Below are 72,089 nucleotides of genomic sequence, written 5' to 3'. Positions count from 1 at the left end.
ACAAAACCTACACACAGATGTTCATAGAAGCTTTACTAAGAATTGTCAAAAACTGGAAGCAACCAGAAAGTCCTTAAGTAGGTGAATGAATGTGCTACATCTATACAATGAGATATTATTCATCAACAACAAAAAAATGAGCTACCAAACCATGAAGAGACATAGAGGACTTTTAAATTCATAGTTAAGTGAAAGAAGCCAGTCTGAAAAGGCTGTGCACTGTGTGATTCCAACTATATAACATTTTGAAAAGACAAAACTATAGAAGACAGTAGAAAGATCCATGTTTGCTAGGAGTTTGGTGGGGATGGAGCCTGGGAGAGAGAGAGAAATAAATGGAGCTCAGGGAATTTTAAGGGCAGTTAATCTATTCTGTGGATAAATGACATTATACATTTGTCAAATCCCATAGAACAACACATAAAGTGAACCCTAATATGAACTATGGACTTTAATTAATAATACTATATCAATATTGGTTCATCAGTTGTAAGAAATGTACCACGCTAATGTAAAATGTTAATAATAGGAGAAACTGTGGATGAGGGTGGTGGGAGGGTGGCAGGAAGAGTAAAGGAGAACCTTGTGTACTTTCGGCTCTATCTTTTTGAAAACCTAAATCTAACTTTTTAACAATTTTACTATTTGAAAACTATTTTTACGTAATTAATGTACACTTGTTTATAAATGCCTGATTTAAAAAGAAAAAAGTATAAAAAAAGTGTGGCGAGAGAGTGCGTGCTAGAGTCATATATAGTAAAACATTAACTGGCGTTGAATCTAGGTGGAGGGTGTGCAGATTTTCATTTTACTATTCTTTCTACTTTTCTCTCTGCATTTCCTAATGGAAATGAGTGGACTGAGGCCAGATCTAGAGGACTGGAAACACTAAGTATGTGTCAGTGGGGAAATAGGTGGTGATACAAGGCCAGGTTTTCTGCCATGCAGAGGATGACAGAAACTCATTCTCATCTGGGCTTGGGTGGGGGTGGTCCCTGAGAGGATTTAATGAGGAGAGTGAGGGTGAACCACTGCTGTAGGTTCTTGAGAAGGACATCAATAGTCTTCTTACCTGGTTGAGTCGGTACCTGATTGGGTTGAAGGGAACACAAAACCTCAGATAACTGATGACCTCTGTAGACAGAGAAAATTTGTATCTTGATTTCTAAGAGTGTATTTGAAGGAGACTGCAGATGTCTTAGAGGAGCCCCAGATACAGGGGTACTGATCACAGCAAAATGGAAACAATGGCATGTTTAGGGAAGGAGCACATAAGATGGTACTCCAGATCTGATCTCCTGTGATGCTGCAAGGGACAGACAGCAGCCAGAATGACTGTGGGCTGCCTGAGTGGCTTTGTGGTGGGCATGAGAAAGGCATGGAACAACCTACATCCACCAGAGGCAGGATCTCCGAGGACAAGGGCACCTGAACAGTGGATTCCTTAGGTTAAGAGACGGGGAGCAAAGAACAGATGGATGAGTTACTTCAGTGGAGGATGCCTGCAGAGAAACAGCCATGGGTCAGGTGCCCGCCCTGCCCCCATCCACCACGTCACGGTGTTATGTAACCTCCTGTGTGCCCAGGTGCCACTTTTAGGATGAGAGAAAGGAGGAGAATAATCCAAATTAATCAGTATTTTCCCACTTAGACTGGGTTTAAATCAGAAATGTGTGAGTTACCTCAAATCAGTTAGCCAATACAGTGATTAAAGGAAAGCTACATTTAGCTACACATTAGCGAGCCTGAATCTGTGGGGAAAGATACTACATTTGTTTAAAATCCTGGGCCAGCTTTTGGATTCTCACTGGGTCCACCTTTCTGTGGCTCTCTAGTCAGCAAAATTCTTAAAATGTATAAAATTTTAAATAAGTAAAATAAAAAATTTTGACTGTTCCTGTTGGTCTGTATGACTGTCATGGAGTAATGTTTGTGTCCCCTCAGAATTCATATGTTGAAGCCCAAAGCCCCACTGTGGCCATATTTGAAGAAAAGAAGTGATTAAGGTTAAATGGGGTGGTAAGGGTGGGGCTCTGAGCTGATAGGATTAGTGTCCTTATACGAAGAGACTTTATTTATTTTTATTTTTTATTTTTATTGGAGTAATACAGTTGTTTTACAATGTTGCGTTAGTTTCTGCTGTACAGCAAAGTGAATCAGTTATACGTATACATATATCCACTCCGTTTTAGATCTCCTTCCCATTTAGGTCACCACAGAGTGTTGAGTAGAGTTCCCTGTGCTATACAGTAGGTTCTCATTAATTATCTATTTTATACATAGTAGTGTGTATGTGTGAATCCCAATCTCCCAGTTCATCCCACCCCCTCTACTCTCCCTTACCCCCTTGGTAACCATAAGTTTGTTCTCTACATCTGTGACTATTTCTGCTTTGCAAATAAGAACATCTGTACTATTTTTCTAGATTCCACATATAAGTGATATTATACAATATATTTGTTTTTCTCTTTCTGACTTACTTCACTCTGTATGACAATCTCTAGGTCCACCATGTCTCTGCAAATGGCACTATTTCATTCCTTTTTATGGCTGAGTAATATTCCATTGTATGTATGTACCACACCTTCCTTATCCATTCATCTATTGATACGCATCTAGGTTGCGTCCATGTCCTGGCTATTGTAAATAGTGCTGCAGTGAACATTGTGGTACATGTATGTTTTTGAATTATGGCTTTCTCAGGGTATATGCCCAGTAGTGGGTCATATGGTAGTTCTATTTTTAGTTTTTTAAGGAACCTCCATACCGTTCTCCATAGTGGCTGTATCAATTTACATTCCCACCAACAGTGCAAGAGGGTTGCCTTTTCTCCACACCCTCTCCAGCATTTATTGTTTGTAGATTTTCTGATGATGCCATTCTGACCAGTGAGGTGGTACCTCATTATAGTTTTGATTTGCATTTCTCTAGTGATGTTGAGCATCTTTTTATGTGTTTGCTGGCCGTCTGTATGTAACAAGAGAATTTAGAGAGATGTATTTTGTTATAGCAGTTAAAGCAGACAAATGCAATAACTAAAAGCAGTCACTGATGTGATTCAAAAGGCCTTAAAACATATATATGTATACACACACACACATATGTATATATACTTCTCTGTAGATTTTCTTGTGAGAACAGCAAAAGGAGGATAATACGGCACAGTAACAAAACTAAAATCTTCTCCTGTGATTGTTCCCTCTTTTCAAAATCCCACATCTCCTGGTAGGTCCCCAGATGTCTCTTCTCCCCTTTCTCAACTGCACTATTCAATATAGTATCGACTAGCCAGATGTGACTTTGAACACTTGAAATGTAGCATGGCTGATTGAGAAACTGATTTTTTTTTAATTTTAACTAATTTAAATTTAAAGACCAAAGCAGTGTAAAACATTTTGCCATTAAACACGAATGTGTTGTTTTAGTAGGACTAAATTTCACTTTAATTTTTGCATCACTTAATATATTATGGTTGCAGTGTGTAGACTGAGCACTGTGGGTTTTCTCGTGTTATACATGAGCGTATAGCGATCTAGTCAGCGACAGTGGATTGTGTCAGTTCAATTGATTTTTTTTCTGTGTACTGATATAGTATAATTTTTTGAACATTTTATACAGACCACATGAGTTATAGTAATTCCCATGTAAATTGGGATTGGTAATTGAGCTGAAATGCTTATTATTTTTGTTATAATTAAATCAGTTTTCTAATTAAAGTAATACATATAAAGAAATTTTTTGACTTTAAAAGAAAGTTGTACTATTGATGCAGGATTGAATGGAGACAGAGAAGCTAGGACTATGGTGTCTTAGTCTGTTTGGGCTGCTATATCAAAAATACCACAGACTGCGTGGCTTAAACAGAAAACTTTCTCACAGTTCTGGAGGCTGGGAAGTCCAAAATCAAGGTGCCGGCAGATTTGGTGTCTGGAGAGGACCAACTTCCTGGTTCATAACAGCTTGTCTTCTGCCAGTGTTCTCAAGTGGCAGAAGGGGCAAAGGAGCTCTCTGGGGCCGCTTTTATGAGTACTAATCTCATTCATGAGGACCCCACCCTCATGATCTAATCTCCTCCCAAAGGCCCCCCTCTCCAAATACCATCACATTGGGGATTAGGTTTCAACATGTGAATTTTGAGAGGACACAAACATTCTATAGCGTATATTAGAAGAGTTTTTTTTTAAAGACTGGAAGGAGGTATGTTGTAGATTTCACATAGAATGGAAGTTGCAATTTGCTACAGCAGAACAAAATGAAAAAGGTGTTTGTTGTGTAAAAAAAAATTTTAAGTCAATAATAGTGAAATTTCCTCTCAGAGTCAAAAACAATCTACAGGATTAGTCACCTGAAATCAAAATTAAATGTTCAAAAAATTTAAAAATAATTTTAAACAGGATTTGAGCTTGTAACTTTGAATTCTTGCATGTGCATGCACACACACATACAACTATTTTTAGATGGAGAGATGGTAAAAAAAAAAAGAACTATTTCAGTTATAGAAACTTTATTAAAAATATATGAGAAGGCTGAAAGTATTTTACAAAAGTTAAAAGATCTTGAATTAAGCAAACAAAGAATTGCCCATAGAATTTAAGACCTTTCTGATAATATCAAAGATCAACTAATTCAACATTTGAAAAATTGCAAGTACTTTACTTTTAGATGAATCGTGATATGAAAGATACTGCCCAATGGTACTTTGGGTACATTTTATATCAAAGGACTTCCAAATTTATGGAGAAACATCAATTTGTGACTTAAAAGTTTATAGTATACTAGAGACTGTCACACAGAGTGAAGTAAGTCAGAAAGAGAAAAACAAATACCGTATGCTAACACATATATATGGAATCTAAAAAAAAGAAAGAAAGAAAAAAGAAAAATGGTTCTGAAGAACCTGGGGGGACAGGACAGGAATAAAGACGCAAACATAGAGAATGGACTTGAGGACACAGGGAAGGGGAAGGGTAAGCTGGGATGAAGTGAGAGAGTGACGTGGACATATATACACTATCAAATGTAAAATAGATAGCTAGGGAAGCAGCTGCATAGCACAGGGAGATCAGCTTGGTGCTTTGTGACCACCTAGAGGGGTGGGATAGGGAGGGTGAGAGGGAGACGCCAGAGGGAGGGGATATGGGTCTATATGTATACGTATAGCTGATTCACTTTGTTATAAAGCAGAAACTAACACACCATTGTAAAGCAATTATACTCCAATAAAGATGTTAAAAAAAAAAAAGTTTATGGTGTAGATATTTTAAAATCTTTCCCATCTGTCAAAGAAGACCTTCCGTCAAATAAAGATTATTTTCTATCATGATGGATAGTGTTCCAGCTACGGTAGGTCAAAAGTTTGGATTCACTGTAGTGTTTTGTTTTGTTTGTTTTTGCGGTACGCGGGCCTCTCACTGTTGTGGCCTCTCCCGTTGCAGAGCACAGGCTCCGGACGCGCAGGGTCAGCGGCCATGGCGCACGGGCCCAGCCGCTCCGCGGCATGTGGGATATTCCCGGACCGGGGCACGAACCCGCGCCCCCTGCATCGGCAGGCGGACTCTCAAGCACTGCACCACCAGGGAAGCCCCACTGTAGTTTTAATATAAGAGATGGATGGTTCTCTTATTGCTGAATTCTACTGTATCGTGTTGACAGTGTTGAACTTTATCTAAGCCCTGTGTTCCTGGAAAAGGCTACTGTAAAGGACCCCTGTTGTCACACATTCTAAGACTTACCTCCACCCTCCTCAATGACTAGGACTCCCTTATTACCTGGCTGTATACCTCCTTTGCTTTCTCTGAGGGAAAATAAGTAAATGTGGTTTTTTTCCTCCAAAGAAAAAGAAAGGGGCCTTAATTTTTTCCCTTTATAATGAAATGTCACAAAAATTTACTGAAAGATATAAAACTCTTCAATATCCAAAGGGTAGTACTCCACTGCATCTTCATCCAATAAGATTTGGCATTTCTATTAACGAGAATCATTTGCGTTTTATTAGACCTCCAGAAGTTAACTTCTATCTCTACAGAATGTAAGATAGTCACAGTGGAAGGCACAGACCTCTTCAGAATCAGATAACCCTAGAAAGTTCCTCTAAATACTTAACATTCCTTTGAAAAGACACTCAATAGTCTTTTAGCCCATTACAAAAATGTTCACAATTTTTTCTAGCATGTTTAAATTGTGTGGATTTAAAATCTGCAAGGCAAAATTCTGTATACCAAGAACTTGGTAGAGAATGTAAACATCAACTGTCCACTATCCAGTAGTTAGCAAATAAGAGAAATTTTATATAATCTCTCTCTCTCTAAATATATGTATATATATATATTTATACACATACATACCTACATAGGGATTCTTAGACAAAAAAAAGCATTCCATTCATTTTTCTCAAAGACAGATAACCTAGACTTGAGGTTTGGAGCTAGACGGGCTTCCCCCAGAGTGTTCTGTGTCTGGAGCACAGTGTTTCAGTCCCTGTAGAAATATGTTTACTAACCTATATCCTCAGCTCACACCCAGGGACATCACTAGAAGCAAACATACAAAATTGACATTATGTGACTTGTAGGGATGTCTTGTGCTAAGATGCACACTTGGGTCCAGCTGCCAATGCCTTCAGCCCTATCTGTTCCATCCCTGAAAGACTTTAAATGCAAACAGAAGACTCCCATCCCTCTCCATTTAAGCTCCCACCACAGGGAAGGGCATGTTCCCCTTGTCTATCTTTTCCAAGAGTTCCTGTGAATCATAATTTCTGAGGATGGGGGCCCAGCAGTAGTATTTTTAAAGATCCCAGTTGATTGTAATTGGTATTAAAGGATGAACAATGTTGCATTTAGATTGTAAAACTTCTCTGAGAACAAAGGTTTCTTTGTTACCCTTAATCAGGACACATTCTATAAAGTTAAGAAAGTGTGATTTGATCAAGGGGAGGGTTATGAGATATTAGAGTCAAAGGGAATTTGTGGTCCAGAAGGGACAAGGGACTTGTCCAAAGTTAATCATCCACTCAGTGGTACAGCCAAGAATAGTTGGTGTGGTAGGCAGAATTTTAAGCTGGTGCCTGTGACCTTTGCTCCTTGGTGTCACTTCTGTGACATGACCCAAGAGACATTACCCAAGTGGGCTTAATGTCATCCCAGGAGCCCTTTAAAAGCAGAGCAGTTTCTCCAGCTAGTGGCAGGAGAAGACATCAGGAAAATTCAAGTACGAGGCAGTTTTTACATGAGGGCAGTTCTCTGTTGCTGAGATGGAGGGGGGCCTTGTAGAAGGATCTTTTAATATTGTGTGATACAATAAGAAGTACATATTTTGTTTTCATCCCTGATTCCTAGCAAAGAGCTCTGAAAACCATTAAGGGGTGAGAAGAATGTCTTTTGTTAATCATAATAAGCTCCTTTCAGCCACACCAGAGGTTATGCTAAGGAGGTGACTCTTGGTGGGCCCTTAGATAGCATCAGGATGCTGGTTGGTTCCTCTGTGATTAGAGGGTTGGTCACTAATGGTCGATGATTTAATCAACTACGCCTCTGTAATGAAACCTCCATAAAAACCCAGAAGGTTGGGGTTTGGAGAGCTTCTAGGTTGGCGGGCACATCCACATGCTGGGTGGCTGGCTCGCCCTCCAGAAGCTCGTGCGCTCAGGGCTCTTCTGGAGTTTACCCTATATACCTCTTCTGGCTGTATGTTTTTATCATTTTTATATCCTTCATAATAAACCAGTAAACGTAAGTAGTGTTTCCCTGAGTTCTGGGGGCTGTTCTAGCAGATTATCAAACCTGAGGTGGGAGTTATGGGAACCCCCTAACTTTATAGACAGTTGTTCAGAAGTACAGACTGCCTGGGCTTGTGACTGGAGTCTGAAGTGGAGGTATCTTGTGAGGCTGAGCCCTTAGCCTGCAGAGTCTGTGCTAACTCTGGGTAGGACAGGAATTGAATGAGATTGTAGGTCATCCAGACCTTTGGGGTACCCAGAGCAGTGGAGAATTGCTTGGTGTAGAAAGCCAGTTTCTACATTTCATATCATAGGTGCTGTCAATAAAAACAGATAACAGGGCTTCCCTAGTGACACAGTGGTTGAGAGTCTGCCTGCCGATGCAGGGGACACGGGTTCGTGCCCCGGTCCGGGAGGATCCCACATGCCGCGGAGCGGCTGGGCCCGTGAGCCATGGCCGCTGAGCCTGCACGTCCAGAGCCTGTGCTCCGCACCGGGAGAGGCCACAACGGTGAGGGGCCCACGTACCGCAAAAAAAAACAAAACAGATAACAGGCCTTGAGGAGCTGAGAGTGATCCCTAACTAACAGCCGGGACAAAGCCAGGAACCTTAGTCCTACAAAGGTAAGGAACTGAATTTGGCCAACAATCAGAATGAGCTCAGAAGCAATTGATCCACAGAACCTCCAAGTAAGAGCCCATCCTGGCCAGCATCTTAATTTTGGCTTTGTGAGACCCTAAGCAGAGAACCCAGCCAAGTCCTTCTGGGCTTCTGATCTACAAAACAGTGAGATAATATTGCTTCAAGCTCCTGAGTTGGTGACAATTTGTTATGTAGCCAAAGAAATCTACTACACTTGGGTCTGGGGGCCTTTGCCTTCACAGCGTTCAGCATCTTCACAGACTGGCAAGAAGCTGGTCCTTTTGCTTCCCTTGTGAGAGCACAGTGGTTTAGAAAGGTGAAGGAATTTGAGTTGAGTTGTCATCTCTGCTAATGAAAACCCCACTGCCATTGTGGAGTGGCTACCAGGAACCAGGCATTGTAATGCTTTTCATTTGTTACTTGCTTAATTCTCAGCCACTGTCCATAAAGTGTATGGAATTTCCCATTTTACAGTTAAAGAACCAAGGCCCAGTAAGGCAAGTAAGTAAGCCCAAGGTCATGCTGCTGGTAAGTGCAGAGGTTCATATGAGGTCTGTCTGACCCCGTGGTTTTGTGCTGATGACACCAAATGACTTTGTATTAGTTTCCAAGGGCTACTGTAGCAGAATACCACAAACTGCATGGCTTAATAGAAATGTATTGTCTCCCAGTTCTGGAGGCTGCAAGTCCGAGATCAAGGTCTCAGCAGGGTTGGTTTCTTCTGATGGATATGAGGGAAGGTTCTGTTCCATGCCTCTCCTTTAGCTTGCTTCTGGTGGTTTGTTGACAATTGTTGGCTTGTAGAAGCATCGCCCCGATCTTGCCATCTCATGGCATTTTCCTTGCGTGCATCGGCTCTGTGTTCAAATTTCCCCTTTTTATATGGACACAGTCATATTGGATTAGTGCCCGCCCTAATGACCTCAACTTGATCACCTCCAAAGACCCTGTTTTACATTCAGTGACCCTAGGGGTAAGGACTTCAGCATCTTTTGGGGGGACGCAATTCAACCTGTTACAGATCTCAACTGCAGTTGTTCAAGAGAAGCACACCTGTCTGCAGATGTTTGTTGCCTTGCCCCATTAATCCTAGAGTTGGAGATTGAAATCAGTACCCGAGCCCTAGGCAGAGGGATTAAAGGAAGCTCTGGATTTCTTTTCCTGCCCCTTTTCAGTAAGTCTTCCTGTTCCTTATCACTCCATCCCATGCCTTCCGGCAGTCTCAGCCTCCTCAGATCCTCGTGAGAGGAAGTTGTCAAACCCTCCCGACCTGTTGCCCCTGCTTTGTGGTCGAATCCTGCGTATTCTCAGCGGTGTTGCCTAGAGGCTGCCGGTTCCCACCCGGTGAGTCCTGCTGGTGGGGGAGGGATTCGGTGGGTGGGGATGTTTCAGGGCATTGATGGGGGTTCCTGGGAGGACAGTGACAACTGGGCACAGACCAGAAGTCAGAAAACACCTGATGCCATCACTTTTCTTGCTTGTTTCTTCTTTTACCGGAGGTGAGCTTATCAATAGGAAAAAATACCGTTTGTGAACCTTATACTGTAAGCCAGGCTCTGTTCTAGGGACTTTAGATACAAGATCTCACTTTCTTTTCCTTACGTTACTCAGTGTTTTAGAGTTTGCAAAGCATTTTCTCATCTGACCTTTACTGCATCCTTTTGAGAGAGTAAAATAGATTTTATTTCCATCCTGTGGATGGGAATTACTAGACTGATGTCACACCATACATGATACAGGTAGGACTGAAACCTAGTTCACAGAGGCAGCCAGACTTTCTCATGGGAGCAGCTAAGGGTCTTACTCCCGAGGAGGTATGGTATTCCCTCCTGTTGTCAAGGAACCTTTGAGAACTTGCCTCCTTCTAAGGCCCCTGTGGAAGATGGCCATCTCTACGAGCCCTGCCCCATCCCGACATTCATATGTACACCCCTCTCTCACATACATCCATGCAGGCACACACGTGAGCTTTGTGATCTTACTTTTGGGAAGAAACCATGACCTGGACTCGATAAGCTCTCTTGAGGGTTCTATTGGGTTGGCCAAAAAGTTCGTTCGGGTTTTGGTACCATGAAAAACCCGAATGAACTTTTTGGCCAGCCCAGTACCTCCTCCCCGTCAGTGTGTACCACCCTCTGCTCCCAAGGGACACATCCAAGGGACGCCTTAGCCCAGTGCAGGCACAATTCCTAGCTGGAGTTCCTGTCTCGCGTCTTTGCTACCTATTCTTCTTTTGGGGGGCACAGGGCTGGCATACAGTAAGTACTCTGTGAAGAATGATGATGGTCCGTGTTTATGTATTGGCAAGATGTTGCTATGTAACAAATTACCCCAAATTTAGAAGCTTGAAAAAACATATATGTATTATCTCCTAGTTTCTATGGGGCAGGAATGCAGGCGAGATTTAACTGGGTGCTTCTGGTGTAGGCTGTCTCATGAGGTGGCCATCAAGCTGCCCCCAGGCCTGCAATCGTCTGGGGCTGGTGGGTCTGCTTCCAAGCTCACTCCCGGGGAGGACTTGTTAGTAGGACTCACTTCCTATCTGGCTAGTGGCTGGATACCTCACCGCACAGGCCTCTCCACCAGCTTCCTGCTTGTCCTCAGAGCACGGCAGCGGCTTCTTCTAGAGCGAGTGATTTGAGAGACAGTCCAAGACAGAAGGAGCAGTCTTCTGTTACTTAATCTCAGGGGTGACATACCATCACTTCTGCCTGTTCTACAGATCAGCTCTGGGACAGTGTGGGAGGGGCCTAGGCAAGGCTGTGGATACCGAGATGTGAGGTCAGAGGGAGCCGTCTTACAGGTCTGTTTGCACAATTTGTCGACACAAATATTTTTCATTTTCCAGAGAACTTCTCATATGTTATCTCTCTTTTTTTTTTTTTTTTTTTTTGCGGTATGTGGGCCTCTCACTGTTGTGGCCTCTCCCGTTGCGGAGCACAGGCTCCGGACGCGCAGGCTCAGCGGCCATGGCTCACGGGCCCAGCCGCTCCGCGGCATGTGGGATCTTCCCGGACCGGGGTACGAACCCGTGTCCCCTGCATCGGCAGGCGGACTCTCAACCACTGCGCCACCAGGGAAGCCCTGTTATCGCATTTTTTAAAAACTTTTTTTCCCATAGTTTTTTCTCATTTTCCCAATAAATTAGAAGCCTCTCAAGGGAAGGGAGTGTAACCTTTCTAGATTGCTTGTTCCTTCCGATTGTCCTAATCCATACTAGTAAATAAAACAAAATAAAAATAAACCAAGCTTCTGTGGATTTGGAAAGAGTATTCATTTCATGAATTAGGTAGGCTGCTTTTCATGCCCGACCTCAATTTTTGCCTCTGTCAAATGGGGTACAGAGAAGAAAGGGTTAGACCGGATGTTTGCTAAGGACCCTTCTAGCCCCAAGAGTTTTTTTCTAAAGTGGATGGGACTATCCCCATTTGACAGATGCAGAGACAAAGGCAGAGAGTTGGGGAGGTGACCCAACTTGCCCAGCGCGGTCTGACAAAGCTGGGAGCTGAACAGCATTCTCAGGACTGCTGGGACTGGTTAAATGTGGGCCAGCCAGCCTTTACCTTTTGTCTTACTACTAGTATTTCTGGTACTACTAGTATCATTAGCTCTACGACCACCACCACCTCTGCCATTTATTCAGCGTCTGCTAATTGCCATGTCCATTTCAAGGGTTTATACTATTCATGAGTCACAATAATCCCAGGCCATAGCAATTGTTCCCATTTCACAGGGAGAAAACCTAACCCTCAGTGAGTTTTACCCGGATGATTGGCCTTAAGTCACCAAGGAATGAGTGGAAAGCAAGAGGTTGACATTTGGAGGCTGGGTGGAGGATAAAGGGAAGCAGGACACACCAGACGCAAAGTGACGTCATCAAGCCACCCACAATGTCTGGCAGGGCAGCTGCACCCAAGCAGCTGCCACCACCCCATGCTGAGAGGGTGATGTGACCCCCAGGGACACCTGTGTAGAGGATGCCCGGGACTCCAGAGCTATCCGATTGTGTCAGGTGGGTGGACTGCTCCACTCTGAGCCAAGTACAAGGTGGGGAAGAAGATGAAGCATACGTTCTTTACACAGAATGTGGTGACTCCCGAGCTGCAGAAGCAGCCGTCAGCGTGGCGGGGCTGGAGAGAGAAGTGCGGACCCTGAGTGCGCTCTCTCGGCAGCCGTGCCACAGCTCCCCGGTCTGCCTTAGGACACCAGCTAAGCCTCAGCGGTTTCCTTGCGGAACCTAGGCTTCCTCTCTCCCCATCTCAGGAAATTCACCTGCTCTTTCCCTGGGTTTAGGCTGCTTATAGGCCAGCGTCAACTCCAGACCCTAGTCTCCGTTGCCCTCCAGTTCGCCACAATCTCGCCTTACCCCTTAATGTGCGCAGGCCTGCCAAACAAGGGCGTGAGTAGCAGCCCTGAAAACTTCTCCAAGCAGTTCCTGATTCTCCCTGGGACCAGGAGCTCAGAACACAGAGGGCTGCTGGGAGGACAAAATACCTTGTTAGGCTTTGGAGTCTCTTCCAGCAAAGAGAAGGCAAAACAGAATACCTCGTTACATCATCCTTCATTGATTCCTTACGGGAGCCCTGTGTACCTGGTAGTATTCTGCCGATTTACTCACAAGAAACCGAGGCTCAGAGAGGTTAAATAACTAGCCCCAGGGTAGACAGTTAATGAGCAGCAGAGTCAGGATTTGAACTCAGGTATGTGCAGCCTGAGCCACAGGCTGTGGGCCCGATATCAGTGAGCGCCTATCACAGGCCGGACTAGATGCTTCCTGCCATTGCCTAATTTTAAGCCTTGCGATAAGCCTGTGAGATGGGTATTTGGGGGCCATATATGGATGATAAAACTGGCTCAGGGCTTCCCTGGTGGCGCAGTGGTTGAGAGTCCGCCTGCCGATGCAGGGGACACGGGTTCGTGCCCCGGTCCGGGAGGATCCCACATGCCGCGGAGCGGCTGGGCCCGTGAGCCATGGCCGCTGAGCCTGCGCGTCCGGAGCCTGTGCTCCGCAACGGGAGAGGCCCAACAGTGAGAGGCCCGCGTACCACAAAAAAAAAAAAAAAAAACTGGCTCAGCAAGGTAAAGTAACTTGCATGAGTACACAGAGCTTAGCCTCTCAGGAATTAAGAAGCATTCGGAATGCCCTTGTTGGGCCTTCCTTCCCCCAGTCTTCAGGGCCAAGAGGGAATCCCAAGCTCTAGGTGCTCCAGATTACATCACCCCTTATGGAGACTCCACGCTTGCATCAGTAGGAGTGCTGGTGGATCCAGGACGGCACGTCCCTCCCACCTTCCACACTGACAGATTCATCACCACTGCTGCCCTGAGACCAGCAGGACCACCTTCCTGTTCATCCGTGTCACCATAAGATGCCTAGGACTCCTGCGGCATTACTCAGCCCCCAGACTTTCATTCTGACACTCCCCTTTTTTTAACATCTTTATTGGAGTATAATTGCTTCACAATCGTGTTTCTGCTTTATAACAAAGTGAATCAGCTATACATATACATATATCCCCATATCTCCTCCCTCTTTCATCTCCCTTCCACCCTCCCTACCCCACCACTCTAGGTGGTCACAGAGCACCGAGCTGATCTCCCTGTACTATGCGGCTGCTTCCCACTGCCTATCTGTTTTACATTTGGTAGTGTATATATGTCCATTTAACTCTCTCACTTCGTCCCAGCTTACCCTTCCCCCCTCCCCGCATCCTCAAGTCCATTCTCTACGTCTGCGTATTTATACCTGTCCTGCCCCTAAGTTCTTCAGAACCATATTTTTTTTTAGATTCCATATATATGTGTTAGCATACAGTATTTGTTTTTCTCTCTCTGACTTACTTCCCTCTGTATGACAGACTCTAGGTCCATCCACCTCACTACAAATAACTCAATTTCGTTTCTTTTTATGACTGAGTAATATTCCATTGTACATATGTGCCACATCATCTTTATCCATTCATCTGTTGATGGACATTTAGGTTGCTTCCATGTCCTGGCTATTGTAAATAGAGCTGCAAGGAACATTGTGGTACATGACTCTTTTTGAATTATGGTTTTCTCAGGGTATATGCCCAGTAGTGGGATTGCTGGGTTGTATGTTAGTTCTATTTTTATTTTTTAAGGAACCTCCATACTGTTCTCAATAGTGGATGTATCAATTTACATTCCCACGCACAGTGCAAGAGGGTTCCCTTTTCTCCACACCCTCTCCAGCATTTATTGTTTGTAGATTTTATTCATGATGGTCATTCTGACTGGTGTGAGGTGATACCTCATTGTAGTTTTGATTTGCATTCCTCTAATGATTAGTGATGTTGAGCATCCTTTCATGTGTTTGTTGGCAATCTGTGTATCTTCTTTGGAGAAATGTCTATTTAGGTCTTCTGCCCAGTTTTGGATTGGGTTGTTTGTTCTTTTGATATTGAGCTGCATGAGCTGCTTGTATATTTTGGAGATTAATCCTTTTTCAGTTGCTTCATTTTCAAATATTTTCTCCCATTCTGAGGGCTGTCTTTTCGTCTTGTTTATGGTCTCCTTTGCTGTGCAAAAGCTTTGAAGTTTCATTAGGTTCCATTTGTTTATTTTTGTTTTTATTTCCATTACTCCGGGAGGTGGGTCAAAAAGGATATTGCTGTGATTTATGTCATACAGTGTTCCGCCTATGTTTTCCTCTAAGAGTTTGATAGTGTCTGGCCTTACATTTACGTCTTTAATCCATTTTGAGTTTATTTTTGTGTATGGTGTTAGGGAGTGTTCTAATTTCATTCTTTTACATGTAGCTGTCCAGTTTTCCCAGCACCACTTATTGAAGAGGCTGTGTTTTCTCCATCGTATATTCTTGCCTCACTTATCAAAGATAAGGTGACCATATGTGTGTGGGTTTATCTCTGGGCTTTCTATCCTGTTCCATTGATTTATATTTCTGTTTTTGTGCCAGTACCGTACTATCTTTATTACTGTAGCTTTGTAGTAGAGTCTGAAGTCAGGGAGCCTGATGCCTCCAGCTCTGTATTTTTTTTTCTCAAGATCGCTTTGGCTATTTGGGGTCTATTGTGTTTCCATGCAAACTGTGAAATTTTTTGTTCTAGTTTTGTGAAAAGTGCCATTGGTAGTTTGATAGGGATTGCATTGTATCTGTAGATTCCTTTGGGTAGTATAGTCATTTTCACAATGTTGATTCTTCCAATCCAAGAACATGGTATATCTCTCCATCTGTTTCTATCATCTTTAATTTCTTTCATCAGTGTCTTATAGTTTTCTGCATACAGGTCTTCTGTCTCCTTAGGTAGGTTTATTCCTAGATATTTTATTCTTTTTGTTGCAATGGTAAATGGGTGTGTTTCCTTAATTTCTCTTTCATATTTTTCATCATTAGTGTATAGGAATGCCAGAGATTTCTGTGCATTAATTTTGTATCCTGCTACTTTACCAAATTCATTGATTAGCTCTAGTAGTTTTCTGGTAGCATCTTTAGAATTCTCTATGTATAGTATCATGTCATCTGCAAACAGTGACAGCTTTACTTCTTCTTTTCTGATTTGGATTCCTTTAATTTCTTCTTCTCTGATTGCTGTGACTAAAACTTCCAAAACTATGTTGAATAATAGGGGTGAGAGTGAGCAACTTTGTCTTATCCCTGGTCTTAGATGAAATGGTTTCAGTTTTTCACCATTGGGAATGATGTTGGCTGTGAGGTTGTCATGTATGGCCTTTATTATGTTGAGGTAAGTTCCCTCTCTGCCTACTTTCTGGAGGGATTTTATCATAAATGGTGTTGAATTTTGTGAAAAGCTTTTTCTGCATCTATTGAGATGATCATTTCATTTTTCTCCTTCCATTTGTTAATATGTTTTATCACATTGATTGATTTGCGTATATTGAAGAATCCTTACATTCCTGGAATAAACCCCACTTGATCATGGTGTATGATCCTTTTAATGTGCTGTTGGACTCTGTTTGCTAGGATTTTGTTGAGGATTTTTGCATCTATGTTCATCAGTGATATTGGCCTGTAGTTTTCTTTCTTTGTGACAACTTTGTTTGGTTTTGGTATCAAGGTGATGGTAGCCTCGTAGAATGAGTTTGGGAGTGTTCCTCCCTCTGCTATATCTTGGAAGAGTTTGAGAAGGATAGGTGTTAGCTCTTCCCTAAATGTTTGATAGAATTCGCCTGTGAAGCTATCTGGTCCTGGGCTTTTGTTTGTTAGAAGAGTTTTAATCACAGTCTCAATTTCAGTGCTTGTGATTGTCTGTTTATATTTTCCATTTCTTCCTGCTTCACTCTCAGAAGGTTGTGCTTTTCTAAGAATTTGTCCATTTCTTCCAGGTTGTCCATTTTATTGGCATAGAGTTGCTTGTAGTAATCTCTCATGATCCTTTGTATTTCTGCAGTGTCAGTTGTTACTTCTCCTTTGTCATTTCTAATTCTGTTGATTAGAGTCTTCTCCCTTTTTTTCTTGATGAGTCTGGCTACTGGTTTATCAATTTTGTTTATCTTCTCAAAGAACCAGCTTTTAGTTTTATTGACCTTTGCTATCATTTCCTTCATTTCTTTTTCATTTATTTCGGATCTGATCTTTATGATTTCTTTCCATCTGCTAACTTTGAGGTGTTTTTTATTCTTCTTTCTCTAATTGCCTTAGGTGTAAGTATGGTTGTTTATTTGACATGTTTTTTGTTTCTTAAGGTAGGATTCTATTGCTATAAACTTACTTCTTAGAACTGCTTTTGCCACATCCCATAGGTTTTGGGTTGTCATGTTTTCATTGTCATTTGTTTCTAGGTAATTTTTGATTTCCTCTTTGATTTCTTCAGTGATCCCTTGGTTATTTAGTAGTGTATGGTTTAGCCTCCATGTATTTGTATTTTTTACAGATTTTTTCCTGTAATTGATATCTAGTCTCATAGCGTTGTGGTCAGAAAGATACTTGATATGATTTCAATTTTCTTAAATTTACCAAGGCTTGATTTGTGTCCCAAGATATGATCTATCCTGGAGAATGTTCCATGAGCATTTGAGAAGAAAGTGTATTCTGTTGTTTTTGGACGGAATGTCCTATAACTATCAGTTAAGTCCATCTTGTTTAATGTATCATTTAAAGCTTGTGTTTCCTTATTTATTTTGATTTTGGATGATGTTCATTGGTGAAAGTGGGATGTTAAAGTCGTGTTACTGTCGTTTTCCCCTTTTATGGCTGTTAACACTCGCCTTATGTATTGAGGTGCTCCTATGTTGGGTGCATAAATATTTACAATTGTTATATCTTCTTCTTGGATTGATCCCTTGATCATTCTGTAGTGCCCTTCTTTGTCTCTTGTAATAGTCTTTATTTTAAAGTCTATTTTGTCTAATATGAGAATTGCTACTCCAGCTTCCTTTTGATTTCCATTTGCATGGAATATCTTTTTCCATCTCCTCACTTTCAGTCCGTATGTGTCCCTAGGTCTGAAGTGGGTCTCTTGTAGACAGCATATATACGGGTCTTGTTTTTGTATCCATTCAGCCAGTCCATGTCTTTTGGTTGGAACATTTAATCCATTTATATTTAAGGTAGTTATCATTATGTATGTTCTTATTACCATTTTCTTAATTGTTTTGGATTTGTTATTTCAGGTCTTTTCCTTCTCTTGTGTTTCCTTCCTAGAAAAGTTCCTTTAGCATTTGTTGTAAAGCTGGTTTGGTGGTGCTGAATTCTCTTAGCTTTTGCTTGTCTGTAAAGGTTTTAATTTCTCTGTCGAATCTGAATGAGGTCCTTGCTGGGTAGGGTAATCTTGGTTGTAGATTTTTTCCTTTCATCACTTTAAATATGTCCTGCTGCTCCCTTCTAGCTTGCAGAGTTTCTGCTGAAAGATCAGCTATTAACATACAAGGGAATCCCTGTAAGGTTATTTGTTGCTTTTCCCTTGCTGCTTTTAATATTTTTTCTTTTTATTTAATTTTTGATAGTTTGATTAATATGGGTCTTGGCGTGTTTCTCCTTGGAATTATCCTGTATGGGACTCCTGCACTTCCTGGACTTGATTGACTATTTCCTTTCCCATATTAGGGAAGTTTTCAAACATAATCTCTTCAAACATTTTCTCAGTCCCTCTCTTTTTCTCTTCTTCTTCTGGGACCCCTGTAGTTCGAATGTTGGTGCATTCAGTATTGTCCCAGAGGTCTCTGAGAATGTCCTCAATTCTTTTCATTCTTTTTTCTTTATTCTGCTCTGTGGTAGTTATTTCCACTATTTTATCTTCCAGGTCATTTATCCATTCTTCTACCTCAGTATTCTACTATTGATTCCTTCTAGAGAATTTTTAATTTCTTTTGTGTTGTTCATCATTGTTTGTTTGCTCTTTAGTTCCTTTAGGTCCTTGTTAAACGTTTCTTGTATTTTCTCCATTCTATTTCCAAGATTTTGGATCATCTTTACTATCATTACTCTGAATTCTTTTTCAGGTAGACTGCCCATTTCCTCTTCATTTGTTTGGTCTGGTGGGTTCTTACCTTGCTCCTTCATCTGCTGCGTATTTCTCTGTCTTCTCATTTTGCTTATCTTACTGTGTGTGGGGTCTCCTTTTCGCAGGCTGCAGGTTCGTAGTTGCCATTGTTTTTGGTATCTGCCCCCACTGGCTACGGTTGGTTCAGTGGGTTGTGTAGGCTTCCCGGTGGAGGGGACTGGTACCTGTGTTCTGGTGGATGAGGCTGGATCTTGTCTTTCTGGTGGGCAGCACTGCATTTGATCGTGTGTTTTGGGGTGTCTGTGACCTTACTTGATTTTAGGCAGCCTCTCTGCTAATGGTTGGGGTTGTGTTCCTGTCTTGCTAGTTGTTTGGCATAGGGTGTCCAGCACTGTAACTTGCTGGTCGTTGAGTGGAGCTGGGTCTTCGCATTGAGATGGAGAGCTCTGGGAGAGTTTTCACTGTTTGGTATTACATGGAGCCAGGAGGTCTCTGGTGGACCAATGTCCTGAACTCGGCTCTCCCACCTCAAAGGCACAGCCCAGACACCTGGCTGGAGCACGAAGACCCTGTCAGCCACACAGTCCATTTTGGAGGCTGAGAAGTACCTCTACAAGCTGGAGGCCCAGGAAAGCCGGTGGTGTAGTCCTAATCCAAGACCCAAGTCTGAAGGTCTGGAGAAACAGGCCTCAATCAAGCTTCCAGGACAAAGAGGCGGTACTCTGACACCCCCTTTTCTGACCCCATCCCTTCTCCTTTCCGAATTCTACAGCACTTCCACTCTGGTCCCTGGAACTAGTGTCAATCATCAACAATTCCCCCTGTACCCTTAGCCTTTCCTTTGAATATTGAATGCTCTCTCTCCCTAACTGTATTATGTGTTTTGCAATGGGGGCACCATTGGATGAGACAAATCTTCATCTTGTGGGACTATTCTATGCTTTGCAGGGCATTTACCATCCTTGGTCCATCTGCACACTAAATACTAGGGAGATGACAATGAACCTCACTGCTACCTGACTCTCCCCTGAGGATCCTGTTCTCCTGCACTCCTCTCAAGCGGTGGTGATTTTCTATCCAACAGCCCTTACCGACTGGGCCTGTCCTCCTTGCTCCTTCTTGCTGCTTCCAGATCATTCTGCCTTCCTCTTCCCTAACTGCTCCAAAGCAAAGTTGAATTGCAAGTTGTCAGACCCCCTTTTCCTTCTTAGCACAATCATCTACTGATCTCCAGGCCCTCTTCTAGTCCCTTGAAGAGGAGGAGCTGGCTCCCTCTCCAAAACCTCTCTTCACCAATTTTTGGTGACTCTAGTATCTCCATGGATGAAACTTCCAATACTCTGTCTCTCGGGTCCTTCATATCATCTTCTTTAATGGTTGTATCTTCTATCCTATTTGAGACAATCACTCCCCTGGTCTTATTCCAGAACATGTCATTAAGGGAACTGCAGCCTTTCCCTAAAGGCAGTTTCAACTGTCCCACTTTTTGTTCATCACTTTCTATTTTCCAGTTCACTCTAGTGTCTGAACTTCAAAAATCCTTCTTTCCCACCAGGACCTACACTGCATGGAACCTTCCACCTTTTCCTTGCTTCTCATGCCCTCACTAAGTATACTCTTGCCCAAGGGCATTTGCACTTGGGGGCTGCTCTTCACTAGACAACTACAGGGTTAAATCCTCACCTCCTTTTAAAGCTTTGCTTCAGTAGCATCCCTCACCCTGAGGCTTCCCCTGATCATTTTATTTAAAAGTGCCCCTCCCCCCAATACTGCTACTCCTTATCCTCTTATGGTTTGTTTTTCTCCATTGTACTTGTCACTAAGATACCATATATTTTCATTTTTATTTATTTCTCTGAGGTGGAAGTTTTATGAGGTAGAAGTTTTATGAGGGTGGAATTTTGTTCACTGTAAACCAGTGCCTAGAACAGTGCTCGGCACATATACGGTTATCCATAAATATTTGTTGAAAGAAAAAAATGTGCTAGGGCTGCATTCTGAACCTAGTCCAGATGGACTACAAAGTTCCTCCCCCCACTACTCTGTGTCCTTTCAAAATGAACTCTGGTTATGAATTGGACTGTGGGACTAGTGACTTAGTAGCTTTTCTCAGGATGTGGGTAGAAGTATAGGAAAAGGAACACCATAAAACACCCAGATGTGGGCGACTGGCAATATGGTACCAACTAAAATTTTAAGAAAAGATGAAAGTTCAAATGGATTGCTGATCTCATGAAAGCACAGAACCAGTCCCACTGCTACTTTACTCTGTTCCCACTCCTTTTTTTTAATTAAAAAATTTTTAATACACTTTGTTATTTTTATTTTATTTTATTCTTATTATTTTTATTGGAGCACAGTTGCTTTACAATATTGTGTTAGTTTTTGCTGTACAGCAAAATAAATCAGTTATACGTATACATATATCCCCTCCTTTTTGTATTTCCTTCCCTTTTAGTCCCCACAGAGCACCGAGTAGAGTTCCCTGTGCTATGCAGTAGGTTCTCATTAGCTATCTATTTTATACACAGTAGTGTCTTCACTCGTCTTTCTCCTCCCTTCCTGACTATCTTAATCTCCCTCTCTTCCCCTATTCTATTTAACTTTTTATTTTTCTTCCCTCCCTTCCTCTCTGCCTCTCATTTTCTTACCTCTTACTCCTTGACCCCTTTTCTCCTCTTTTTAGCTTTCTCAAAGAACAAAGTGAATTATTTTTTTGGAAAGAATTTTAATTTCCATGGTGTGGGAAAAATGAAATTGTCCCCTTTCTGGAGGTTCCCTTGAGCGTCCTGCACTTTAATGAAATAAATGGCCTGGAGGAAGACATGGTGGGTGGAGGGTAGTTGCTGGGTCTGTCCGTGCTTGGGTTCTCTCCCTCTCTCCCTGTTTGGCCTCTGCAGCTCTAGGGAGATGGACCGGGCAGGGCAAACTTACCACTGGCCCCTGGCCCCGTGCTACTTATGAAATAGAAATAAATGACAACCTAGGGATGTTGAAGAAAGCTGAAAGAGTGGGGAGGGAGCAACCCCTCTTAACAGTGAATCTTGAAGCTGGTAGAAAAGCATAATCCTGTTCCTGAATGCCAAGTTTTCATTTCCATGGATGAGTTGATCTAAGGGAGGCTGGTTTCTCTCCTTCTTCCATGAATTAGCCTCCAGCAGTTTCAAGTGGTGGCACCAGGTGTGTATATCTGATGGTGGGACACCCGCCCCCCCAGTGGGAAGTGGAGTGACCAGGAAAGTGCACGGCACAGAACTTGTGGTCTTCATCAGGAAGTGTACGTAGCAGCATGGAAAGAACAAGGACTTGTTTCCGGCATACTTGAGTTCAAATCTTTGCTGTGTCATTTTCCACCTCTACAACCTTCGTCATGTTACTTAACTGCTCTGAGCTTTAGTTTCCTCTTCTGTCAAGTGGAGATCATAGCCGTCCCTACCTCACTGGGTCGTTGGAAGGACTGGAGCTGATATGTGATAATGGTGATGAGGACAGTGATGAAGGTGAATTTGGACATTTACTCTATGCCAGAATTGTGCTACGTGTGCACATTTGTTCACATGAAGTGCCCAGAACAATGTTTGGCACATAATGGGCATTTAATACATTTCATTTTTTTAAATTAATTAATTTATGGCTGCATTGGGTCTTCGTTGCTGCACCGGCTTTCTCTAGTTGTGGAGAGGGGGGGCTACTCTTCGTTGCAGTGTGCGGGCCTCTCATTGCAGTGGCTTCTCTTGTTGGGGATCACGGGCTCTAGGTGCACGGGCTTCAGTAGTTGTGGGTCGTGGGCTCTAGCCCACATGCTCAGTAGTTGTGGCACATGGGCTCAGTTGCTCCGCAGCATGTGGGATCTTCCCGGATCAAACCCGTGACCCCTGCATTAGCAGGTGGATTCTTAACCACTGCACCAGAAAAGTCCAATACATTTTACATAGCATTACTATCCAGCACTGTGTAAGAGAATAACAAAATGACTTTGGGGTATGTGAACCTTTAAGACGTGAATATTTCAAGTCACTTCTGTCTTGTGAGGTGGAGAAGTTTCAGCTTCCCTGGAACCTTGATATAGAAAGCGGTATTTATCTAGGCAGATTAGGTTACGGCTGCAGAAAGAAACAACTGCAAAATCTCAGTGGCTTTACCCAGCAAAGGTGTATTTCTCACTTATACTACATGTCAGGTGGGGTCAGCCTAGGGTTCTGCTTATCATTGTCACTCAGAGCTGATGCATACTGATCTGATGCATACTCCATCTTGAAATCTATTTCCGTAATCACCAAGACAGAAAAAGGGAAGACTGGAATACAGAGGCAGCAGACAAATGCTTCTGTCCAGAAGTAATACATGTCTCTTTTGCTCACATTTGCTTGGCCAAAGGCAGACACTTGGCCACACATAACTTGAATGTGGTGGAGAAGTGCAAGCTACGATGCATATATTCCAGAAGAATGAAAATATTTAACAGCTCAATGACACGGACCCTAATGACCACCATAGAAGGGCATGCTCTGGATGGTGGATGTAAATGAAATTGTTCATGAGGAATGGATAATAAGAGCTACCGTGAGTTGAGTTCCTAGCATATGATAGACTGTGCCAGGGACTTTGCATTTATATATCAGCTAATCCTCCCAGAGAGGTCTTACTAATCTCATTATTATAATGTGGGAACTGAGGCTCAGGGAGGTTTCCTTACAATGGCATCGTAGGTATTAAGGATAGAATGAACATAGTCTACACAGGTTGTCTGGATTATAGGGAAATCCTTAAAAAAGAATAGTGCACTAGGAGACTACTGAGGCTGATTTCTAGCTCCACTTTCTAATTTTTAAAGTCTAAGCACGTGCGAGGATGGCAAACAGGTCTTGAGTGTCAACTCTGACAGATTTGTGTTGGCTACCAGAGAGCTGCAGTGAGAAGGTTTTCTGATGGGAAAGAGTAAAGTGATTGATTAACAGTGTCTGCTGTGGGTATAGGAAGGAGCGTGGCCACGTGAGAAACAGATGTTTGCTATCTCTGGGCATGTTTCTTAAGTTCTCTGGGTCTCAGTTATATCACTTAAAAAACAAGGTTAATAAAACTTGTGTGAGTGAAGGTAGTAGATTGGCCCAGATGGTTTCTTGATGTCCTTAGAGGGCACCAAAACATTTGTTCCTAGCTGCATACATTCCAACTTATTTTATGCACCCTGTTCCATCATGTAGTCATGAAACTCCATTTGTATGTGTGGGATGGGTTTGGGGAAGGGAATTCAACAGGCTGAGTCATTGAAAATTGCTCCTAAGGAGAGCAGAGCTGGAGGCCTTTGACAGGAAGGATGAGTCATTGGCAGTTAAGGGAACCCATCATCACTGTCCTACAAACATCTGTAAGCTGGGTATACCTCCTGTCTTTAAATCCAAGTGCTCTGTTTCTCAGTCTGGGGTAATATGTCGGGGAGATATGAATCCTCAGATAAACATGCTTTGTCTTTTCAGTGGTGATTTGGGGAATAGGACCAATATATTTTTCTCAAGATAGACAAGGTGTATTAGTCAGGATCCAGATAGAAAATAGAAAACAGACTCAAAGTGTTTAAAGAGATTTTGATAAAGATTCTGTTAAAAGATATACTGAAGCATGCTAAAAGTATAAGGGTTATTTGAGTAAAAATAGATTTGAATTGATCGGGGCCAAACCAGAAATGTTAAGGAGACTTCCACCAACAGGAGCTAGAGAAAAGACTTTTATAGAGAAAAGACACACACATACATACACATATATATGTATGTGTATATCGATAGCAGAATATTACTCAGCCATAAAAAAGGAATGAAATTTTGTCACTTGTGAACATGCATGGACCTGGAGGGTATTAGTGAAATAAGTCAGACAGAGAAAGAAAAATACCATCTGTTTCCACTTACTTGTGGAATCTAAAAAATAAAACAAATGAACAAGTATAATAAAATAGAAGCAGACTCACAGATACAGAGCACAAGCTAGCGGTTACTAATGGGGGGGTGGAGGGGCAATATAGGTGGAGGGGATTAAGAGGTACAAACTACAAGGCATGAAATAAATAAGTTACAGGGATGTAATATACAGCACAGCGAATATGATCAATATCTTATAATAACTTGGTGTGGAGTATATCTATAAAAATATCGAATTACTATGTTGCACACCTGGAACTAATATAATAATACAAGTTAACTATACTAAACTAAATAAAATAAAAAATTTATGTCCTGAGTCACACTAGCCACATTTCAAGTGCTCAGTCGCCGCACGTGGCTGGTGGTTACCGTACTAGTGCCTAATGTTTCCATCATCACAGACGCTTTTATTGGAGAGATTGGTCTGGATTCTTGTGCACAGCCCTGATGGCTAGGGCGCTGGCAAAAGGATTCGGAAACTGTCTTCATCCTCAGAATCCTCTCCCCGATGACAAGCGACCCTCTCTGGGCTTGTACAATTTTTCTATACATCCAGCAAAATAGTAACGCGGATGCTAATTGCAGCCACATTTATTTAGTTCTTAATATGTGCCAAATAGCGTGCTAAGGTTTTAAATACGTATGTCATTTAATTACTACCGCAACCCCAAGGAAGACACTATTACTATCTCCATTTTAACAACGCGGACACTGAGGCTCAGAGAAATTAAGTGACCACACAACTATTCGGTTTTACTGTATGAAACTGCCAGTATTCATCTGTTTTTTTTTTTTTTAAGAAAATAGCAATTGTATATGGTTCAACCTCATAGTAAATGGCAGAGCCAGATTTCGAACCCAGTTCCAAAGACCTTGCCGAGGCCAGTGTGGCTAAGCCTCTTTAAGTGACCACCTTGAAAGCTACTTCTTGCTGTTGAAGGATTAAGTGAGATAACGTTGATTCTGTGCCTGGTGCACAGTTGGGCTCATGCAATGCTACTGCTGTTCGTTTTAACGCCTTTCTGTCAGTCTGTCTCGGGAGGCAGAGCACAGCTGTCTGAGCAGATGGGACCAGTAAGACTGGAAGGAGATGGCCACTGCTATTGACCAGACCCCATCCCAGGGACCTGGAAAAGTTCATCTTCCTCACCAAGGCCTCCCCCGCCCTTCCCTCTACTGCTTCCCACCCCTGTCTCTCCGGGAGTCGATTTTGCTCCGGAGGTCAGGGTCATTTTCTCTGGGTCTTGAGCAGAGGGAGGGGTGATGGACACTGGTCCTTCCTGTTCCCTGTGTCCTCAACAGCCCCAGGGGATGCATTTCATCAACAAACCCCTCCCAGGGAAGGGATGGCTGCTGCACTGAGAAGGTCAGGTGGTTCTGTAAGCTGTGCTCCAGATCTCCTGCATGCTGGAACTCTGTTTTCATGATTGTTTCTGGCAAGGAGGCTGATTTGAAATTCCTCCCTCTCTTATTGGGCAAGAGGGGAGAGAAGTCCCCCTTGTCCGAGGGGCCCGATGTTTGGGTGGGGTTTAGGCCTTGGGGGTGATTTCCATCCATGTGAGTAACCTTTGTCTCTGAAAAACCATAGTAAAGTGTTGCTGGATTTAGCAAATGAAGCTACTGGACATCCACTTAAATTTGAATTGCAGATAAACAATAGATAACTTTTTAGTAGAAGTACATACCATGCGATATTTGGAACATACTTCTACTAAAAATTATTTGTGATTTATCTGAAATTCAGATTTACCTGGGCATCCTATTTTATCTAGCTGCCTCCCAACAGTAGGGCTTCTGTCCATCCTTTAGGTACCAGGTCATTTATAACGATGTTAAGGATGCTTAGGACTTAGGAGATCAGGAGATCTAGATCTAGTTCTCACCAGGTGCACCCTACTTTCATATTCAGAGCTCCTGGTGGGAGGGGCAGAGTGAAGTGATTTAGACTATAGTTCTCAGAATGTGGTCCATAGACCAGCAGCAGCAGCAGCATCACCTGGTACTGAGTAGAAAGGCACATCCTTGGGCCCCACCTGGACCTCCTGAATCAGCCAGTCTGGGGGTGGGGCCTGGCACTCTGTGTTTAACAAACCCTGATGCAGTCTGAGAACCAAAAGTTTGGATTTCGAGCAAGAGCTTTAGGGATCAGACAGACCTCAAAGCTGGGTCCTACCGTTTACTGGCTGTGTGAACTTGGCCTAATTACTGAACCTCTCTGAGCCTATTTCTTCCTAAATAAAAAAGGAATATGATAACTTATTTAGGGATAGATGAAGGAGTAAATGGAGTTATGTATTCTAAAGCGCAGCCCATAGTGCCTGTCAGTGTAAGAAAGCACAAAATGATTACTCTTACTTTTACGATTCGTTTGGAGATCAGATCATGCCCCGAGACAAATTGATAGTTGGCATGGCAAGCCCCTAGTTACAGGGGCAACCTCTGTTTGTTCTGTTCAAAAGTGCCTTTAAATCCCAGGATTTCACTTTCCAAGTCTTATGGAAGAAGGAAGGAATTAAGAGGAGACGGGGGCAGGGAGAGAAAGAACCTGTAGGAATTGGTTTTCTGACCCACAGATGGTGCCCAGAGCGCCATGTCCATTTAATTCCTTTTGTTCAGTGCTTAGCCCAGAACAGTTGTCCAAAAGGCAGGGTTTTTTGTTTTTTTGGTTTTGGTTTGCTTTTGATTTTTCATGGAAAGGAGAAAAAAAGGAGGCTCTGAGAGGTGAGGACATGTAGGGGCTCCTGTCTAGGGAGGGGCACTAACACCCTCGGGCATGCGTCACAGTCAAGTCTGGGGGCACCCACATTATGGCTAGACCAGGGTTTCTCAATTTTGTCACTGCTGACATTCTGGATCAAATAATTCTTTGTGATAGGGCTGTCCTGAGCATGCTTAGTAGTAACCCAGGTCTCTGCCTACTAGTGCCAGAAGCCCCTCTCATCCTCTGTCACAGTGGTGACAATCAAAACCATCTCTAGGAAAAAAAAAACAAAAAAAGGTGCCAAAGGTCCTGGGGCAAGTGGGGGAGGGGTGGACAAAACCTCCCTTGAATGAGAGGCACCAGTCAAGAATCTACTACACAATACCTACTCAGACAATTTTAGCAGCCACCATTTATTGAGCATTTACAAGTAGTATCGCCAATCTCCATGCTCATATTACTAGGAAGCCTTTTAAAGTATAATTTAAAGTTGAAGAAACTGAGGCTCAGACAGTTAAAAGTAACTTGCCCCAAATTGAACAGCTGGTAGATCTGAGCTTCTGACTGAGGTGGGTCTGACTAGTTCCAAAGCTCATATAGTTTCTGCTGCAACACTCCCTCTCTCTAGACAATGAAGAATGCTTTTTTCTTTCAATCAGGGAAATTCTTCTCAAGTCAACTCAAGTCCGAAAGTATTTATTGAAAAGCCATGAGAAGCTGCAAGAGAAGTCTAAGCTGTCGCTCCTCTCAAGGAGGTTTCGATATCAATGTCATTGGGAAGGTCAGTATCTTACGCAACACTGTTAGTGACAGAGTGACATGAGGCAGTCTGAGTTTGGGCCCAAATGAACATTTCTAGAGGTAGATTTTTGTGAGCTGAACGCCTTTTGTGTACGTCTGCTTCACGTGTCCTTTCACTGTTAATCCTGATAATAAAAAAAAGAGGAAGGAGGAAGGAAGCCTTGAAATTCATGGCATCGACCGGCCGCACATCCTAACAAGTATTAATTATTTTGCCTTGGGTTGGGCTGTGGGTTGCTTCCAGCCAAGCACTCAGCTATCTTCTTTCGGGCTCTCTGCATGAACTCCACATTCCCCCTTTCCCTTCGTATGGCGGTGTACTCGTAAGCCTTGAGCTTGCTGTAGTAATCGGAGAATTTGTTGTAGAGGATGGAAATGGGCATCCCGTTGAGGATGATCCCGAAAGCGATGCAGAGGAAGGCAAAAAGCCGGCCCAGGTGAGTCTCTGGGTACATGTCTCCATAGCCCACAGTGGAGATGCTCACCTGTGAGGGAAGGAAAGTAGAATGGAATGGTCAGCATCGAGAGCAAGGAGAAGAAAGGGAGAGAACCAGGCAGGGAGAGGTGTCTTCCGTCCTGCTGAAGGTGCACGTGGTTGTATAACAGCTCCTCACGGAGTCAGCTTTAGGAGGTACTGGAAAGGTGGCCTGCAAGACCTGGGGCATGGAAAGAACATAAGCTTTGGAGCTGAAAGGCTTGGGTTTAAACCCTATCACTTATCAATTTTCTTACTTACAATACAGGGGAGTTATATCTACTTTAAAGGGTTGTTGTGAAGGGCACAGAAGAATGATGTGTGTGAAGTTCCTGGTGTAGAATAGGCTCAATAAAGGTAGGTCTTTGCCTGCCTTCAGCTGGGCCAAATTTAGGACAGAGTCCCTGGATTTGCCTACATGATACACGTATGGGAAAGAGCTTGGGCTTAGAACCAGTCAGACCTGGGTCAAGTCCTGACTCTGACCCTTCCCAGCTGAGGGACCTTGGGCAAAACATTCAGAGTCTCTAAGCCTTGGTTCCTGCATCTAAAACAGGGGGATAATAACTAACTCTCAGGATTCTTGTGAAGACTAAACAAGAAAATGATGATAAAGCACTTCACACACACTTTGTCAGGCACGCAAAAAGCATTAAGCAACCTCCTCTGTGGTCCTTCTCTCATCCTTAAAATAGAGACAGTTGTAATAGGTCTCAGAGTTGTTAGGCAGTTCAAATGAGATATTTTACATGAAGGTGCTTTAATTGCAAATGTCTGGAGAAACACACTCATTATTTTGCGATGGGACTTTTGTAAGATGTCACCGACCAAAAATATGTTCACCCTGCATGAAAGTCTTCCCGTCACACTTGTCACACTGCTTTAAATTCCACTAATTAGAGATTTATTTAGGTTAACAAGCTTCTGTTTTAAAATGCAGATACCCACATGGGACTAGTTATCAGTCGATGTAGCCGGAGAAAACCCAGAAAAATCTCTCGGGGCCTGTGTTTTGCTTTGTTTTGTTTTTGCGGTACGCGGGCCTCTCATCGCTGTGGCCTCATCCGTTGCGGAGCACAGGCTCCGGACGCGCAGGCTCAGCGGCCATGGCTCACGGGCCCAGCCGCTCCGTGGCATGTGGGATCTTTCCGGACCGGGGCACGAACCTGTATCCTCTGCATTGGCAGGCGGACTCTCAACCACTGCGCCACCAGGGAAGCCCTCGGGGCCTGTTTTTCATGCTTCATGTCCTAAGACTCCCTTTGGTCCCCAGACTCTTGGCAAAATTACTAGACGCCTTTTAGGCAGGGCTGTTGATTACAGTTGAAAAAATTGTGCATCGCACAACTCCAGGGGGCAACATTGGCTTCATCGATTTGTGTCGTCACAGTCTTCCAGCATATGCTTTTATAAAATGTACAGTCACCCTGTTGATCTGTACGGAGACAGCCTTTAACTTAGAAATGCAGACATTTTTGTTTCGATGATGTAAGGATTAATTTGAACTTAGAGTAAGTATGATTGATTAGTTAGAATGAAATGGAGAAGTGGGCCAGCTGGGCAAATCTGGTGGAGCGGATAAGAACCAGAGCTCCATCCAGCCCTTAAAAAGGGGAAGGTTGCAACTCCTCTTGGGGTGGGTGGCATACTACCTCTCACTACTCCGTCTCTGGGGAGAGAACTGCTGAGGGCTGGGCTGCCCTCCTCACAGTGGAAAAACACAAGGCAGCATCTAACAGAGGCAGGAGGGTGTCGACTAGGTTAAGGAAGCAGGTGTGGCACTAGGCCACACGGGTCTGAATCCACTTCCCAGCTGTGGGATTTGGGCAAGTCGCCTAAATTCTCTCTGCCTCAGTTTCTACTTTTGAAACGTGGAGAGAATAATAGCGCGCACCTCATAGGACTGTTACAGGAATTGAAGGAGCCGCACAGGGTGTGTGAGGGATAATGTTAGTTCTTGTGCTTGTTAGACCAGCGGGCTGTGGAAAGAAGCTCTTCCCTGGCTCCTGAGAAGGCTGTGTGAGGGAGATTGGTGGGGGGACACTCTGTCTCCAGTAGAGAATCTGCTTTTCCCACCTTCTCGACCAAAGGGCCATGAGAGGCAGTGATAAAATAAGATTGTGGGCTAATCTTAAAAAAAAAGCTTGCTCTGTGTGTGTGTGTGTGTGTGTGTGCGTGTGTGCGTGTGCGTGTGTGTGCGTGCGCACGCGTGCGTTTCTTGTCACTGGCCACGCTGAAAGTAAAAGAACCCGAGTCAGATCTCTGTCCAGGTGTGTGAACAGCTTTCATGTGTCACTAACCCTGTCACTCGTACCTCTGTGTGAATGTTTAGGCAGTTGACTTTCCCTGGAGGAGGCCTAAAGGGAGTCTGGATATAAGAGCGAGTGACAGGAAGGGGTCGTTTCAGAACAGGAAGCATCCATGAAGGGCCAAATCAGAGGCTTCGGTAAACCAGCCCCTCAAGGGTCCAGGATTGGGGGAGGGTTGGAGACAGGAGGATGCAGAGGAAGGAAAGTAATTGAGACAAAGTACCTAATTTAAACCTCTGCTCAGTCCCCACACTGGCTTTGCTTCCCTCCCAACCCCAATTTCTTTTTCTGGCTGAACTTTGAGCAGAAGGTCAAAAGCAAAGAGAATTGGCTGAAGGAAGATTAAATATTTGATGTGCATAATATGGTCTAAATATTTTTGTATATCTTGGATCTCTATTTTTAGAGAAAAGGTCTCTTCTGCTACGAGACTCCGTATGACTGATTCTGAAGAATTTGTTCAAAATGCGTAGCTAATTTATGCACTGTCTGTTTGACTCAGCCGTTGATCTGCTTCTTGCTTCTTGGCTCCAGAGGAACTCTGGATTCCTTGGTTTTTGGACACTTTTTCTCCATGTTCCACAGGCCAAACCATTTCTCCCTGAATGAGCATGAAAGATGGAAGCTCCCAGAAGGACCAAAGTGACCTCCCAGAGTGAGTTCTCACATTAGCAGGAGTGGGGTTTGGAAATGTGACTGAAATTTCTGCAATCCGTCTTAATATCCTGAAAACACTGACTGGCCCAGCCACTCTGGAAACTTACCATTCCGTTGAAAATTTACCTATTTTCCCTAGCCATTGGACCCCCCAAAGCCAGAATGTAACCTTTCCCTAGCAGCTCACCCACTAATCAGCAAATCCTGACCCACTAAACCTTACAAGGAGAACAAGTAACCAGTTTTTCTCTGAAACTTTAGAATAACTGTACTTGAATTTCTCCTTCAGCAAGGAATGTTTGTTTCCTTCATAATGACCTACGCACGGATTACATTTTAGCACCCAGTAATCCCTGCATCTAGGAATTACGATCTCAGGGAATAAAACTGATTTTTCAAAAGGATTAACACCTCTTCTTAGTTTTCCCAAAGAATTCGAGGTGGTAAAGACTAACATTTTCTGGTTAAAATGATTACATACTTCAATGCATATTGTCCTTTAAAGGATTTAGCTTCAAAGGCTCTACTTAGCTTACCCATGCTGCCGTTGCTACAAATATTTTAGGAATTCCTCTCTGGGATTATAATCTGCACAGAGGATTCAGTGGCATGACCTTGAAACAAGCGTTCTTATCCCCCTTGAGGGTTAACTCTAGGTGCCGGTCTTCAACTCAAGGGTCTTGACTATTTAAAAATATTGAATCCACCTTCAAAAAAGTAAAGATTTAGCCCCACTACAAAGAAGTATTAATAAATGGACATGTCACAGGCGCTGGAGATAATTCCCCAGTGGAATTCAAAAAATGTTTTGATCAGTGGAAACACTGTTAGAATGAGGTCATGGGTAATCACCTTGCAAAGAACCACCAGCCTCATCCGTATATGAAAGTTCTGACATGTACATAAATTGTACAATAAGGGGGAGGTGTGCAGAAGCTAAGGCAAGTTCGGGATCTATTCCTAGAAATAGTGACAATGCCTTCCACACCCTCAGCTTACTTGCTACTTCTCCCTGCCCTCTACAATTCTATCATGTCCCGCTCAAAGTTACATTGGCCAACAGGAGGAGTTTAGAGAGACAAAAGGGGACCACCCCAAAATCAGGAGTCAGCCAGATCAAAAGTCATAAAAGTGCCTAAGAGCCTTTGCCCCCCTTTATGGCTCCTGTGCTTTTTCTGAAGAAGCTAGGAGAACTTTAATGCCTTCTGTGCTGGACATTTACTCATTATCTCTCAGCCCTAAGCCCGATACCCTTCTGTGCTCTTTTTTGTAATTCAGCGGCTGGGAAGATGCGAACTACATTTCTCAGATTTCCTTGCCTGCTGTCTTCTGCTTAGGTTCTGCCAATGAGAGACACGGTTGGGAGACTAGAAGATGGAATGAGGGAGTAAGAGTCTCTCTTCCTGCTTCTGGTTTCTGTCATCATCCTTCAACAACAGCAGATAGCTATGGCTCAGGCATCTTTCACACACCCAGCATCAGCCTCGTGATGCCATCTTAGGGGTCCGGCAACAGCTACACAGTGGTTCCTTCTCTGTACTCCTAGGTTCCAGTAACTCTACCTTCTCCCATTTGTCTCCCCAGTTCTGGGGCCAACACTCTTTCCTACAGTTGCCAATCTTCGGGTTATCTCACTTTCTCCTTTTTGCTCTTCCAGCCTATGTATCTATCTCCCTGTATAAAATTCCTTCTGTTTAAAATATCCCACGTTTTGTTTTCTGTTATCCTAATTCACCTTCCAAAGGGGTCTTCTCAAAGCAAGCAAGCCATCAATAAAAATAAAACAAAATAAAATTAATCTCAGTGATCTTCTAAGTGCCACCTATTTGCAAGGAAATGATAGCATGCTTGAGGAAAACCAAGATAGAAACAGGGTCTCTGGGCTACAACTGTCTGATGCTTCACCTAGAGATAGTTTTCGTTAATTTTTGAAGGAATGAGTTCATGACATAGTTTCCTATTTAGTTTCTATAGCTGTAACTTTGCTCTGGAAAGCTCAGAAGGAAATGGTCTGTTGAACAGTCCAATTGTCCTTTTCTCCTTAAAAACATAGCCACAACAGGCCAAAGCTCACGGCTTCATCATAGAGCTAATTGTTCTTGTTGAGCTATGCCGAGCATTTCCCACACCCAGGCAACCCGGAGAGTCCCAACACGGCTGGAGCTGCTCCAGGCATGGGCCTGTTTATTTGGACACTCAGAGACTCTTCCGAGATGGAACGGCTGACCCTTTTGTGCATCTTACAGCCTCTCTCTTCTCCCCAGGAGAGAAGGAATCGCTTCTGTTTTCTTTTCCCAAAAATGAATCTGGAAGCAAAGGTTATTGCTTCCATGTGATAAAGGCTATCAACTAGTCAGATATGGTACCTTCTATTCATTGAGGACAGAGTACAGGCTAGTGTTTTTACATATGTTTCCTATTACATCAGTGCTGACAAATAACCTCCATTCGACAGACGAGTAGGATGGGTCTATCTTATATCCTAATGCATGAGCATTTGCAGACATGAGTGTCCATGAGGGATTTGTTCTGCAGCTGTAGGAGAATTCACAATAATGAAAATTACTGTGTTTCTCTTAAAACCCCGAGTTGAATTACAGAGGAAGGTTGCAGGATGCTTGGCATAGATAGAGGGGAGATTATTAAAAACAAGTCAGATTTTGGGGTTGTCTGAGAGTACTAAAAACACATGGAGGGAAGGATTAGAGAACCTGTCTCTAATGCGGGTGAATATACCACAAGGGCTGCAGCACTGGAGTGGGGCAAGAAAATATCGATCCTGTTTCTCTTTACCTCTTTACATTTTCAATGTGTGAGTGTATGTTTTCTGATACACATAATATATTTGAGCAGTAATATCTTAATGCAGTAGAATGATTGTATTACTGGACCCAATTCTTTGTATCTTCCTGTATCCAAGCTCTTTGCCATAAAACTTTGCATTGCTTTCCTACAGTGAGTGGGCTAACCTGCTTTTCCCGTTGACTCTGAGTTTGGCCTTGGGACTCGCTCTGGCCAATGAGCTGATCAAGTGTCATGAACAGAAGCTTATCAGTGCTTGCATGATTGGGCTTGCACTCTCTCTCTCTTGCCCTTTGCCACGGCCATGGATACATGCCTGCTGGATGATGAAAGACCTAGTCTCCTTCTTCATCCAGCTGTCAGCCAGCTGACCATCAGACTGTGACGTGAGCAGCTGACACCAGTCCAAGGTTCTTCTAACCCTGTACTTGAATCCATTCTGAGTTGCTGACTTGCAAACTCACAAGGCAAAGAGATGCCTGACATTTCGAGCCACCGAATTTTGGGGTGGTTTGTGATGCATTGTTATTATAGCAATAAATAGCTTCTAACTTATGATTAACTAAACACATGTTTATCATGGGTGTGTGCTCAGAATTTTTTAAATTATGAGATGTATGATAAATAAAATGCTTGGAGACTATTGCATCAGAGTTACTTTTAGGATTCTACTTCTCAGATTCTCATGTCTGCTTGGTCACGTCTATTTAGATGACTTCCTTCTCAGCGTTCAAGATTTAGTTCAATGTCATCTTCTCCAAGAAGGCTTCTCTGACTATTCCACTAGTCCATCAAAGGTAGATTCTGCCACCCAGATCACTCTCTATCCTATTATCCTATATAAGACACACTCATATCTTAAATGATTTATTATCTTTCTCCATTAGGATGTAAACACCATGAGGGGAAAACTTTCACTTTTTTTTGTTTTTCCCTTATTACTCGGTATCCCTAGCATTTAGAATACTCCTCGGCACACTAAGTGCTCAAAAATAATCTTGCTCACCTCTAGCGCTGGACACCCCATGCCAAACAGCTAGCAAGACAGGAACACAACCCCACCCATTAGCAGAGAGGCTGCCTAAAATCATACTAAGTTCACAGACACCCCAAAACACACCACTGGACACGGCCCTGCCCACCAGAAAGACAAGACCCAGCTTCATCCACCAGAACACAGGCACCAGTCCCCTCCACCAGGAAACCTACACAACCTACTGAACCAACCTTAGCCACTGGGGGCAGACACCAAAAACAATGGGAACTACGAACCTGCAGCCTGCAAAAAGGAGACTCCAAACACAGTAAGATAAGCAAAATGAGAAGACAGAGAAATACTCAGCAGATGAAGGAGCAAGGTAAAAACCCACCAGACCAAACAAATGAAGAGGAAATAGGCAGTCTACCTGAAAAAGAATTCAGAGTAATGATAGTAAAGATGATCCAAAATCTTGGAAATAGAATGGAGAATATACAAGAAACGTTTAACAAGGACCTAAAGGAACTAAAGAGCAAACAAACAATGATGAACAACACAATAAATGAAAGTAAAAATTCTCTAGAAGGAATCAATAGTGGAATAACTGAGGCAGAAAAATGGATAAGTGACCTGGATGATAAAATAGTGGAAATAATTGCCACAGAGCAGAATAAAGAAAAAAAGATGAAAAGAATTGAGGACATTCTCAGAGACCTCTGGGACAACACTAAATGCACCAACATTTGAATTATAGGGGTCCCAGAAGAAGAAGAGGAAAAGAAAGGGACTGAGAAAATATTTGAAGAGATTATGGTTGAAAACTTCCCTAACATGGGAAAGGAATTAGTTAATCAAGTCCAGGAAGCACAGATAGTCCAACACAGGATAAATCTAAGGAGAAACACGCCAAGACACATATTAATCAAACTATCAAAAATTAAATAAAAAGAAAAAATATTAAAAGCAGCAAGGGAAAAGCAACAGGTAACATACAAGGGAATCTTCATAAGGTTAACAGCTGATCTTTCAGCAGAAGTTTTACAAGCCAGAAAGGATTGGCAGGACATATTTAAAGTGATGAAACGGAAAAGCCTACAACCAAGATTACTCTACCCAGCAAGGATCTCATTCAGATTCAACAGAGAAATTAAAACCTTTACAGACAAGCAAAAGGTAAGATAATTCAGCACCACCAAGCCAGCTTTACAACAAATGCTAAAGGAACTTTTCTAGGCAGGAAACACAAGAGAAGGAAAAGACCTATGATAACAAACCCCCCCAAATTAGGAAAATTGTAATAGGAACATACATATCGACAATTACCTTAAATGTAAATGGATTAAAGGCTCCAACCAAAAGACACAGACTGGCTGAATGGATACAAAAACAAGACCCGTATATATGCTGTCTACAAGAGACCCTCTTCAGACCTAGGGGCACATACAGACTGAAAGTGAGGGGATGGAAAAAGATATTCCATGCAAATGGAAATCAAAAGAAAGCTGGAGTAGCAATTCTCATACCAGACAAAAGAGACTTTAAAACAAAGACTATTACAAGAGACAAAGAAGGACACTACAGAATGATCAAGGGATCAATCCAAGAAGAAGATATAACAATTGTAAATATTTATGCACCCAACATAGGAGCACCTCAATACATAAGGCAAATGCTAACAGCCATAAAAGGGGAAATCGACAGTAACATGACTTTAACACTGCACTTTCACCAATGGACATCATCCAAAATGAAAATAAATAAGGAAACACAAACTTAAAATGATACATTAAACAAGATGGACTTAACTGATAGTTATAGGACATTCCGTCCAAAAACAACAGAATACACTTTCTTCTCAAGTGCTCATGGAACATTCTCCAAGACAGAGCATATCATGGGTCACAAATCAAGCCTTGGTAAATTTAAGAAAATTGAAATCGTATCAAGTATCTTTTCTGACCGCAATGCTATGAGACTAGATATCAATTACAGGAAAAAAACTGTAAAAAATACAAACATATGGAGGCTAAACAGTATGCTACTAAATAACCAAGGGATCACTGAAGAAATCAAAGAGGAAATCAAAAAATACCTAGAAGCAAATGACAATGAAAACACGACAACCCAAAACCGATGGGATGCAGCAAAACCAGTTCTAAGAGGGAAGTTTATAGCAGTACAATCCTACCTCAAGAAACAAGCATCTCAAATAAACAATCTAACCTTACACCTAAAGCAATTAGAGAAAGAGGAACAAATAAAACCCCGAAGTTAGCAGAGGGAAAGAAATCATAAAGATCAGATCCGAAATAAATGAAAAAGAAATGAAGGAAATGATAGCAAAGGTCAATAAAACTAAAAGCTGGTTCTTTGAGAAGATAAACAAAATTGATAAACCAGTAGCCAGACTCATCAAGAAAAAAAGGGAGAAGACTCTAATCAACAGAGTTAGAAATGACAAAGGAGAAGTAACAACTGACACTGCAGAAATACAAAGGATCATGAGAGATTACTACAAGCAACTCTATGCCAATAAAATGGACAACCTGGAAGAAATGGACAAATGCTTAGAAAAGCACAACCTTCCGAGACTGAACCAGGAAGAAATAGAAAATATAAATAGACCAATCACAAGCACTGAAATTGAAACTGTGATTAGAAATCTTCCAACAAACAAAAGCCCAGGACCAGATGGCTTCACAGGCGAATTCTATCAAACATTTAGAGAAGAGCTAACACCTATCCTTCTCAAACTCTTCCAAAATATAGCAGAGGGAGGAACACTCCCAAACTCATTCTACGAGGCCACCATCACCCTGATACCAAAACCAGATAAGGATGTCACAAAGAAAGAAAACTACAGGCCAATATCACTGATGAGCATAGATGCAAAAATCCTCAACATAATACCAGCAAACAGAATCCAACAGCACACTAAAAGGATCATACAGCATGATCAAGTGAGGTTTATCCCAGGAATGCAAAGATTCTTCAATATATGCAGATCAATCAATGTGATACCCCATATTAACAAACTGAAGAATAAAAATCATATGATCATCTCAATAGATGCAGAAAAAGCTTTTGACAAAATTGAACACCCATTTATGATAAAACTTCTCCAGAAAGTAGGCATAGAGGGAACCTACCTCAACATAATAAAGGCCATATATGACAAACCCACAGTCAACATTGTTCTCAATGGTGAAAACTGAAACCATTTCCTCTAAGATCAGGAACAAGACAAGGTTGCCCACTGTCACCCACTGTTATTCAACATAGTTTGGGAACTTTTAGCCACAGCAATCAGAGACAAGAAAGAAATAAAATGAATCCAAATCAGAAAAGAAGTAAAACTGTCACTGTTTGCAGATGACATGATACTATACATAGAGAATCCTAAAAATGCTACCAAAAATCTACTAGAGCTAATCAGTGATTTTGGTAAAGTAGCAGGATACAAAATTAATGCACAGAAATCTCTTGCATTCCTATATGCTAATGATGAAAAATCTGAAAGAGAAATTAAGGAAACACACCCATTTACCATTGCAACAAAAAGAATAAAATATCTAGGAATATACCTACCTAAGAAGACAAAAGACATGTAGGCAGAAAACTGTAAGAAACTGATGAAAGAAATTAAAGATGATACAAACAGGTGGAGAGATATACCATGTTCTTGAATTGGAAGAATCAACATTGTGAAAATGACTATACTACCCAAAGCAATCTTCAGATTCAATGCAATCCCTATCAAACTGCCAAAGGCATTTTTCACAGAACTAGAACAAAACATTTTGCAATTTGTATGGAAACACAAAGGACCCCGAATAGCTGAAGTAATCTTGAGAAAGAAAAACGGAGCTGGAGGCATCAGGCTCCCTGACTTCAGACTATACTACAAAGCTACAGTAATCAAGACAGTATGGTACTGGCACAAAAAAAAGAAATATAGATCAATGGAACAGGATAGAAAGCCCAGAGATAAACCCATGCACATGTGGTCACCTTGTCTTTGATAAAGGAGGCAAGAGTATACAATGGAGAAAAGACAGCCTTTTCAGTAAGTGGTGCTGGGAAAACTGGACAGCTACATGTAAAAGAATGAAATTAGAACACTCCCTAACACCATACACAAAAGTAAACTCAAAATGGATTAAAGATCTAAATGTAAGGCCAGACACTATAAAACTCTTAGATGAAAACATAGGTAGAACACTCATGACATAAATCACAGCAAGATCCTTTTTGACCCACCTCCTAGAGAAGTGGAGTAAAAACAAAAATAAACAAAGGGGAGCTAAGGAAACTTAAAAGCTTTTGCACAGCAAAGGAAACTATAAAACAAACGAAAAGACAGCCCTCGGAATGGGAGAAAATATTTGCAAATGAAACAACTGATAAAGGATTAATCTACAAAATATACAAGCAGCTCATGCAGCTCAATATCAAAAAAAAACAAACAATCCGATCCAAAAATGGGAAGAAGTCCTAAACAGACATTTCTCCAAAGAAGACATACAGGTTGCCAACAAACACATGAAGGGATGCTCAACATCAGTCATCATTAGAGAAATGCAAATCAAAACTACAATGAGATATCACCTCACACCCGTCAGAATGACCATCATCAAAAAATCTACAAACAGTAAATGATGGAGAGGGTGTGAAGAAAAGGGAACCCTCTTGCACTGTTGGTGGTAATGTAAACTGATACAGCCACTATTGAGAACAGTATGGAGGTTCCTTAAAAAAGTAAAAATAGAACTACTGTATGACCCAGCAATCCCACTACTGGACATATACCCTGAGAAAACCATAATTCAAAAAGAGTCATGTACCACAATGTTCATTGCATTTCTGTGTACAATAGCCAGGACATGGAAGCAACCTAAGTGTCTATCGACAGATGAATGGATAAAGAAGATGCGGCACATATATACAGTGGAATATTACTCAGCCATAAAAAGAAATGAATTGAGTTATTTGTAGTGAGGTGGATGGACCTAGAGTCTGTCATACATAGTGAAGTAAGTCAGAAAGAGAAAAACAAATACCGTATGCTAACACACATATATGGAGTCTTAAAAAAATGGTTCTGAAGAACCTAGGGGCAGGACAGTTATAAAGACGCAGACATAGAGAATGGACTTGAGGACACAGGGTGGGGGTGGAAGGGTAAGCTGGGAGGAAGTGAGAGAGTGGCATTGACACATACACACTACCAAATAGATAGGTAGTGGGAAGCAGCCGCATAGCACAGGGAGATCAGCTTGGTGCTTTGTGTCCACCTAGAGGGGTGGGATATGGAGGGTGGGAGGGAGTCGCAAGAGGGAAGGGATATGGGGATACGTGTATACCTATAGCTGATTCACTTTGTTATACAGCAGAAACTAACACACCATTGTAAAGCAATTATACTGCAATAAAGATGTTAAAAAAAATCTTGCTCAATGAATGAAGAAGATGGAATTTTGTGAAGAATTGGTCCTAATATTTTGCATCTTTTTACTTGGCATCTTCTTTTCTCTTTGCTATATTGAAAATAAGGGCCCTTACTACACAATATGCAATGTCATAACAAGTATAGAGAAGAATTGGGTTAATAGTATATTGGTCCTGGGGAATAGAGCAGTCCTCAAATGTTCAAGGGGAGTTGCTCCTATTGTTTTCATAGGTTAGTTTAGAAACGAACACAAGCTATCAGTCTTTAATCCATAATGAGTTTTAATAGTATATGTAATTCTCAGAGAATAAAATGGATGCAGGTCATTGGTAAAGGTTAAGGTTGGTAAATGGTAGGTTGACATGTGTAAATTCTGGCCTGTGAAAATAGTGCCTGATAGAGCTAATAGTTACAAAAGGAAATTCACATTGGTAAGAGCAATAATTAGTAAAATTTGTTGTAGATAGGAACTGAATGGTGATTCAAGTTTTATTGTAAAGTCTACAGAAAACAGTGACCTTGAGTAAGATAATTTTCGTTAATATTAAAAGGGGGATAATTTGAAAATTTAAATGTTATTAAACAATAAACACATCAAGAAATTAAAGGGGATCACTAGGCATGCACTTAAGGAATTTTTTTAAAAAGAAAAATCCATTATTAGGAATAGAATTCTTATCAAAAATTTTATATTAATATACAAAAGGTAGAGGACGTTTTGTGTATTCAGAATATAGTATCAAAGAGTTCACTAGGTGCAGCTTACATACGCTAGCCTTCTAAGATACTTGGACGAATGGAAACTTGACTCTCTAAAACTTGGTATTATATCATCAGCCTGTGGATTTTCTCTTTTCCCTCCTTGCTTTACTCACCTCCAAAGTAAATGGCATTTGCTGGGGACAAATCATCCGTCATCAACCCCGTCTGTACACATGATTTAGCTACTATGGGGATGACCTTTTGTCATTTGGAATATGATCAAAGGAGCGGCATTTGGCCAGCTCGTTTGGAAGAGCCTAACATCATCCCGTCACTGAAGAAAGCTCACACATCTTGTTGTATATATGAGAGCTCTGCTTTCCAGGGAAGCAAGACTCACTGAACTGCAGAGCTCTACGCCCTCCCCTTTTGAGATGAGGAAACTGAAGATAGGGAGTTAGGGAGTGAGGTTTCACAGTTAATCATGGAGGATCCCAGTTCATTATTAGCAGATCTGGGACAAGAATCTAAATCTAAATCTTGCATTCCACTATACTACACTATTAGTAGGAGCCCTGGGTAGGTTCATATCAGAACTCCAGACTGTGGGTTCTAACATATCCAATGTTAGTGTTGAAAATATCCACTTTCTAATATAGGAAAAACTGGTTATATTTGCTTGATGTCTTTAAAGGCATTACAAACCATCTATTTAAAGTAAATAAGGAAAGCATACACCCAGTTCTTTCCTATGCACGTATGTCAACGTGTCCATTGATCTTAGAAGACCCAATCAATCAGCATTTCCAGTGATTCAGGGATTTTCCAAGGATTTAGTCTAGCATATCAGAAACACAGATATTTGAGTAAATGGCATAAACTATTATAAAAGGCAAACACCAAAGAAAATGACAAAAATAACTAATATACTAAGTGCAAATTAAGCAAGGCATGCAGAAACACTAAAGCTTGAAAGAGGCAGTGCTGGGCTGTGGAAAGGGCATGCATTTTGCAACTGGACAGGCTTGGGTTCCGGTCCTCACGTGACTACCTTTAGCTGCGTGTCTAAATTATTATTATAACTCAAATTATCTGCACCTCAATTCCTCTAGCTGTAAAATGGGGCGATAATGCCATGTCCTGAAAGAATTTTTGTGGCATTGGAGCAGGTTTCAGTGTTAGATGCTCAGATTTAGCTGGAACCAGTGGGATTTCAGTGAGGGTTGCCGCTCTTCAGCCACGTCTCATTTCCTCCCCTGCATGCATGGATGGCTTCCTTCAGAATTTGCAGGAAAATGTTCCTCTTAAAAAAATAGTGATCCTAACCACCTCACATGGTTGTGATGCTGAAATAAGATACGCTTTATAAACCACGTAGGACAACAGGTGTTCAATAAGGGACAAATAACAAGAATGACGATGATGAATCTTCCCACGAACGTGAACAATGATCATTCCTTAAAATTAGCCTCTCAGGGGTATTAAGACTAAATCTAGATTTGGAGATAACTAGGACCACACCAAATTTCTTGGACTACGTCTTTCTTACTGGACTATGTCTTTCCAACCCTTTAGCACCCACCTGTTTTTTTTGTTTTGTTTTTTCTGTTTTGTTGTTTTTATCTTTTGTTTAAGCTGGGGACATCGAAGGAATGGAGAAAGCAATGGCCGTTAAAGAAGGCAGGGCAAAGATGAGGGAACAAAGCAAGGCAGGTGGCATGACCCAGGAAGGGGAGAAGCAGCATCTGTCGGGCTGGGGAAGTGGGTGGGAAAGCCGACGGGCCGTGGTGCTCACCGCGGCCCACCACCAGGCGTGGGGGATGCTGGTGAAGTTGGTTCCACGCACGTCGTGCTCCACGGAGTAGACGGCCGCAGAGAAGGTGAAGATGCCCATGGTGATGAAGAGCAGCAGGCAGCCCACCTGCTGGTAGCACTGGCGCAGCGTGAAGCCGAAGGCGCGCAGGCCGGTGGAGTGGCGCGCCAGCTTGAGGATGCGGAAGATGCGCAGGAGGCGCATGACGCGCAGCACCTGGCCCACCTGGCCCACGCGGCCCATGGTCTCGAGGTCGTGCTCGTGCGGCGAGTCCTTGCTGTGCACCTGGTCCTCGCTCGTGAAGCACTCGAGCAGCAGCTGCAGGTAGAGTGGCAGGATGGCCACCAGGTCCACCAGATTGAGGGCGCTCTGCGCGAAGCGCCGCAGGTCGGGCGTGGAGGCCAGGCGCAGCAGGAACTCGAGCGTGAAGAAAGCCATGCATAGCATCTCCACGTGCTCCAGAAAGGGCTGCGGGTTGCCACTGCCCGTGCCCTGCCCCGTCTGCTGCTGCATCTCCTCTACCGTGTTGAGCGCCAGCGCCACGACGGAGATGAGCACGAAGAGGCTGGAGGCCACCCCGATGGCCTTGGCGGCCACCGACGAGAAGGGCTTCTCCATGAGGTTCCAGAGGCGGCGCCGCTGCGGCCCGTAGAAGCGCATGTCTCGGAAGAGCTCCTCGGCCTCCTCGGCCTGCGCCTGCGCGCGCAGCTCACGCTGGATCTTGAGCTGCTCGCTCAGCTCGTCGCGCCTCTCCTCGAAGCAGATGAGGCAGCAGCGCGGCGCGTACTTGAGCCGCACGCCCCAGTAGCCCAGTTCCTCCAGGAAGCGGCGCGGGCACAGCTCGTCGCGCACCAGCAGCACCCCGGACGCGTAGAAGTTGTAGATGAGCTGGAAGATCTCCGGGTCGCGGTCGAAGAAGTATTCGTCCGTCTGCGCCTCATAATCGTCGCACAGGCCCAGCTGGCGGCTGCGGCTGGTGGAGGTGGCCAGGCGGCCCAGGCGCGTCTTGGGGTAGCTGGCCAGCTCGGCGTAGTCCAGGTGGTAGCTCTGGCCGCCCACGTTCACGTTCAGGGTGGACGACACGACCGGAGCGTCAGTGCCGCCTTCGCCTTGGTCGGTGGTGGCCTCTCCTGGCTGCTGGTCCTCCTCTGCCAGGTCGTCCTTCCACTGCTGGTCCTCCTCGGTATCCGTGTCCTCATCGATGTAGTAGCTACAATAGCCCTGGGTCCACGGTGGAAAGCTGGTCTGGGAGCCCGGGAGGGCCCCCACGGAGCAGATGCGCCTGCGTTGTTGGCTGCCCACTACCTGGGATGCGTCTTCACTCTCCGTAGTATGCCAGGACCTGTAGCCCCAAGACCGCCTCCTCTCATTCTGCTTCAGCATGGCTGGAGGAAGTGGACCCTTGCCTTTTCCCTCCTGGTTGTGGTAAGGTCCCCAGCCTGCTCACTGCCACTGGTAGATGGATCACGTGCTCTGCACTGTGGTAGAGAGACCGGCCCGGACCAGCAGACCTGGGGTCCACAGCATCGCCCTCAGAGCTGTCCCTCCTCAGGCCCTGGGCAGCCCAGCCCAGCCCAGCTTGCCGGGTCTGAACGCCTAGGCAGACGGCTGTTGACTGCTCTAATCTAGCTGATAGGGAAGAAGCAAGTGTTAGGAGGGATTTAGAGCCTCTTAGTCAGTTTCCTCCCCCTCTCCCTCCACTCTGTGACCTAGGGGATGATTATGTGGTCTTAAATCTGTAGGTAATCAGAAGGTGGCAGAGATGATTGCTAATAAAAATGTCAGCCAGCCCTGCCCTTAGGAAGTGCCCAGTGTCCCTGTGCTGAGATGAAATCAACTGAATTTGCTATAGAATGTAGATGCCTGTGTCTTGACACTTAACTGTTGAAGTTGCAGCCTCTGCCCTAGGTAAATCCGCCATGAACAGGGACAGAGGTAGCAACAGAATGCTTAAAGTGGACCTCCTGACCAGTCACTTTTCCTCTCAGCATTTGTCTTCTGTTTCGATCATAGAAGATCTCAAATCATCTCCTTCCCATCCAGTCACATGATCACGTTGTTTTCCCAAATGTATTCCCCTTGGCAGCACTGCTCTGGAGTCTAGTCTGATGTTTAAATCTATCTCAGCTTCTTTCTCTCTCTTTGTCTCTCTCTGTCTCTGTCTCTCTCTCCCTCCCTTCTCTTAAAGGATAAGGACACGTTTCAAAGTGGAATCTCAGGATGGGTGGGTAGATGTTCTTAGGGTATCGCAGCCCCGCTCAGCTGCTGTATCTAGTGACCAGACTTCCTTCCAAGGAAAAAGTCTTCATCACTCTTCAAGACATCACTTAAAAAAAGTCTCCTGCCATGTGTAAGGCACTGTGCTGGATGCTAGATGCTGGAGATGGAAACTTGATAGAGACATAGTTGCGGCCCTCAAGTTGCTCATGGTTTTGTAGGTGATATAAATATTTACATATGCAAGCACAGCAAAAGAAGTGAGTGAAAAATACAGAGGTAGCAGAGAAGAGGAAGGGATTCGTTTCAAGCAGGAATTTGTTACCGAATTCAATTTATTTTGAATAGCTAATACACATTCACTACAAAATATTCAAAAGGTACAAAGATGCGTTACGGTAGAAAATTTATTTCTCCCCCAGCTCGAATTTCTAGCTATCGAGTGTGCCTCTGAGGTTTTGGTTACCCTTCCAGAAATATTCTAAACATATATAAGCAAAAACCTGTCTCCATCTATCATCCAAGTAGCTCTTTATTACTAACACAAATTACAGTATGCTATTCACTTTGCTATTTTCCCATTAACCATGTATCTTAGAGTTGTTTTCATATCTGAACATAAATATCTGCCTCATTTTGAAAATAGCCACTTAGTAGTTTGATAGTGACAGAATTCAGGTTGTTTTCTACCTTGGCTCTTATAAACAATGATGTAATGCATAACCTGATACCTACACTATTTTCCATGTGTCAGGATACATGAAAGATCAATTATTATAGGTGGAGCTGTTAGGTCAAAAACCACATTTGTAATTTTGATTGATAATGCCAAATTTCCTTCATGAAAGTTTTACCAGTTGACAACTCACCGTCAATGTATGAGAGTATATTATCACACTCCTTGAGCTCTGCCCATTTTATAGATGAAAAATGATGTGTGAGTTCATTTTAATTTGCGTTTCTCTTACTGTGAATGCAATTGAGCATCTTTTCATGTGATTAAGAGCTCCTATATTACCTCCTCTATTTTTCACTGAGTTCTTGGTGTTTTCTTACTGATTTGTTGGAGAGCTTTCTATATTATGAAAACAGACCCTTTGCCTGTGTTATGAATTACAAATACTTTTCCTGTTACCCTTTGGTGAGATTTTTTTCCATGTTAAATATTTATTTTATGACTTCTGGGTGTTCTGTTAGAAATGTCTTCACCTCTCTATCATTCTTAAAAAATTTACTTGTTATAGTTTTATTTTTCATGTAAGGATTTGATCCATCAGGAATTAATTTTGATGTCGACAGTGAAGTAGAGACCCAACTTTATTTTCTGGGCTTTTATCCAGATGTTCACATGCATTAATTGAATAATCTGTTGTTTCCTCGTGGATTTGTAGCGCTGTCTTTATCATATGGTTCAGTTCTATGCTTCAAACGTGTTGGGACAGGTAACAGTTGCTACAAGGTCTGCACCTGATAGAGTAACACTGGCAGATGGTGTTTGGCTTCCAACGGGGCTCAGACCTATGAGCTTCCGGTAAAGCCTCCTGCCAGGCCTGGCCTCTGAGTTGCTCACTGCATTTCTAGGGTTCTCCAGTCGGCATACAGTATCGATGTTGTTTTTCCAGACACACACTTGGCCATTTTCCAATGCCATCTCTTCTTTAGATTGTGTTGAGTACGGTCCCAGGAGTTTTCATGTGGTGCCGAAAGTCACCTTTTTCCTTCAGAATGAATTATCCTATGATAAAAAGTGAAAGCATCACTATTTTTATATTTTTAATTTCCTCTCTTTCTATTGCAATCATGTACCACTTTTTAACCTAAACCTTTAACACTCTTATGGCTTTTGCACTTAAAAACCTTAGAGTTAGTAATGTTTGTTAGTCTCAGAGTCAAGCCACAAGCACCACAACCATGAAGTAGATTGAGGAGTTTTGCTTTGCTGGACCACGGTTAGGTGGCCGGTACTCCCAACATGTGCATGTGTCGGTGTGGGCATGTGGCTTGGATTTTCTCTGATGTGTATGTACGCAAGTGCAACGGTAGATGAGTGTCCACATACGGAGACACTTCTTAACAAAGAGAACTGTCCACCCGGGGGATGGATTTGTTCTTAGAGCAGTCAGCTGCTCCTGGCTGAGCGCATGTAAGCATCTGTAGGGCGTGCTGCAGAGGGAGACCCGCGTGGGTGGAAAGGTGGGCTGGTTGATTTTCAAGCCCCATTCTGCCTTGAGATTCCTAAGATTTTAAGTCTTTGTTCCATTTGTCTAGAATTCTCCACTGCCCTTCTTCTCCCTAAGTCCTTGTTCTTCAAAGTCAGCTCAGATGTCGCCTTCTCCCTCAGAGACCCTTGTCTGACATCCCTCTGTTTCCCCAGGATGGGGAGCTGTCCCTTCTCGGTGTTCTCATTTAAGATAACACATCCCACTAGCTTACAATATGAGGCGCTGCTGTTAATGAAGAGTGATTTTCCCATTATAAAAGTTATATACGTGCACTAAAGAAAAATTTTAAAAATAGAAAACAGAGTACTAATAATCCATACATTAATAACAGTATCATGCCCAGACACTGTACTATGATAATGTGTACAACAACCTATCACATAGGTGCTATAATTATTCCTATTTTACAGATGAGGAAACTGAGACAGAGAAGTTAAGTGACTTATCCAAGGCTACACAGATAGTAAATGGTGGAGCTGGGCTCTGCTCCAGACTAAACATCATGCTACAAAATAGCATATACATGAAAATCACCTAAATCTCACTATCAAAAGACTGCTGTGCTTGCTTCGGCGGCACATATACACACACACACACACAAAAGACTGTCATTATCAATATTTTAACTTGTATCCTTACATTTAATTTTATATATATATATAATTATATATGTATACTTAACATGATTGTGGTCATATTAGACATAAAATTATGTATCCTGCCTTTTTCATTCAACATTTTAACATAAGCATTTTTAGTCTTTTAAAAAACACTGTAAGCATTATTTTAAATGGCTATAAAATATTCCATATTGTGGGTGTACCATCCATCACATAACCAAAGATCTTTTATCGAAATAGATATTTTTCCATATTCCACTATTTTAACTAGTGATGTGATAAAAGTCTTTGTCTTTGAAAAGTTGTTGGTTGGTTTGTTTTTGTATTCTGGGTTATTCCTTAAGGTAGTTTTGCCAGAGGTTTTAGGCCATCCTCTCTTAATTTTGAGCCTTCCCATGGGCCGTTCCTGCTGTTCCTTCTGCTGAGGATACTCTTTCTCCACACCACCCTGTCTCCTTCCTCTGGCTAACTCCTGTTCATCATTTAATAGATGGAAGGCTATCTCCCCTTGTCCTCCCTCTAGGAATGCCTTCCCTAGTCTCCTAAGGCTGAGTTCACCTCCTCTCACTTGTGATTCTGTAACAGCTCTCTCTATGCCTATAACGGCACTTCTCACAAAAGCTTATCTGCCCATAAACAAGACAGGACAGCAAGTTCCAGAAGGGCTGGACAGTGTCTGCTCTGTTTACTGTTTTTCCCCAGGGTCTAGGCCAGTGCCTGGCATATAGCAGGCCTCAAAATATACTAGCTGAAAGATGGAAATATTGCACACATATTGCCAACCTGCTTTCCAATTTGCCTCACTTTACACTCTAACCAATAAAATATGGGAGTGTCTCTTTCAGCATGCCTTGGTTATGACATCATTACTATTATCATTATTTGGTAACCGATAGGTGAAAATGACATTGCATTTTTGTTTTAACAAGGGCTATAGTAATTATTTACTTATGCGTTCCCCAATAGCTTCTGAAGTCTTCTAGGGTAAAGACAGCCTTGTAGAATATGCAAGTCTGTAGCAGATTAAAAGATATATATTGAAAAGATATGCAAGATCTCTCTGTATTAGTTCTTACAACTGCATGTGAATCTAGGATTATCTCAAAAGAAAGTGTTAAAAAGTATCTATGCTCTGTACTGACATGGCCCCAAGCCCTACTTTGAAGGGAAAGCAAACTAGTGAGCTCTAAGACTCAGTGGCTGGGAACAGTGGCTATGAGTCCCATTGCCCTGGTGACAGAGGTTTATAGGCAGCAGGGTACAATGGGAAGAATATTGGAATTCAAGCCGACTCGATTTTGCCTTCTGGTTTCAAAGCTTTGGGCAAATTTCTTGACATCTTTTCGTCTCAGTTTTCTCATCTGTAAAATGTGTTGCTGGAGGATTTCCTGTGAATATAAAAAAAGAATGCCCCTCTGCTTTATTTTCAATTGGCCTGCATATGCCCAAATCGTGGCCTATAATACTCATCAAAAGATAGTCATCTCTCCCTCATCCAGCCACCTCCTTCCCCAGTTCCTGATTTTACACCTACGACACACAAATGTATTCATTTTTAGCACCTGTAGAGTTTCTCAGCACAGAAATAATGGTCATATTCGCCATCCACCATTAAAATGAATCCCTTTATGTTAAGGCAGTGCTGACTAACAGAACTTTCTGTGTTGATAGAAATAATCTTATGGCTGAAGACATGACTAGGGCCACTGAGGAACAGAATTTTAAATTTTATTTAATTTTAATTAATTTATATTTAAATGTAAATTATCACAAGTGGCTAGTGGCTACCATGTTGGATAGGGCAGAGTTAAGATATCATCTGTGTCTGAATCAGTGTCTTTTAAATATGCAGAGCCCCAAGGAGCAATGAACTTTTAAGACAGTAACCCCGCAGTCATAGGAGTTTGCCTCCGTAAACTGGCCTACCACTTCCCAAACTAAAAGGGAATGAGACAGGGAGAAAGTAATTTTGAGAGGAATGAATGGAGCCATGAGATGAGATGGAGAAGTGTGAGTAGGTAGAGGGCAGGCTTGGGGGTGGGGACATTTCAGAACAGATTCAGATTCAGGATGGCTTGGGAAGAGAGTAGTATTAAAAGGGAGAAACTGAGGCAAATGGTAAGAAGAACAAGATTTCTGAATATAAACACTTTGGCAAATTTACCCAGACCTAGTTCTGAAAGGCAGAGAGAGAGAAAGGACAAGAAGTTTACCCTTTCCTTGGGAAGCTGCATTTCCTTCAAGACCTTTGTGGTCCCTGTCAGTGAATGACTAAGATTGTAATTGATGAGGATCTTGATAATTAATACCCAAGCCAAAACAAAGAAATTACAGAAACAACAATCTCTCCAACTTCCAGTAAAGGAAAAAAAAGTTTTTATTTTTTAAGGCGTCTGCTAAACCTGGTGAATTTCTTCCAATAATTGAATTATTGAGGTATTTGTTTACCTCCTTCTCTTTAAATTTACCTGTCTCATCATAGGTGAAACGTGGAATGAATGGGAACAGCGATTGATTGCAAAATGTCTCAGTCAGTTGAAATTCTTGCTGCCCAAATTAAAGTTGTCTGTGAGTTTGGAGAAAGGAAGAGTGAGTGACGGGGAGAAGAGAAGTCTGTAACTAAACATTCTTTTCCTCGATGTCTTGTAATCAGGCTTAAATCTGAAGGGTGAGGGGCTTCCCTGGTGGCGCAGTGGTTGAGAATCTGCCTGCTAATGCAGGGGACACAGGTTCGAGCCCTGATCTGGGAGGATCCCACATGCCGCGGAGCAACTAGGCCCGTGAGCCACAACTACTGAGCCTGCGCGTCTGGAGCCTGTGCTCTGCAACAAGAGAGGCCGCCATAGTGAGAGGCCCGCACACCGCGATGAAGAGTGGCCCCTGCTTGCCACAACTAGAGAAAGCCCTTGCACAGAAACGAAGACGCGACATGGCAAAAATAAATAAATTAGTTAATAAACTCCTACCCCCAACATCTTCTTTAAAAAAAAAACAAAACTGGAGGGTGCACCCACTTTCCCAAAGTACATCCATTGTCTAATTGCTTCTTTTAAAGATGAAGAACCTGCGACTCAGAGACGTGGGTTTCCTGCCTGATGCTACTCAGTGATTGGCCGGTAGAGCTGGATCTGGAATCTGGGACTCATCTATCTGCCACTCTGGGTGCTTTCCTCTCCTCTGTAATTCCGAGGCAGATCATGCAGCCCTTAACGATATGTCTCTTGCTTAGAAAACCTTCACTTTGATATCTGAACTACATTTATTGTTTCTCCTAAACATACATAAACAGTCTTCCAATATGGTTCTTTTTCTTCATTTTGCCCCAGCTGATCCAACAGATCTTGCCACCTGTTATGCCATTTGGGGAAGTGGATGCAACCAGTTCAACATGAAATATAAACACACGTACTGAGTGACCTAGTGGTCATCTAATCCCACTGCTCACATTAGAGATAAGGAAACTCAGGTGTCAGATGAATCAGGCCACTTGCCCAGGGTCTCATAGACAGGTGAGTTAGTACGTGCCTGCCTCTGGAGTCCTGTTTTATTTTTTTCCTTTACCTTATGGTTTATTACAGGATACTGAATATATACTGAATATACTGAATATAGTTTATTATATATATAGAATATTACAGGATACTGAATATAGTTTCCTGTGCTATACAGTAGGACCTTGTTGTTTATCCATTCTATATATGAGTTTGCATCTGCTAATCCCAACCTCCCACTCCATCCCTCTCTCACCCTCCTCCCCCTTGGCAACCACAAGTCTGTTCTCTATGTCTGTGAGTCTGTTTCTGTTTCATAGATAAGTTTATTTGTGTTGCATTTTAGAGTCTACATATAAGTGATATCATATGATTTTTGTCTTTTTCTGTCTGACTTACTTCACTTAGTATGATAACCTCTAGGTCCATCCATGTTGCTGCAAATGGCATTATTTCATTCTTCTTTTTTTACAGCTGAGTAGTATTCCATTATATCTATCTATCTATCTATCTATCTATCTATCTATAGATATATCTCACATCTTCATTATCCATTCATCTATCAATGGACATTTAGGTTGTTTCCATGTCTTGGCTATTGTAAATAGTGCTGGTATGAACATAGGGGTGCGTGTATCTTTTCGAATTACAGTTTTGTATGGATATATACATATACATATACAAGTGGAATTGCTGGATCATATGGTAGTTCTATTCTTAATTTTTTGAGGAACCTCCATACTGTTTTCCAGAGTGGCTGCACCAATTTACATTGCCACCAACATTCCCTGTTCTAACGCCAGTACCTTTCCTCCAAACTTAACATTGTTTCAGTATCGCTGCAGCATATAATTTCACTTTGAGGTTGTGTTCATGTGGAACAAGCAAGCTGTAGATCTGGAAGGAGTGTTTCTGAATAATTTCAGTATCAGATCCTGGCAATTAATAAATCAGTTATCCAAATTAATTGCCTTCAGTGATCTAATTCCATGGAAAATTTCTCAGTCTTCCATTTTGTTTTGAGTAGGTAGTTACAGTTATATTTCACATATCTTCCAAAAACAATCTGCTCTCTTCTGCCCAGACCAGAATGTTGCTTAATTTCCATGGCAGAATAGACCCAGCTGACCTTTAAAACGTTGAGCCTTGTATAATTTGACTTTGCATCTCGTTCCCTTTGGTTTTCCAGGGTTCTCTCTGGTCTCTGTCTCTATGTATCTGTTTCTGCTCCCTACACTTCGAGCAAAGAGATTCTCTCTGACCAGGTCTCCAGAAGAGCAGAAAAGAGGACTGTGCACTGCATTTGACACAGAGAAAGCAATTGCAGAAAACTCTTGCACCCAAAAGATTTTTTTCAAATCTCAAACATTTGCATTCAAGAACTCTACTGAGGGAGGGAAATCTGCCAGAGAATATGGAACATCTGCTCTGATGCTGGTATTACTGCGATGACTAGGGGGCTTCCCTGAAGTAGGGGTGAAGGGAGCCAGATAATGCTCCTGAGGAGATTTGCCCATTTAAAAAGTGGCATCTGTGAAAATCTAGTAAGAATACAAGGAATGTGCTTGAACAGATGGTATGCGAAGAATAGTGGAATAGAACCATTCTCTGAAAACCTTTAAGGACTAATAAATGTGGCAAAGGGAAGGAATTACAAGTGATTAATGGTGACTCAATTATATTATTCAAATTGCCTATGTAGTTTTACTCCAAGCCTTTTTTTGGGGGGGAGGGGGACAGATCAATAGTTATCAGTCATGGCAAAATCACATAGTGTAGGTAAGTACTTTCTGTGCAGTTTTCTAAAATATCGTGTCTCTGCATTGGAAAGTTTATTCATAAAATCAGAACAGAGGAGTTAGACCTTAGGTGATGAATGTGTGTGTGTGAGTTACACTCACTGAAAAGCCTAGATGGTAGATTTAAATGAATATATTTGTGGTTATATTGTTCTTAAGTTGATGTAGATTAAACTTGAAAGTACTGCAGCTAATTTTAGAGAATTCCATGAGAAAAGTCAGTATTCTGGACTTCAGATCAAACTGTAACTGGATTAGCAAGATATTGCCAAAAAGAGTTATAGAATAAATAAAAATCATTATAGTGGACGTAGCAACTATTTGTACGTAACCCTGTGCTTGGTGCTGCTAAAGGGCTTGTGATTAATAAGTAGCTTAGTCTTTCAGGAAAGAGAATCATTTTCCTTGCCCTCATAATTTCACTGTTGATTTGCTTTAAAATTAATTTGGCAAAAATCAATTTTAGCTCCCGCTATGTAGGGACATCACAAACTATGACTAAGCAAAGTCAAATTTAAAGAAGTTTTATTGCATGCAGCTTTTAGGAATCTGTTTAGCTGCATGTAACTGAAAGCACGCCAAGTAGGGATTTCTATATCTAGGCATTATTTTTCTTCTGTGACAAGATGCCCAAAGATTGGCAGTCCAAGCGTAGTAGAGGCTAAGTGTGTCATCCAGAATGCAGGCTCCTCCAGATTATTTGTAAGTTTTAGGAAGGTGTATCATTGGGTCCTAAATGCAGATTTGCTTTTCCATCCCTTTTACTAGATGAGTAGGTCCTGCTGTGATTTCTATATCCAATGTCCATGTTCTAACACAAACATTTGTTCCAACCCGTTGGTCATGCTCCTGATACCTGAAGTTATTCAGAACAATTATCTTATAAATTTCATTGCTTTTAAAAAAGATACTGGATCAATGTTAAAAAAAATCAACAATAGAGAAACGTACAAAGAAGAAAATAAAGTCCACCTCATATTTTAACAAATACTACTGTTAACGTCATGGTAAATGATCTTCCAGAAATCGTTATATCTCTGCATATCTATATATATCTATACACACACTGTATGTATACACATACATATACATATACACACGTATAATTGTATAATTTTACATATTGTATAATTTCACATACCTATATTTAGATATATATATATATAATTTTACATACATAGCATGATGATAAATGTAACATTCTATAATCTTTATTCACTTAATGTGTGTCATAGTCATTTTTTCATATATAGGTCTATTTCTAGATTTACATCATCTTTTTAATGACTGCCTGGTATTCCCTTGTTTGTATGTACTCTGTTTATTGTCTAACAGAATATCAGTAGAGTCTGAGCACCATCATGATGGCTAGTTTTTTCTCAGGTCTTGTGCCTGTAATCATGTGTATAACTATACTATAAAATCTCTGTAAGTGCTGGACTAGACTACACGAAGGAGCATAGTCTAAAGCCCCTCACACTGTAAACTGAGCGGCAGAAGAGTATGTTGAGGAAGTCAGGAGAACTAGTCCCAACTTGTATTTACTAGTTGTGTGAACTTCAGCAAATCACATCTCCTGTCGGGACCTCAGTTTCCACGTCTGTCAAATAATGACACAAGTACAGGCGACATTCAAGGTCTCTTCTACCAACCCTCATGATTTATTATTTTATAAAAGCTTGTCTTTTGTTAGTTAAATTATTATCAGTTCCATGAGAACAGGGACCAGGTCTGGATTATTACTTGTGTGTAGCCGAGTATGGCACTTAGAAAGTACCCAATAAAAATTTGCTGAGTGACTGAATGAAAGGGCCATGTTACCAGCATTCTGAATTATTCTGCAAATATACCAAGTTCATTCCCAGCTCCTTGCTTTTATTTATTTATTTATTTATTTTTTCCCAGTACGCGGGCCTCTCACTCTTGTGGCCTCTCCCGTTGCGGAGCACAGGCTCCGGACGCGCAGGCCCAGCGGCCACGGCTCACGGGCCCAGCCGCTCCGCGGCATGTGGGATCTTCCCGGACCGGGGCACGAACCCGCGCCCCCTGCATCGGCAGGCGGACTCCCAACCACTGCGCCACCAGGGAAGCCCTCCTTGCTTTTAGACAGATATAAATGTGGAAGAATTGTCCAGAATAGTTTTTCTTTCCATTCGTTATACCTTGTTTTATGAACCTTGGTAAGATTTTACAGATTCATTTATAAAAGTCTTAAGCCTGCCTTGTTCAGTTTCTCCTGAAATACTTTATTCACTTTGTCTGCCATCGTAAATGAAATGTCTCCCATATTTCCATTTGTAGGTGCTTATTGCTAGTATAGAGAAAAGTTATTGATCTTTGTATAGTTATATTGTATTGAGCCATCTTACCGAATTATCTTATTAATTGTAGCAAGTTTTCATTTTTAAATACAGTTTCTGGAAACTAAATCATATTAATGAATCAAGAGAGTTATCTCTGCTTTTCAATGTGTATACAGATTATATCATTTTCTTATCTTTGCGTTTGCTCATAGCTCCAAGACAATGTTGAACAGTAGAGGAAAAAAAGAATATGAGTAGGACATTTACAAAGTAACCAAAGAAATAACCAATAAACATATGCTGCAGCTATTTTTCCTGAACCAGGAACAAGGAAAGGATGCCAACTCTCTTTTTATACTACAAAACATGCCATAATAAAAACAAACAAAAAATATTCAGTTTTACTGTTAGTCATGTATCAAAGTGGCAAAAAATAAAGATTTATTGCTGGTGGGGAAGAACCCTTTGAATTGCTAACAGCTGCTTTAAATATTCTCTATTGATACCTATTAAAATTAAAAGTTCACATATACATTGATATAGCAGTCCCACTCTTGAGAATTGAGAAATACCTTATATTCAGGATACTATTTTGTTGGTTATCTAAAAGTATTTTTACCCACGTGTGGCCTTTTTCACTTTCTTTACAGTTCTTTTTTTTAATGTTCAATTTTATTCATTTTAATATAGTTAAATTTATCAATTATTTTTATAGCTAATATTTTTATGTCTGCTTAAGAAGCCCTTCCATAACATAAGGTCACAAAGTCATATTCGTATATTTTCTTTTGTGGCTTTTAGAGCTTTGCCTTTTACATTTAAGTTTTAAATTTACCTGGAATTCATTTATGTAAAGATATGGCCTGAGGTTAAGACAAAATTTCATCTTCTCCCTCCATGGATAAGCAGTCGTGGCAGCATTATTTATTAAATACTATACTGTTTGCCAAGTGATTTTCAGTGTTCCTTCTGGTGTGTATCAAGTTTCTATAGTTGTATAGGGCTGTGTCCGGGATCGCTATTCTCTTCATTGCAAAGTTTGTCTGTTTCTGAGACAATCCCACACTGTTTTAACTGCTATTGCTATCAAGCTTTATAAGAAGTTTTGATATATGTGGAGCGTGTTCTTCAGTCTTGTACCTTTTCTCCTTCAGGAGTGTGTTTACTATTCTTGGGCCTTTGAATTTCCAATATGAGTTTCAGAATCTGCTTTTCAAGTTCAAAAAAAATTTTTTTTAATTCTGTTGGAGGCTTAGATTAGAAATGAATTGATTTAATATACCAGTTTGAGGGAATTGCTTTTGAGACTACCTAACATGTATCTCTACATTAAGTTAGGTCTTCTTTAATGTCTTTCACGAAAGTTTTAAAATTTTCTCCTTAAAGTTTTAAACATCTTTCATTAGATTTATTCCTAAGTAGGTTGGATTTTTCTGCTAAAAATGATATCTCTGGTGGTTTTAAAATCTGTCCACATGTTCTGTGAAATGCCTCCCTTTAAAAGGTGGAGCTTAATTTTCCTCTTATTAGGTGTGGAATGGACTTAGAGACTTTCTGCTAAGGAAAAAATAAAGCAGAACTAATTCAGAGACTAAATCATTAAAGGTACTGTGGCTTCCTCCTTGTCCTTTCTCAGATCACCTTCTGTGCAGGAAGGCAGCTGCCGTGTCCTGAGGATACTCAGGTAGCCTTACAGAGAGGTCCACGTGGAGAGAACTGAGACGTGCGAATATCCAGCCTCCATCCACATGAGTGGGCCGTCTTGAAAGCAGATCCTCTAGCCCCAGTCAAGGCTTCAGATGACTAAAGCCCCACCCACTGCAATCTCCTGAGAGACAGACCCCTCGCCAGAGCCATCCGCTGAGCAACTTCCGGATTCCTAACCCTCAGATATAGTAAGAGCTAATAAACGTTTGTTGTTTTAAGGCACTACATTTTGTGATAGTTCGTTACAGAATAATATATAACAAGTAGAGCTTTTGAAAACTTATATTTTCTTTTTGTTGTCGCTATATAGAAATGGAATTTATTTTTTTACATTATTCTTATAACTAGCTACTTTGCTAAGCTCCCTTATTACTTTTAATAATAATAAATTCTCTATAGACTCTATTGAGTTTTGTGTAGACAGTCATCTTATATGTACTTAATGGCAGCTTTATTTCTGTCCTTCCAATCCTTATTTATTTTTCTTAATGCATTTGGCTTGGTCTTCAGTATGGTATTGACTAGAAACCCAAATGATAGTGGGTATCCCTTTCCCATTCCTGATGTTAAGGGGATTCTATGATACTATTCTACTTGTGAGTGTTGTTACTTAGCCTTCTGATAGTTAACCTTATTGGGTTAAAGGAGCTCTTGCTTACCCCTAGGTGCTTCCCTCAACACCCAAATGCACACATTTGTGCTGGCACATCTGTAGTTTACATTCCCTGCATGGAATTGACGAATCACAAGACACAAACATTTAAAATGCTGTTGGATATTGCCAAATCACCCTCCAAAAATGTTGCATTAATATAGTGCAGCCACCCGTAGTGTATGTAAATGCCTGTTTTTCCATGTTTCACCAACCTCTTTTTCCCCAACGCAACCCCCCATTTTCTTAATAATAAAACCAACCAGTTATACAGTAGTTACTATGTTACTATGTTCCAGGCACTGTTCTAAGGCTTCATTTGTATTATTCATCTAATCCTTACAACAATCCTGTGAGGTAGGTGTTACTGTTATCCCCAGTTTACAGGTGAACAACTGTGGCACAGACAGATTCAATAACTTGCCCAAGGTCACACCACTAGTGAGCGATACAGGGTCAGGATTTAAACACAGGCAATCTGGCTCCCAAGTTCATGCAATGAAGCGTTATGCTTCACTATCTGTTACAACTGACAGTGATTGAACCCTTGACATGCAGGTGAGAGCTGTTATGACTCAATTAATCATTGCAATCACCATCTAAGGTAAGTGCTGTTATCATTCCCTAGTACTTGGCATATTGGAGCACGTGCCACACCTTCGTTCCTTAGTGAAAACATTGGTTTGATGGTGGCTTGACGGAGTGGTTCATCTTCCTATGCCCTTTGACTTCCCAGGAAGTGGTTTCTCTAGGCCATCAGGATTTGCCCCGGGACGGGAGCTAGATTGAGACAATGGCTTGATTTGGGGGAAGGCATGTGGTTGCAGTTTGAATTTAGTAAGGATAGCATTCATATCTGTATTGAGCACGACACAATCTGAAAGAGCAACGGCTCAGGAAAGAGAAAGACTGGGATTTAACCTTCCCTTCCACTTACCAGCAGGGTTTACTCAACTCTCTGAGCCTTAGATTTTCCCATCTGTGGAATGGGGACAATGATAGCTACTTGGTGGTGGTGTGGTGAGAAATACATCTGGTGGTACGTCTGGCCTAGTGTCTGGCATGTGGTACTTGCTCTGCAAGAGTGAATTCCTTTCTTCTTCCTCAAGGGCAACTGAGTATCAGGGCCACAGATTGCTATAGGTGAAAACCAAACTAAAACCTAAAACCCAGAGAATAATCGCCATATGGACAGTTGAGAGTTGATTACGTGTGAGCAGATATTTTTACTAACGTACAAAGGAAGTGTCTGATAACTTGCTGTGTGCCAGGTATAATTTAAAATATATTACATAGATCTAACTTTTAAAATCTTCAACCGACGCTCTAAGTTGTGCACGATTCTTATTATTCCCATTTTATGGGCAAAGAAACTGAGGTACAAAGAAGTTAAGTAACTTGCCCTTGGTCACAAAGCTCATAGATAGCAGAGCTGGGATTCAAACGCAGGCTTTCTGGTTCCATAGCCTTACTCACCATGCTATTCTTCCTGTGGAACAGCTCAGAAAACTTCCTGACAAATGTCTTACTGAGAAAAGTAGAACTAGCAAATTCACACACTCGGTTTCTGTTTGAAAGTCCATTTCCAAGGCCGAGTTTTTGTTTAGGTTTTGACGTCTTCCTTGGTTCTAGCCAATAGTATGTATTAAAGTTAACTTGAACTTTACCATTGTGTTTGTTTCATGAAAGACCTGGTTCCAAATTGTGTTCTTCCGTTTCCTGGCTGTGTGAACTTGTGTCGGTCATTTAACTGCTTGAGCCTCAGCCTCTATAGGTTAAATGGAGGAAATCATACCTACCGCTCTGGGCTACTCTGATGATTAGATGAGATAGTATTGAAAAGGAAAGTGATTTGGAAACTGTAAAGTGCGGTGCAAATGTTATTTGATACAACTGTTCCACAAAGAGGAGCCAGCCAGAAGCCTTTGCTCACTTAAGCAAAAACCTCGCTTTGGGAATAGGAAGTGAATTTAATTGCTCCCTGTCCTTCTTCTATTGCTGATCTTAGCCAGGGTCTGAGCATAGCTGTGGCACCGCATGTACCTAAAGAGAGGAGCTGGTGCCAGGATCCCACTTTCTCTGTGTATAAGTATCTCCAAGGGAATGTGATAGGTTTGCCTGTCAGCAGAGCGTTGCCTCCTTTGTGGTCCAGAATATTAACTGAAATATTACGCTACAAAATTATTAGCATTTCCTTACACAGAAAATGTTAAAAATAAAGAGGTGGCTCATGGGAGTTGAGAGAGAAGAGGTGAATTGTACTAAGGAGCTGATGCTGTCCTGCTGCGGAAGACGTCTTTGGACCTCCGCGAAGCATTTCAAACAGCAAGGAACTCTGATTTAAATTGCAAAGGACTTTTTTCTTCCAGAAAATTGTCTTGTGTGCCAGTGTCTGCTAAAACAGCCGGTTCCCGGAGTGACTGGCTGCATTCGAGTCAACAAATGATACATAAGTGAAGGTCTAATAAATACCAATTCCTAGTCCTGCATTCGAGTCAACAAATGATACATAAGTGAAAGTCTAATAAATACCAATTCCTAGTCCCACTCTGCAAGGATTCTTATTCTTTAGATCTGACAGGAGACTTGAGAATCCGCATTTAAAAAAGCTCCCAGGGGCTTCCCTGGTTGCGCAGTGGTTGAGAGTCCACCTGCCGATGCAGGGGACACGGGTTCGTGCCCCGGTCCGGGGAAATCCAACATGCCCCTGAGCGGCTGGGCCTGTGCGCCATGGCCGCTGAGCCTGCGCTCCACAACGGGAGAGGCCACAACAGTGAGAGGCCCGCGTACCTCAAAAAAAAAAAAAAGCTCCCAGGAAGATGCTAATTCACAACTAGGTATGGGAACCATGGCCTGAAGATGAAGATGAATATTGCAAATGGGGATGCATATGGCAGTGAGACCGATAAGTTTTGGAGACTAAGCTGGTTTTGAAAATGCTTCTGTCCGAGGTCCTTTTCACCTCCATAATATGTTTTCCCTTTTTTCCTAAAACCTGTTTTTGGAAGTGTTTTCTGGACAATTGCACTTTAGTCATTGCCTTCTTTGTCAACCATTTCATGACAACATAGGTGAATAATTTTAGGAGGTTAATTGCATTATGCTTTCAACTCGTGCCCCCCGGCCACAGTTGTGTGATTGAGGTTCGATATCGCTGTTTCTGTAATAAAATCTCAATGCTCAGTTCTCTACTCCTCTTCTTTCTTTATGCCATGAACGGCACGTACTGCTGGATCAGAGTGTGCCCCGGGGAGGCAGGGGGAAATCCCTGCCCAGTTGCAAGAGAGAAATACAATAGACATCCGAATGTTTGAAGTATCCTATTCTCAAAAATTTTGGAGGTGGTGAGGCATAAGGAAAGTCATTGTTGAAGGTTTAGAAATCACTGTGTTCCCTAAGAAGCGGCTGAGAGACAGGGCACACAGGCACACCGGGGACCTATGCAAGTAGGTTTGTTGGCTGTTTGGCTGTTGTAGTTAAACATAATACAAAGGATGTCTCTGTGCTCCTATCTTGACAAATGACTTTGTGATCAATCAAACCTATCCATTCGAATTCTGGTTTCCAGCATGAACTGTGTGACCAAGTCGGGATAGGTTGCTTAACCTCTCGGTCTTTTGTTTCCTTATCTGATAAAAGGATTTAACGATGCCCTAATTGCATGGCTGTTTTGAAGTTAAGACAAGGCCTATGAGTGTGCGGTTTACAATAAAAGCTGGTTTCCATCCAATCTGGAGCCCACTTCCGCCTTCTCAGTTTATACTGAAGTGTGAAGTGGAACCTGCTGCAAGGCACCTTGAGTCAGTCCTGACAGGAAAGTCTGTTAAGCTGAACCAATGTGTGTCAATGTCCCTTTGTGCAGAAGGTGCTGGGATACAAGTCAGTGCATATGACCTCATAAAGTATGATGTGACGACGCAGAAAGTAGCAGCTTGGTGATCTGCAGAAGGCAGCAAAGGAGGTTGTCACAATGTGCTTGTTGAAATGGTGGTGAATCCAGGAGGATGTCTCGGCGGTATCCCCACTGGTCCACCCCAGGATATATTTAATACTGACTAGTCAGCTGTAAGAAGGTCTCATGATATGGTTGGTAATGTGATATCGTCATGGGTGAATTCCCACTTGCAGTGTCAGAGTCCAAAAGGCAGGGATCCCTGGTTAATATATTTGGAGCTAATGGGACACAGACCAGCCCTATTTTATGTTTGTGGTGGAAGATACAGCAAACAACTAACATTCTTTTTTTTTTTTTTTTTTTTTTGTTGTACGCGGGCCTCTCACCGTTGTGGCCTCTCCTGTTGCGGAGCACAGGCTCCGGACGCGCAGGCTCAGAGGCCACGGCTCACGGGCCTAGCCGCTCCGCGGCATGTGGGGTCTTCCCAGACCAGGGCACAAACCCGCGTCCCCTGCATCGGCAGGCGGACTCTCAACCACTGCGCCACCAGGGAAGCCCAACAGCTAACATTCTGTAATGTGGAGGAAAGCAATCTGGACAGGGGTTGAGAATCTCTGGGCTCCAGATTTGACTTTCTTGCCTTGGAAGAGGGTCATCAGGATAAGAAGAGGTGAGAGATCCAGAAGGGGCACCAGGACTGTGAGTTTTATGCTGAGCACTTGGACTCAGGCTCAGTGCTCCTTGAAAAGAATAAAACTTTAGCAAAATGGCTGACGTTTCATACTTTTCAAAGACTTTTCAAAGTTCTTTTCCTCAGTTACACCTCCCAACAGAGCTGTGAAGTCAGTGTTTAAATCCCCATTTGACCATGGAGGAAAGAAGGCACAGAGTAATTAGTTGGCAGGGCCAGGAATTAAATCCTTGGGTACCAGACCCTGGGCCTAGGCTTTTCCACCAGGCTATGAAATGGGCCCTGTAAGGAATAAGGGTGAGGTTTTGATAGTATTGTGATGGCATGAAGGCCAGGGGATCCAGGAATACCGAAATCCTACCCTCCCAGTGATGTAGATGCAGTGACCTTACAATAAAGAACAATGACAAAGAAAAGAAAAATATCATTTTACTTATTTAATATTGGTTGAGTTTTTCCTCCAAATGCCAGTGTAGATTGGAGCATGGATCCTGAGCTCAAAATCTGAGAACCTCTTTCTTCCCTTTTTGCCCATATCTGAACCTTGTAGATCATACCAGATCGGCTGGAGGAGAAGGAGTGAGACAGAGAGGCATATGGAGAGTCACAGAGAGACTGCTAACCAGGGGTCAGGCCTGCTCTTCCTAAAGGTCAGCCTACCACTTCTGCTACTTGGGTGGAAGGGAGGGAGAATGGCCGCAGCAATCTGACCAGAGGTCCTCCATAGGGACGTGGGTTTTGGCCCTTCAACGTGGAATAGAAGAGAGAGATGTACATTCAGAGCTTGGCCTTTGCACATACCCACTAGCAAATACGGCCCAGTAAGTGTTCTGGAGTCAGTCTAACTCAAAGCAACTTTTCCTCCTTTGGGAGAAGTTGGGGGGCTTTGGGAGAAGAGCAGATGGAGCCTCAGAGCCGAATTCTTGCAGCGCTCTTCCAGACACCGTGCTGCACGGGGTAGGTGCTGGAGCGTGATGTGAAAGGTGGAGGAGTGGCAGGTAATGGTACTAAAGAGTGGTGAAAACCAGGAATGGAGGCCTATTAGATCATGTTAAAAAGCCTGGACTATATCCTTCAGGTTAATGCTACTTAGTGTTGTGGTCCATGGAGATGCAAATTCTCTGGCCCGTTCCGGACTCCTAAATCAGAATCTCAGGGGTGCGGCCCAGGCATCTGCATTTTAATACTCCCTAGGTGACTTTCGTATTGGCTAGAGTATGAGAACTGTCAGTGTAGTTCATGGAAAGGGAATCAGAGGGTTTCAAGGACGAATGGCGCACGGTTGGCATTTTGGGGTGGTGACATAGCCTGTATCCCCTTCATCTGATGACTTCCATCCCTTCAGCTCCCCAGCAGGGGAGGCTTCTCAGCAGCTGTGCTTTCATTACCTGATAGGACCTACCTGGCTGTAGCTGGTGGGGCTGTGCAAAGATAATCTGACACAAGCAATCAAATGATCTTTCCCGCGTTCCCTGATTTGCAGGAAGTCCGTTCTGTCTCTCTCTTTTAGTTCTGCCATTTTCTTCACCCAGACATTTACAGATGTTTACCAGTGTCCAGAAAGGCAGCTCTTCTCCCCTTGTCTGGCAACCTCTCCCTCATCATGGCAGGTCTTGTCCTCAGTGATATGGCTGGGCGGGGCCCCGGGTGCTGGTGCCCTGCCCGGGCATCGTGGCTCTTCCAGGTGTGAGGGACAGAGGTCTGTACCACGTTCAGCTGAGAGGCCACTCCCCCGCGGCTCACCTGGGCTGTTACTATTTCAGCCCTGGAGGTTGCCCGGAGCCCCAGCTGCTCCAGGGGGCGTGGCTCAAGATGGGAAGTTCACTGCTTGGAGTCACATTTCCCTTCGGATCTCTGCTGAACCTCACCCCAGTCCTGGAAGTTGCTTCCTTCCCTTCTCCCCACATGATGCCCACTGAAGCTCACAGAACAGGAGACATTTCTTGCAGGAGAGAAAAAAAAAAAAAGCTCTAGCATATTACATGCATTATAGATTTCCCTGCTTGGAGCTTAAGCCTGTTTGTGTGAGTTTCTGTTACTGGAGACAAAAGAACCTTAGCCAGGGCAACTAGGTTTGCCATTGAGAAATCACTACCAGCAGCGTAGATGCTGGAGTAGAGGGCAAAGATCTGACGGCAACACTTCCTCTCCAGGTGAGAGAGGAGAGTGGCCTGCAGTAGAGATGGAGATAGGTGAATACATCTGTAATACACGTAGGTGTTAAGAAAGGTGGAACATGGCAACAGTGATGAGGACGAGAGAGGGCTCATGGCTGCCCGGGCCTCCTGTGAGTGTCTGAGTGAATGATGAAGCCTTTTTCTGAGACAGTGAACACGGTCCTACAGCAATTGTAGGACCATGAACTCTGAGGCCATCAAATGGTAGTGATCGAGGCTGATGGTAACCTCAGGGTGTAACAAAAGTAGGTTACACTTCCACTTGCCTCAGAACCAACTGAGAACTTATCACCCTAGGTCTTCGCTGTGTTTCTTCCTCTCTCTGTACTCATGCCTCCTCCCTCTACGGGTTTCTCGTTTTCCTTGCTTGTCTGTCCAATCTACCCTGTACTTCTTGCTCTCCTGTGTCTCTTTTGCTCTATTATTTCCCTTTCTGTTTCCACTTAGACTCATCTTCTTCACTTAACCAACCAGAGTATATAATGAAAGTACTATATACATCTAGAACTTGTATATTTTTGGCGAGTTTTATGCCTCTTGCTTTTGCTTTAAAAGCAATGTAGCAAATTACCTAATTATATTGATCATTCCTATGTAGACTCTAGGCAACCTTAAAAATGAAAGGTGGATCCAATTAATGCCTAGTTTCATTTTTCAGATTCCAGTGTAATCCCCAACTGGGGCTTAAGCAACTTGTGCCTATTACTGCCATTGCCTTTATTACAGATGGTCCCCCAAACACCAATTTCCCGTTGGCTCCAGTTGTTCAAGACAGTAAAACTGCACATAAAAAGGCAGCTTTAAAAAAGTAGCCTAAATCTGGAATGAAATCAAGTGAACCGCAGAATTACCTGATCAACAACAAATATTCTTTATATCCCCTGTGGATTAAGACTTCCTGATACGTGGCTCACATCCTTTTATGGTCGCCTTGTGGTTTATCTATTCATTCCAGTTTCGTCGGACAAACATTTATTAGGCACCTATTAAGTGCTGGGAATTTGAAGAAGATGGTCCACCACCTCCAAATAGCAGACAGTCTTCCCATTTAGCCCACGCATTCCCCACCTCCTGTAGCTCAGCCCAAGGAGTCTAAATGAATGGGGATATTAGCATTGGGCAAAGCCAAGGGAGTGAACACCGGCTGAGCATCACAATGTGCTACATGGGGGTGGGGGGAGCTAGGTGCGCTCTATATGTTAGAACTTAATCATCACAGCAGTATTCTAAGGTAGGTGTCAATATTCCCATTTTACTAGAGGGGAAACTAAAGCTTGGAAAAGTTAAATGAATTGCAACAGAGTGGTGATCACCATTTCTTCTTTTGTCTTTTTTTTTTCAATTATGGAAAAACATGCATACATAAACTTGACAGTTTTTTTTTTTAAAGGATCTTTTTTTTTTTTAGATGTTGGGGGTAGGAGTTTATTAATTAATTAATTTATTTTTGCTGTGTTGGGTCTTCGTTTCTGTGGAAGGGCTTTCTCTAGCTGTGGCAAGCGGGGGCCGCTCTTCATCGCGGTGCGCGGGCTTCTCACTATCACGGCCTCTCTCGTCGTGGAGCACAGGCTCCAGACGCGCAGGCTCAGTAGCTGTGGCTCACGGGCCTAGTTGCTCCGCGGCATGTGGCATTCTCCCAGACCAGGGCTCGAACCCGTGTCCCCTGCGTTAGCAGGCAGACTCCCAACCACTGCGCCACCAGGGAAGCCCTAAAATGGACAGTTTTTACTATTTTTAAGTGTGTCATTCAGTGTCATTTAGCACCTTCACAGTGTTGTGCAACCGTCACCATTGTCCATTTCCAGAACTTCTTTATCATCCCAAACTGAACCTCTGTACCCATTAAACAGTTACTCCCCATTCCAACCCTGGTAACCTCTAGTCCACTTTCCAGTCACTCTTGTTTCAGATGCTACTTGGCTGGCATCAGTGGGAAGCTGCAGAGTGCAGTGGTTACAAGCTTAGGGCTCTAACAGCGGAGGCCTGGGTTCAAAACTTGCCTTCTTTGAGGCTATCATTTATTTTTGTAAATTTAGAACCTTCACTGCAAAAATACATATTGTTTTCATTTCAAGCAGAGGAGGCAAGGTTTCAGCTGGATTTGGAAGGTCAGGAAGACTGGGTAACTTCACATGTAGGAAATGAATAGTTGTGTGTAGAATATGGAAGAACACAGGAGGACCTTTCTGTTGGAAGTTACAAGGACATACATTAGTTATGCAGAGGAATAATGACGTGGGAGGGGACCTCTTCATCCCGGTAAAGGATCCCAAAGTGTAGGTCATGAGTCTGGTGCTGAAAGGAAAAAACGAAATCTGCAAACATTCACACACGCATACAAAGAGACACAGAACTCCAGTATTATGTATGTATATATGTGTGTATATATACACACACGGTCTACATTTATGTGAGCGTGTGTGTGTATGTATAGGAGGGCAAATACATAGCTTAAAACCTTAGTACTTCACCCATCCAAGGAGATGGAACTTTCCGAACTGTCAGTGAGACAACTTAAACGTAGGGTTTTGCTTGACAGAATATAAGGAGAACAGAGCCTAGTACTGGTGTGCGTCCAAGCCCCTTTCAGACACCCTGAGAACTGCAATGACCCAGCCTATGTTCAAAGTTACAACTCCACAGGACCAGCTGACTAACGGGGAAGTCATATGGCACTAGGGAAATAACACCCTCCCTTGCCAAATGCCTTGACCTGGACCACTGAAACCTGGCTAAACCAGCCGTCTGCTAGAAGATGCCCTGGAGAGGAACTGACCTGGGGGTGACAGCTGGAGCCACCCCTTACCAGCCAAATGACCTTGGGCTAATAACTGTACCTTTCTGAGCCAGGTTAATTACACACATTACATAGGGCAGAAATGGGGATTAAGTGAGATAATTTATGTCAACAGTACTTGGCCTCTGCCTGGCAAAAAGAATATGGTGAAGAATTTTTATTTCCTTCTCTTAATGACAGTAATAGCTACTGTTTTGTTTTTCTTTCTTTTTTTAAAGCATTCCCTACGTAATCAGAGTTATCATACATTTTCTTCTTTACAACCTGCGGAGGAAGCATTATTATACAGATTTTTTTGCAGGTGAGGAAATGGAATCTCAGAAAAGTTCAGTAACAGCCACAGCTGGTCAATGGTGGGACTAGAGTTAAACGCAGGTGGTATATCCTCCCTCAGCCTGCCCGCTGCCAGCCCACCTTCACCTCTCCTCCCTCCCAAAGCCAAGTCTGGCCTTACACTGTGGGCCCTAAAACACAAGGTCTTCTTGGAAGCAAGATATTTATTTCTTAGTAAGGGATCAGGAGAGAATACAGGGAAAAGACGACTTCGGTTTAGGCCCTGGCTTTACTCATTCTTCTTGGGACAGGCAGGGTTATTGACTTTTATTTCTTATTTCAGACTTCGGCAGTTATTTGGTCACATCAACAAGGGCAATGCCACTAAGTCAGTGCTGCCCTGTCAGTGGAGGGAGCCAGGTGGTGATGCTGGGCAGCTTCAATGACAACATAAATCATGGCTCTTCACCCAATCAGTATCAGAACGGGACAACGCCGGAAAGCAAATTGGGGTAGGGAGTGGGTCGCGGGGAGGTGATAGAGGAACGTAGCTTCTGTTAGGAAGATCTTATCGCCACGAGCTTGCTGGTATATTTTGACGTTGCTTATCCTGGTGTTCCTTCTAGCAGGGGTTGTAGAAAGGGTCTGGGACTGAAGATTTGGGGACAGTGAGTTCATCTTCAAAGCCTGGGTCCTCATCTCAAATTAAAGCCATTTGGGCTATAAGGTCTTAAAGTTTTCTGGCTCAAAACTTTGGTTATGTCATCTTTTCCCAATAGCCCTTGTCCTACTCTTTTGGCTGGTCTACTTTTTTTTCTTCTCCTTTAACTGTGGTCATTTCTGAAGATTCTGCCCTAGTTCCCATGGTCGTGTATTTTCTCATAGCTTTGGGGAGTGCAAGAACTTGAGCTGTCGCCTCAGGCTGGGCTGCTGAAATGCCTCATAAGCCGTCCCTCACGTTTTCAGGCCTTTCCTCGGCCTGTCTGCCTTGAAGGCTACAACCAGAATTTTCTCACTCGATCTTTATTTCAGTAACATCCAATTATTCTCTATTTCTCAAGCTCAAGTCTTCGCGAGTTGGATCTGAGGCCCACTTTTATCCATTTAATGTTTTTATGTTAGAAAAAATATCTACTTAGAGTGAAAATTGAGGGCTTCTTCAATCAACTAAATTTATAATGGGCATAACCTTCAGGAATGGCACAAAATACTGCATGGATGCGGTCGCACAGGAAGGCGAAAATCAACCTGAAGGGATTTCAGTAAAGGAAGGGAGTGAATTTACTTGCTAATCTAACAAACCCAATCTTGAAGTGATTAAATTATAATGTCACGAGTTATTCTTGGAAAGGGAGTATTTGGTAGATAGCGTAGAAAATGTCATGGGCTCTATGTTTTTTACCTAATGAAGGATTCATTTTTCAGTGGGACCCACAACCAAAAGTAATTCATTCTTGGGCTTCCCTGGTGGCACAGTGGTTGAGGGTCCGCCTGCCGATGCAGGGGACACGGGTTCGTGCCCCGGTCCGGGAAGATCCCACATGCCGCGGAGCGGCTGGGCCCGTGAGCCATGGCCGCTGAGCCTGCACATCCGGAGCCTGTGCTCCGCAACGGGAGAGGCCACAACAGTGAGAGGCCCGTGTACCGCAAAAAAAAAAAAAAAGTAATTCATTCTCTTAAAAAGGATGTGACATTTTCTTTCCATTCACATAGCAACCAGGGGGTTGGTGATTTTTCCAGGAGTGATGTTTCCACAGAGAGAATGCTCTTTCTGCAAAGCACACACAGCTGCTAAAACCAACCAAAAGCTCAGAGTAGAGAAGCACAGAGGGCCTGCATCACACAGGCCAGCCTAGGATTAACTGAGATCAAGAGAAAAGCAGCCAGCATTTTGTTTTGTAGAGGATACTAAGAATAAGAAAAGCCTTACTTTTACAGAACTCAATGCATTCTCAATTAAAGACACTGAGATGGTATGTTAGCAAAATCTATGAACTCCTCTGATACGCAATTAGAACAGAGAAGAAAGAACTGGCCATCTCAGCCAGACACTGTGGTGTCTATGGAGGAGAGTATAGGTGGGACCAGAAAACAATTAGTCCAGGTCACACTGGTTGTGTTCTCACCACCTCCTTAGTGATGAGAGTCTCGACACAGCTGTCGTGAACCGCTGAGTGTCCTTTATCACTCACTGTATTTAAGGATGGTCATAAATAGTCCACAGTTTTCACTACAGTCATTGTCAGTAAAATTGTTTTTTCATTTTCTTTAAGCCCAAAGTTCACTTTTTCCTCTTGATATTGTTGGATAGCGGTATTTGGAAGAGATGAACCGTACTTGATTTTCAGGGGACCAAGGTGATCAGAATGATCATTCTTCCCAGGTTCCTTCCATCAGGGGTGAGACAAATTGCATTTTACATGTTGACCCTCATTGTATTTTAGCTGCCATATGCTTTGTGCCTTCTCCAGAGGCTACCGAAGTTACATACTGTTAAGGGCTGAATTGTGTCCCCCCCCCACCCCACAAATTCATATGTGTAGGTCTTAAACCCCAGGAGCTCATAATGTGGCTGTAGTTGGAGATAGGGTTTTTAAAAGAGAGTTAAGGTAAAATGAGGTTATTAGGGTGGACCCTAATTCAATATGACTGGTGCTTAGAAAAAGAGAAGATTAGGACACAGACATGCACAGAGGAAAGATCATGTGAAGCTACAGGGAGGAAAAAACCGTGGAAGAGCCGAGGAGAGAGGCCTCAGAAGCAACCAACCCTGCCCACACTTTGCTCTCAGACTTTTAACCTCCAGAACCGTGAGAAAACAAGTTTCCGTTGTTTAAGACATTTGGTCTGCAGTACTTTGCTATGATAGCCCTAGGAAACGGATACAGTCCCCTTCTGCCACCTCTATTCCTGATCCCGAGTGTGTGGGCCAGGACAGTCGTGTTTGTTAGACACACAAAAAGGAAGCACAGATGTGACCTACGTGGAGCCTGAACACCTGCTTCTGTTTCCAAGTCCCCTTCCACCTTCCCCTCCTGTTCTGTATCCCAAGGCTTATCTCCCCAGCATGAACTTCCCACGACAGTCAGACAAGTCTCCTTACTCTCTTGTTTGTCCTGCCCCACGCACACTCTCCTGGGTTCTGCTTTTACAGGAAATAGGTTTCTCCTCCAGTTTGGAACATGTTCCTGGGTCCTCCTCCCGTCCAGCCTGCCAGGCCCCGTCGCTGACTGCCCCTCTCGGGGGCTCAGCTGCTTCTCAGTTCCTTCCCTGCTTTATAATTTGTGCCACACTATTTCACACTTGATTTTTCTCTCTTTCTTTACAGCCTACCCAATTGTTTTTTAAAAAAGTATTTCAGGTAGTTTATACAGGTACGTAAAGTACAGCAAGATAACATAGATTTGGTGTGGGGAAAAGAAAGAACAATGGCAGAGATATAAAAGGGAGCCGGGAATGACACCAATGGCAGAACGCAGACTAGCCTTGCTAGAGATTTGGCTTCCTTTCCAAGAAACCCACTTGAAAAAATGGAAACTTCACAGCTATACAGTCCACACGGTGTGGAAATAAATAGGAATAAACTGATTGCTCAGAAGTAAAACCGTTCCTGGTAATAGGCGCATTGTGTGATGCATGGCATCTTAACACCTTGACAGTGGCCAACAGATGAGGTTTTAGGAAAGCCCTCACAGGGTTACACCAAAGTTGAACTCAGTAAAGGCAGTTCTAAGGATGCCAAACAGTGGGATTCAGGTCAGTGTTCTTTGCTGGTCTCCTTGAATTTAGGCATAGATTTCAGAGGTCTTAGAGAAAGAAGGGGATAACTTATGC

The 72,089-nt window shown here is 42.6% G+C and overlaps 1 protein-coding gene across 1 annotated transcript; it reads right to left on the bottom strand.

Annotated features, from left to right (window-relative positions):
• Positions 1-28,428: 28,428 nt before the first annotated feature.
• On the bottom strand, positions 28,429-44,794 carry KCNV2 (potassium voltage-gated channel modifier subfamily V member 2; the record flags this gene model as incomplete). Its single annotated transcript, XM_082842244.1, has 2 exons — positions 28,429-28,710; positions 43,394-44,794. 2 exons carry the CDS (start codon positions 44,792-44,794, stop codon positions 28,429-28,431), a joined length of 1,683 nt encoding a protein of 560 aa, XP_082698370.1.
• Between the last annotated feature and the right edge of the window lie 27,295 nt (positions 44,795-72,089).

This window comes from Leucopleurus acutus, assembly GCF_964270905.1.
Source record: "Leucopleurus acutus genome assembly, chromosome: 7".
Lineage (NCBI taxonomy): Eukaryota > Metazoa > Chordata > Mammalia > Artiodactyla > Delphinidae > Leucopleurus > Leucopleurus acutus.
The sequence above is the reverse complement of the archived record's forward strand: the minus strand, read 5'-3'. Positions and strand labels throughout refer to the sequence as shown.